The following is a 60,948-nucleotide window of genomic DNA, read 5'->3' as shown; positions in this document are numbered from 1 at the left end:
GATTCCGAGGAAATGGGAGTTACTACCTACAGCTTGATCAGTACTCAGGCTTTGGAGTTGGAGATCTTCATCTGAAACTTATTTTGGATTACTGAAGGTAAACATTTTATAACTTAATTCATTTTCTGGTTGCCTGACTAGAGTGGATATCTCTGTTCCTGAGCAGCTGCTCACTGCTAGGGGACCTTCACCTGTGCACCCATGTTAAGGCTAACCTGTCCCCATGACAAAGGTGAGACCGGTAGCACAGCCATGCCCTTCTACACCAAGACAGAGGGTGAAAGGGGTTTAAGAAGCAGCCTACCTGGTGTGCAACATAAAAACCTTATCAGAAGGACGTGATCTGAAACGCATATACGCAAGCACTTTAAACCCGATACAAACAGGCATATTTAGAAGCAAGCTAGACTGTAGCAAAGGAGGAAAGAAATGGCTTTTGTAAGAAACAATATATTTTATTTTTCTGACACCACAGCCCTGGCAAGTGGTTTTGTACCAAATTTAATGGAGGTTACACAGAGAACGTTTTACGCTGGGGAACAAAAAAAAAGATAGCCACAAAAAAGGTCAGGATAACTTTTAGTGTCTGTTCCACTCCCACATTAATAAAGTCACCGGGGGGGGGGGGGTCCTAAGAAAAGGAGAACGAACAGTAAGACTACTGTAGAATGTAACAGTGTCAAAGTCCAGCCTCCTCCTGAAAGTAGCAACACTCTCAGAATGAGAAGGGGCTCTCCTACATATACTCCCCAAAAATAATACAATGTATTGCAGCTGCCAGAGGAGGAGACAGTAAAGGGGGGGGGGGGCAAGATGCCTTTTTTTTTTAAGAGTGGGAGGGAGAGACAAAGGTGCTCGACAGCACTCCATAATTTGAAAAATATGTCCTTAACTTATTTTTTTTTTAAGATTCCCCCTCACTGAACTTAAGTTCCTTTTGTGCTTTTCATTAATACTCTGCTCTGAGGTCGTAGTTTGGTTTTTCTATACATTGGAGTTGAAGGAAAATAGTCCAAAGTTCTGAAGATGGATTTTCCACCTAAAAGTAAACAGCCTCTCACCCCAAAGACTAAAGTCTCTGCTAAAATCCCTTTTACAATATAGTACAGTACACAAAAATAACCCCCCCCAAAATAACCAAGAGTCCTGGGAGAAGCCAGTCCAAAGGACGTAAACATACAGAGAATGGTGCAACTTGTGACAAATGGCAATTCTCAAAATACAGCTACAGATTCTCAAAGCAGGTGCCATCACAGGATATCCAAGTACACAAAAATAATTTTTAAAAAATAAATTTTAAAAAAACAACCTGTTAAAATGAATTCATTTGTTTTCAGGTAATTCCATACATTCGAGATTTCCCAAAGCATCCTCTGGTCTGTTTTTTTACCTATTGCATGGCCAAACTGTGCTCCTGGAGCTCTCAGGCAGCCCTCAGGACCTGGAATCTCATCTCAACAAGGATCGAACCATCCAGTCTTATGTAGCAGCTTAAAACATCATGTTCCCTGGATTTCCAGGGCCTTGGCTAAATCCTCCCATTCCTACATCAGCAGCCATTCCCCGGGGTCTCATCTGTGGAGGAATCATGATGTTCTGTTGGGGTCCTATCATGCCCTGCATTGACATCATCATACCAGGTGAACCCACAGGTCCCGGATGGCTGTAGAGCCCAGTAGGAGCGCGGTCCTTGCCTGGAATCATGCCTACTGGGTTGCTCATTAGAGTGGGCTGGCCAGGCATGGTTGGTTGTGCTGGTGACATCATCCGATGGTGAGGTCCCATCATGCCTTGTTGCAGGAAGGCAGGAGGTCTCATTGGGTTGTGACCTGGCATGGATGACGCTCCTCCAAGAGAAATATCAGGTGCGCCCACCGGCCCCCCCATGCCAGCTAACGCCAGCCCCATTCTCGGATTCTGTTCTGCCATCATTCCCTGCATGTGAGAAAACCCAGGCCCAACACCCTGTGGCTGCTTGCGGCCCGGTACTTCCCCACGAGGGAAATACTGTAGTGTCTGGCTAGGCTTCTCTGATGGAATAATCCTGGACAGGTCGAATTCTGGTATTCCAGTAGCTCCAGGGCGAATCACTTCCTGCAGCTCCGGATCGGTAAAAACTGAAGGCATGTTGTTTCCTAGGACAGTGAAAGAATCGGGTCCTCCGGGACCTCCAGACTTGCAAAGTGCGGGATCCGTTGAACTTTGGGGCATGCTGGTGGGACGTCCCAGAGGTCCCTCACCGTGGAAGCTCATTCCAGCTGGGAAGTTGCCTTGTCCTCCACTCGGTCCATTATGTGGAAATGGCACCTGCTGGGGAGGGGACTGTACTGGAGGAAACCCCTGTGGGAAGCCCAGGCGTCCTTGAGGTACCATTGGTGGATCCTGGGAACCATGACCCATCATTGGATTGTGTGACATCAGGCCAGGGACCCCATGAGGAGGTATACTGGGTCCCATAGCATTTGGAGAGGGCATCTGGTTACTGTGAGTTAGAGGCTGCGTCATTCCCATTGGGCTAAGAGTTGGCATCGGGCCCACCTGGTTGGGACCTGAACTGCGAGGATTCTGGGGGTTAATGCCCATTCCTAGAGAGAATGGGAGGGGGAAAAGGTTAAGATTAGAGCAAGTAGGTGATAATACAAAAAGCTTTCAGGAATGACAAGTACTGCATACGTGACTTCTAATGTGGAAATGAGTAATCTATGGATAGCTAAATATCTCCTTGCTATACTACAGCCTCGCATAAAATAAGGACCACGTCGAAAGCACACCAACACAAAGAGGTTGTCCCAAATGCTGACATATTTTCTATCAGAGACCGTTGCACATACTGGAATCTCTCAATACAAAGACAAATGTCAAAGGGGAGGTTTCATGTTGGTGAAGGTAAGAACAATTGCTGAAATGAGGGAACCTTTTCCACTGTTGACTTCTCTGCCAAGGCAACCCGGTCACACTGTAATAAGGCATGATCAAGGGTTCACAGAGGACAAGGGAAGCCCCACGTATGCCCTAGAAAACATCCACCATTTTCACCAGGGTGAATCAGAAGTATTACGCAAGCTTAAAAAGAATGGGGGTAACAATTTGGTCTTTTCCTTGAGGTATTCCATAGGTGACTGATACAACAGCAGAACAATGGAATTTAACCCTTCTCTAGAAGGGAAAACGATGCAAGTTTACTCCAAATCCTTCTACAAGAAGCCACTAAAGGAGAAGGCAGTTATAGGAAAGGTCTCCAGGAATAACATTGCCTACAAAAAGAGGGGGTCCAGAACAGAGGCAGAGGGTGTCATTCTGGAGTTGCTTGGCACAGCTAAGCTCCAAATCTTCCACAACCATCTCACTACATTTTACTGTTGTAGGATTCTAGTCACTTGAAGCGATTTATCTCACTATTTCCATCAGGTTGTTTAAAAGAGGAAAGGTGTGCTTTTTCAAAATAGAAGTACTACCACCTAAAGTCTAACCATCCTGGAACCTGAATCAAGAACCTGGACACACTTAGTCTAAGCCTCAACACCTTACTGTGAAGAAGAGAAGTTGTCACTCTTCTAAGTCAGCTTGACATAAACTCAACAGCTTTTAAAACTCCTCTTAATCCAATTGGAGTCAAACAAAATCTGACATCATTTCTCACTTCCTTGGGTAGAACTTGTTTCTGGGTTCTAAGAAAGACCCAACTGAAACAGCCACAAGCAAGTCACAGAACACACTACATCAATATCAGAATGATTCTTAGACTGGTAAGTGGCTCTCATGTAAGCTATGATAAAACGTGATCACTTGAGACACACAGAGACATAATCCCTAGTCTTTTTTTCACAAATTACACTTGGTGTAATAGTTTGCGCTATAGTTGCAAGTCACAATGCTCCATTTTCAATGTGGATAACTACTGTTGGAAAGTTAAAATTGTGAAAAAAGAGAGAAGGGTATGATAATTTATGTAACTGCCTACATCAGCAGCCTCCTGCCAAACACTTGGGTTAAGTTACACAGGCTGTTTGCTGCCCCCACCTTAAGCTGTCCATCCTAGGTGAGTAGTTCCTGACAACTCAATTTTAGTGAGGCTATTTCAGTGTGTCACTGTTTTGCCACATGCAAGTTGCAATTTCATTAGCTTCTCCCTATGATATTCTCCAAACCACATGCTACCAGCCACAGCACACCTATACAGCATTTGTTTCTTACCCGAAAGATTGTTCATAGGTGGCAGGTTTGGGGAACGTGCTGGAGGAGAGTCATCATCTGAGGAAGCTACAGTCTTGATAGCGTCATGGTAGAGTGGAGTAGAACTGGGCATTGCAAACTTGGACATCCGGGACATCATGATGGAGAGAGGATTTTGAGAGAGAGTAGGCTCTGGGGGCATTGTGTATGGACTGCTAGAAGGAAGATTTCCAGGAAGAGTCACAGGAGCAGCCTGGCTAACCGTTGAAGGGGGTGCACCACCTAAATAAATAAATACAAGTTAGCCTTTAACAACTAGTCACCTTGCCTAGAATACTTTGGAAGTTTCACTCAACAGCTTCCTGTTGGGTCTGGGTTAAATGCCAATTTGACCATATGAAACTTATTTATATCAAATAATATCACTGGTTAATCTGGCCCTGTATTACTGTCTACTCTGATTGGCAGCAGCTGTCCTCAGGCAGAGCGCTTTCCCCCAGCCCTGAAAAAGGGAACTGTGCCCCTCCTTCGCTCCCTCACCCCTCTCTCATGCATACCACAGTACATCAATATACTGCAAGGCAACTGCTCCATAATCAGACTGTCTGCAGTTTATTTAGTGTTTCATTCTCTATGACACACATGTCACCCTACACTATACGCAACAGGAAGTTCATTTTCAGCCACACACAAGGACAACACTTATGTACCACAAAGTCCAGGTATCTGAGAACAACCAAGCCTTCAAGATGCTGTGACACTCTTACATTGGACGAAGAGGGTTCTGACTTAAGAGGCATCAATTATAATCCTACAAGTTCACCCCCACTGGCTTCTCTGCCAATGTACCAAATGCTCAGAGAAAAGCACACATCCCTAGAAGGAGTGGACTCTGGTCCCCTCTTGAATCCACTAAGACAACTGTATTGCAATGAAGTTGTTGTGAGCTGTCCCGTGTGGTAGGCACTAAAAGCGTAGGATATAAAATTTTAAATAAATAAATCTCTGGGACAATAGCAAGCCATAACAGCAATAGCAACTACACACCCTGTCCATCAATGGTCTTTCTGCATAAATGAAGCTTGAGTGTGTGTACATCAGGGACTAGATCTACTTTCTCCTGGTAACACTAGTCCCATAAGTACTTACAAGGATGGTACTATAATCTGCAGTTATGCACGAAATACACACTGTATTACCATAAACTGAATTTCAGACCTTGTTACAAAATAATTATATGAACCAGACAAATCAACCAAGAGCACAATTTCCGAGCACAATTCAAAGTGTTGGTGCTGACCTTTAAAGCCCTAAACGGCCTTGGTCCAGTATATCTGAAGGAGCGTCTCCTCCCCCATCGTTCTACCCGGACACTGAGGTCCAGCACTGAGGGCCTTCTGGCGGTTCCCTCACTGCGAGAAGCCAAGTTACAGGGAACCAGGCAGAGGGCCTTCTCGGTAGTGGCGCCTTCCCTGTGGAACACCCTCCCACCAGATGTCAAAGAGAACAACAACTACCAGGCTTTTAGAAGACATCTGAAGGCAGCCCTGTTTCGGGAAGCTTTTAATGTTTGATGTATTATAGTATTTTAATATTCTTTTGGAAGCCGCCCAGAGTGGCCGGGGAAGCCCAGCCAGATGGGCGGGGTATAAATAATAAATTATTATTATTATTATTATTATTAAGAGGAAGAACTAATAAAATAACTGCAGGAAAGGGAAGAGGAGAGGTTATTTTCATACTGGATCCTTCAAGCCATTTGCTTTTTGAGAGCCCAGGTGTCAGAATCTCAACAAAATGGTACTTTCCCCAGTTTCTCAGCAATCTGGACAGCTCATTATCATCACAACTGCTAGAAAAACTATTTTACGCCCAGCAAATGCAACTACTATGCCTGGTTTTTGTGTGTGCAGAACACCAGAATCTCTCAAGACTAGAATGACAGGCACTAACTGGATAGTGCCCCTTGACATCCCTACCAACCATAGTAGCTCCAAATATCCATGCATGCTTCATGCCATTCAGCAATGCCTGCTGCTGAGATAAAGGAGGGAGGACCTGGGTCACAGAGAGACCAGGAAGAATGCAAGTGCCTTAAAAAAAAAAAAAGGCTCAATTTCATAAATACAACTAACAGTAGAGAAAACAAACTTGCCTGTGCAAAAATGTACACCCTCCAGCTACCTAATGGTTGAAATCCCAACAAAAAGAACAGTTACCCTGTGATGCATATATGAAGCAAAGCTGAACGGCTTGGGGGAGTTCAGAAGTTTAAACACTATTATTAAATGTGCTGTTTCACATAAGAGCACTAACCAGCTTACTAAAAGTTCCATTTCTTATTCAACAATGCACCATGAGCTATCACTGTGTATTTTTAACACATGTCAGACAAGGTCAATGTTTTCCACTGTCAACCCAAGTCTCTCAAGCAAGGTTTCATTCCAATTGTGATGGAATGAAATCAGGAGTGTCTGGATTTGTCTGCAGACAGAAGAAATGGCAGTGACTATGCATTGGCTGCAAATCCAGCTACCATCAACCAAAGCATCAAGATGACAGAGGGGAGACGGAGAGAAACTTGTTCCAAATCTAGTGTTTTTCAATGCAGTCTCAAATGCTATTCTATAGTTTCAGAGTTATTTCTAACTCTCACTGAGTTTATCAAAATGTAACTTAGATAATCTGTACTATTTGTCTAGAATAAAGTGTATGTAGGTTCTAATAAACCTAAAAATGTTTTATCACAGTAAAACCCATTGGAGAGCTGGGCCTCAGAGCTACAGGAGAACTCCAAAAAGAGGGGTGGGGGAAAGCATGCCATTGCAGTGATTACTCTGAAACAGTAGAGGGCAATGCAGTCCAAGTGTTGTCTTGGTTGCCTTCCTAATTCCTGGAATAATGTGATTTCACAGACTGAAGAGCTCCCAAGGCTGGCTCCATCAGACAACTGCATGCAAACATTGCGCACCTGGGGACTTCCTTTATTAGAACCTTGCAGGATGAGAACAGCCAGTTGACTTTAAGCTATAAATCTGAAAGATTCAATGAGACTTGCAATTCTGTAGGGCAAACAGGACCATGTGAACCAAGAGAGGGGCTTATATTTTGTGTAAAGGCAAAAACCATTGCAGAAATCAGCTGGCATCTGCCTAAAAACCATTCACAGCCAAATCTGTGATCTAATGTTAAACCAACTTCCTCCCAGGAGGGATCTGTGAAGCCAAGCAAGACACAAAGTTTACCAAATGCTGTTTACCATCTGAATTGTTCGGTGAGGACAACCCTTCACAAATGTCATTGTTTCAGGAATTTATATACAATAATCCTTACAGTACAAAAATACTATAGGAACCAGCTTGTGATATGCAAAAGAGCTGGTTCTAAGTTTCCATGGGAGGAACTCTCAAATCTGCAACAAATTTGCTTCAGAACAAGGCAAACTTTGGCATACGAGGTTGGATCCAGACATGCATGCCCTTCTGAGAAACATCTCAGATCCAACAGAGGTTCCTGCTGGAGGAAAGGAGAGCAACTTTTGAAGTTACCCCCCCCCCTCCGAGGCCTCCAACAACACTTCCCATGGTGTTCCAGAAGGTCCCTCAACTCCCTAGTAGCTACAGAAGGAACTGCCTCTAGCAGAGTGTTCTGCAAATAGAACTCAATTTACCCAACACACAATACACTAGTAATCACTCCAAGTCTACCCTGTTTCAACCTAGCCTGTATACAAAAGACTATGTTTCTAAGCTAGTGAGAGGAATCAGTTTGTGCATCCATCTCTTCGCAGTTCAATTATGTCCAAACATCAACTAATACTATGACAATATCTTTACAGGCCCTGCTCTTGTGCCCAACACAAAGCAGTTTAGGAGCGGAAAGGTAACAAGCTAGCCTGCCAAGTCTGGTGCATCAGGTTGTCATTAAAAGGAATCAGAGCAGAGTTTGTTTAAAGGAAAGGTAGCACCTTACTGAAGGTAAGAAAAAGGATGGTAGAGAAAGTGAGCACAACTGACCTGATTCAACATTTCCCATCATGGCTGGTGAAGACATGGCAAGAGACGCTTTGTGGTTGGGGGGTATTCCAGGACTCTGCAGTGGGGGCTTTGGAGATGAAGTCCATCCAGGAGAAGGTGCTGGGAGGGACGGAGACTTGAGATGGACAGGAGAAGCGGCAGCAGAGCCCATAACAGGAGGAGATTTGATTGAAGCAGCAGCTGCTGCAGTCGGCCCTGCGAGTATCCCTGCCAGCTGGGATGGAGTCTGGGGGGACTTGAGGTTCCCGGAGGGCGAACCCAGCATGGGAGACTGGACCTGGCGCATGGTGGGGGACTTCAGTGGATTTATGCCTGGAGAATGAACCTGGCTGGCACCAACGGAAACATCCAAGGGCTTGCGTCCGAGGTTGCGTTGAACAGGAGGAGCTGTGTTGAGGCTGTTTGGGTTGCTGGAGGGATTCAGAGGTAGTGGTGGCATGTGGCTAAGCCGGTTGTTAGTCCTTTGGTCGGGCCCCATTTGTTCTCTGTGATTCCGGAGACCAACACCTGGGCCCTGAGACATAGGATGGAAAGGTCTCGGGCCCATTCCATAGTCCTGCTGGGGATGCTCACCAAATGGCATGGGCACCATTTTCTGCTGCGAGGGGAGTATCTCCGAGACACCTGGGCGCATTTTCATCATTTCCTCCGGGCCCACTCCAGCTTCCCTCATCTTCTGAGGTATCATTGGTGGATTGGAACTCATGTTGACATTCAGATTCACATCCCCCTTCATGCTACCAGGGCCCATCCCAAATTCCAAGTCCCTACCAGCTGCCATCTGAGGTGGCATCCCTTTGGGGAAGTCTCCCCTCGAGGGGCTCATAGACCCTTCAACCGGCATACGTGGGAAGATGGGGTTATTGCCGGGCTCCATGTGTCTTTGAGAGGGAATCATCCGGTTCATTTCCATGCCAGGCCTGATGCCTTCAATGCTCATGCCAGGGGGAAGTCCTAGCTGCTTTTCTGCCAGCTGCTGTTGAAAGATCTCCTCAGGCAGGCCCTGAGGATTGGGGAACCTCTCCCCTCGCCCAGGACCACTGAACACACCTTGCCCAGGAGGGAAGTTTCGGCCATCTGGCATTTTTGGCCCATCTTCCGGCCAAGGGACACCTGAAAGCCCAGGTCTAGAAGTGGCGTTTGGGACATTGGGACCCTCTATGTCAGGGTTTATCATTCCAGCAAACCCAGGCAGCCGCATCTGACCACCAGGCACATTGGGATGGGGGGCCATGCCCCTTGGGGGCAGTGAATGGGACATAGTCATACTTTCAGGAAAGGGCTCTGGGCCCCCAGGACCCCAGCCCTCACCTGGGGTCATCTGGTATGGAGGTGGGGGGCCTCTGACCAATCCTCGAGGCCCATGCTGGTGAACCATCATGTCTTGTAAAGAACACTGCTGTACAACCTGCTCCTGCTTCCTCCTCTTTTCTTCGTAGAACTCCTGTTGCAACTTCAGCCAGGCCACCTGCTCGGGGGTCATGTGATCCAGGTGCTCTGGTCCTATAGGACCAGACTGAGAGTTTAAGGATGGTGGCCCAACTTCATCTGGTGAGAAGGGCATGTCTCGGTGCCCTGGAGGGCCAAAGGGAGCCCCTCCTTCTGTCCGGGGTCCTGGCCCTTTACCTAAACTTTGGGACTGAGCCATCAAGGCCTGTATTGGCCCTTCAGGCTTCTTTTGGGGACCATCCAGCACTCCAGAATTGGGCGGGGGAGGCCCAGCTTGGCCTCCAGTGAACTCCTTCTCATCTGGGAAAAGCATACGCTGAATATCTCGCAGAGTCTGCAGGGAACGTTCTCTATGCTCCAGCTGCTCCTGGGACAGTCCATCTGGATTTTCACCCATATTTGGTGGGTCCCCACCAGATACCTGCTGGTTGGGACCTTTAGGGTCCGCAGTGGAACTGTTACTTCCTTGGGAAACTGGACTAACGGCTCTGTTACTGGGGGTTGAAGTTTGCCCAAATCCTTCAGTTTGTAGAGGGGTGGAGTTTGCAGGACTTCCTGCTGACATCACTTTACTTTCTAATCCAGGATTGTCCTGCTCAATAGGACATGGAGGGCCAGTAGGTTTGGGTGCTGGTGCCGGCACTGGAATGGGTGGAGTCTGCTGCATTTTGGCATTCTGGGGAGGAGTCTGCTCTTGAGAAGCAGGCAGCTGCGGTGGAGCTTGGGGCTTTGTATCATTTCGAAGTGGTGGAATCTGAGTGTTCTGAAGAAAAAGGAAGACAAGTAAGTAATTTCACATGGCTCAAATGAAGCCTAGTTCTAGGGCAATGAGGAAGGCCAAGCTCTGAGTTCACCTTTCGCCAATCATGCTTTAACCATTCAGTCAAGCCACTGGCAGCCTCACCCCTCCTGCCCACACTGTCTTCTCCATCTGTTAAGTTACTTACCAAAGGTGCAGTGTTTCGTTCCACCTTGTTAGAGATGTTCTGAATGTGAAAAGATACAATGGTTTCCACTTGTCCTTTCAGCACAGCTTCTGCAGCCCTGAAGACAAACACAAGCAGCTGAAACATCACAGGGCATGTCAGTCCCTGTCAACAAAAGTCTGCAGCCCTTTCTGTAATTGATAACATACTAGCTGTCTTTTTTCTTAATCGCTCTTCATAGAAAGATTCCAGGACAGTGTACAAAGCTAAGTGAAATTCGCACAAAGTACAATTAAAAAGAAAATAATCTAAAATCTATAAAACCTTGGCAAATGGGAAGGTCTTCCCCTGGTGCAAAAAGCTTGCTGGTGCCAGGCACACCCCATTAAAAATGGCATTCCAAAGTCCGTCGGATGCCATTCAGTGGGCCCTCTTTCTGTAAACGTAATATACCTCTACTAAAGAGGACAACATCTAACGAAGATGTTATTTTATGATTTAATTGGTTTATATACCACCCTCTATCAGGGTGCTTTACAAATGCACAATTAAGTGCCAAATTGTCCACAAGGCAAAACACAGTTTTTCATTTTCCTAGAAGGTTTCTCTTTCAATGTAGAACATACATTCATGCCCTTCCTCGTGGGATGTGATGGAGGTACAGGTACCTATTTAAGCAGATATGGTTGCAAGTGGAAGCCATGAATGGATATAACTTGTCATCGTGTATAAGCAGCAAACAGAACTAAACCAGAGGCTGTGGCTACTGCATTCAATGTAAACTAAAGTGTCACTTACTTATTAGCCATCTCTGTTGAAAAGACATAGACCACTTTGGATGGAGTCTTCTGCATACTACCTGGCTCTGAAGGGGCCGCCTGACCATGAGAAGGCGTGGAAGATCTTGGGGCTGAGGCATTTGAAGGAGCCAAGGAGTGTGCAGTATGCTGGGACTCTTGCGATTTTGCATGGTCAGCAGAGCCAAGATCTGAAACGGAAGTAGTGGAGAGGTCTCAATCTCAAAAAAGATATCAAAATTCCATTCCCATCTTTCAGTAGCTCACTTAGTAGCACTTTCATTTTAGATACAGTACAATCACCCACCATAAGATTCATTTGTTCTGGCATTTATATAAGACAATTATTTCTTATGAATGCCCATCCTAATATTGATAGCTGGCATTTACAACTTCAGGCTTTTTCTCCCATTTGCACCACCACTTCTACTATTACACTTTGTGTGATTTAAAATCCAGTCATTCATAGTATACTCTTATAGATTTGTCAATTTCCACACATCCACAAGGAAAACTCTTAAGAGTATTTTGGCCTGAGGGCCACATTCATCTTTGGCCAATCCTCCAGGGTCTGCATGCCAGCAGTGGGTATAGCAAACCTATACACTTTTAATGAAAACTTCTGTATATGTGTGCGCACACAAAGGACGTGGTTTCACCCCTCCTCAGCTGATCCATGAAGACCCCCCCCCAACAGGAAAGGAGTGATTCTCCATCCTCATCAGGGTACCCTGCTTCACCCACCAAAATATTGTGCATGGTTCCTCCCCCCCCCCCCACCATTGATGCCAAAAGTCATTGGGATCTCGGGGGCAGAGCACGGATCAGCCACAGCTGTTGTAAAAAAATCTGACTGGTTTCCACTGGTGTGTGTGGAATCCTCCACCGGCAAAGCTACTGAACCTTCCACATTGTTCAGCTAGATAAAACACTTTCCCCCAGTTTGCCTCAAACTGAGATGGCCTGCCCATAGTTGTTTAGTTTAAGACATACTATAAATTCTACCAAGGTAAGGCTAACCTAGGACAATTGCTCCCACCTTGACACACCAGCAATGACAACAGCACACAGGAGATTGTTCTTAGAAGCTTTACACCACTTCATTGCCTTTCCCAAGAAATACACTAGAGTCAAATCCTAGAGTCTATTCAAAATCAGTACAAAGCTGATGTGTAAGCAACATATGCATAGGCCAGAGCATTTTGGCTGTATAGATTTTCTCACCATATTTAATGTAATATTTTCACATTTAAATTGTTCTTACCCAACACATGAGACATGGGGATTGGTTCAGAGGCTAAGTGAGAGTCAAATGGTTTCCGAAACTTTAAGAAGTCCACACCACACAGTAATCAAGTAATAAAGTTTCAAGATCCACATATGGCAATACAAAACATTCTTATTTTCTTTTCTTTGCAAAACATCATAAGCCAAGTAAAATGAGAAACAAGTCACTTGTTGAAAAAAGTGCCGATGGGACAAAAAATGCCCTAATCCTCAGCATTGAACCCGTAATGATCAAAGCCTCCCAAACTCGAAGGTGCTGCGCAAAAATTAAATACACAACATAATCTCACCTGCAGGCTTGCAATCAAATAACAGAAGGGAAAGCAAAAAGTAAAATAAAAGAGATGGGGAAATGGGGTGGGGGAATGGGGTAGCCAGATATAATTGCATGCTTCAGGTCGCTTGAATTCAGCTAGTGGCCCCTGTGAATCTCTTGAGCCCAGCAGCCTCAGGACTGAGTAGAATTCAAGCAGAGCTTGACACATTTGGGCTTATGTAGAGAACACTGGCCACCATCACACAAATTATGTTAGCCACTGAAGACAGTCCCAAGCACATGTGATTTACATAAACAGCAATTCCACAAGTGCAACAACACCCGTAAGACTAACATGAACAGTCCCTATGATATTCCAAGCAGGACTCCTGAGATTGACAGATTAGAGCTGCATTCCTGTAGCCTAAGACACCATACAGTAACAACAGAAACACTTTCCCTACCCCAATCAAAGCTATATTTCAAGTGGGTGGAAATGCTGGTCATCAATTATAAGCTGTGAAAATATCTGACTGCTCAGAGACCAGCCTTACTGAGCTGTGATATACAGGAACAAGCACTACTATAGAGCAAAAATTCCTCTCTGGGGGCTAAGCTCCTCTTACTGCTCCCATCGTATCCTGAAGTGGGCACAGCATTAACCTAGTTCTTCCCAACCTAAGAAACACAGACTATTTATCATCTGTCCTACTCCAACTTTTGTTTCACAAGCTATTCCTTTCCTTATAGGCCTTCTCCAAGGGGACTAATGTTCCTCTAATGAGATTTTTAACCCTCTCTATTCCAAGAGGGTCTCAGTGGATTAACATATCTATGAAATTAACATGTCAACACAATGAAAAAACAAAAATACCCACTTAAATATCCTGCACACAAACAACAGATTGTGTCATTTTTGAGAAGCAAAGCAAAACCCATTCTTTTAACACTTACAGAAATACAGGCTCAGATTTTGATGGCTGCTCCTTATGTGACATTACATAATTCACTAGAGATACCCAAGCACAGAATACACTCAGATCATGTCAATTACGAATGGCACTTGGGCCTTTTTATAGTGTGGTGTTTGCATTTAAACCTATGGAAAAGACACCCTCTTCCTGAGAAAATGAGACCTTTGCCTGCAGCGGAAGAAAGGCCCACCGCTAGGCACACATCAAAACTGACCACAGCTTGCTGTGGGGTTTGTGGGACCTGCCTTCTTATCAAGCATATCAAACAAAACACTCTTGAAAAGACAATTTTTTTGCCTCTTTTTACACTTGAGGAACTATTAGTTTAAAAGGGGGTCACTGTGACAAGTTTCAGAACACGTGCTTTGGCAGGAAGCTGCTTTTTCCAAGTCTTCCAATCCAATTGTCAAAAATCTTCCTTCATGCCGATATACAGAACTGACTCATTTTGGCTGATACAATTTCTAGGGTTCAGAGCAAGTTAAAAAAAATCACAGAGGCTCTCAGTAAAAGCTGGCACCCACTCATATTTCTGCCCCTTCACATGTAGACATACCTTTGATTTCAGATTCATCACTGGGAGTCCCAGCATCTCTTTGCTCAAATGAGTCCGCTGAAATGCTCCTCTCTCTCTTTCCTTTCCCTTTTGAACCATTGCCAGCCCCATTCTTCAACCCCATGCTTCCTCCTTGTCCTGGGAGCACTTTTGGTGTGTGGCCCCCACTCTTGGGGTCGCAGGGAGAGGGCTGGGATTGGCCAGTTGAGCCCCCCTGTTTACCCTGGTTGGAGAATTTAGAGTCCAGCTGGGGGTTGCCAGATGGGGACATCACTGTAGGGGGACGGACCATCACCTCCTGCTTTGATTTGGGACTACTGGAAAAGAAAGGTGGGGAAGAAGAGTAATGTGTAATAAAAGATATAAGAATGCCAATTTACGCAGCAGTAGCCACCAGCTCAGCTTATTTTACAGAGTGTGGTCAGCACCGGTAAGTTAAATTCATCCACATGCATATTGTCCAGCAGCTATCTAAAAAAATGCCTTATTATCCAGCTTGAGGTATTACTACTTAAAGCAAACAGAGAAAGGCAGCAACTACCCAGATCCTAGGAACCAGTCAGTCACATGGGGATGTACCTCTGTCACTTCTGTCAATAAAGACAATGGTTTCTATGTACAAAGACATGCCTCACACTAAGACCAGCACAAAGCAAATAAGCAGGGCACCATAAAGTTCACAATGCCACCCATCTGGATTCAAACAACACAGCTCAACTGTCGGGGGGGGGGTGTTTTTCCATGAAAGTTCAACTGAATTTATACACAACTCTGAATTTCTATCCATTACCTGCCAGCGGAATGTAAGTTTTAAAAATGCTCGCTTCAGTTACTTTCAACTGTTAGAGGCAAAAATTGCATCTTTCTGAAAACAAGTGCAAAAGAATATTGTAAAATAGCACTGAACTAGATTTCATCAGCACAGTAGATGTGGGGAAAATATACTGAATAAAAAGAGCTGAATCCATAATTATAGTCATCAGCCACAATGTATATGTAGCCAACTTGCATGAAGAGGAACACACCAGATCAGGGGTAGAATTCCCTGATAATGGAAGCTGGTCTGTAAGATCACTCAATTTCTTTGAGTCGTAGATTACTTGAAAGAGCTGTAAGATGCACATGAGTGGCAGAAGATATGAATCAGCTCTCAGATACAATGTAATAAAAAAAAAAACAGCAATAAAGATGAGAAGGAACCTACCCACCCCTTCCACAATCCAATAATACACACAGGGTACAAATGTGCTTCTGGGCACAATTCTTTTGAAACGGATTAGGTCCAGAATACTTCAAGGATCCCCTGCACTCATACCATTCCTAAGATCATAAGGAGAAACCCTTCTCTGTGTCCCATCAAAGGTAGAAGTGTGGCTGGATGAGATATGAGAGAGGACTTGCTCCATGTCAACAACCAGATTACCATATTCATTTGGCCCATGGTTGGTCACTTCCTACACAGCTTTCCCCCCCAGTTACTGAATAACTGTTTTTTCCCCAGAAGGCTTTTATAATATGAGGCAGATAATGCTTTTTCTGATTTTTTTAAACTGCTACCTCTGCCTCTTTTGCAATTGTTTTCTACCATTTTCATAAAACTGGTTTTTTATATTGTAAGTTGTCCTAAGTGGCGTGAAGTTTGGGGTATTAATGCTCTGATAAACTAATAATAATAATAATAGTAATAATAATAATAATAATGAAATCTGGTTACCTCAGGCAAAATAGCTACAATTTCCATTGAAATTTGTGTTCTAAGGATGTTTCTTTGCACTTCTACTTCTTTTTTTGGGGGGGGGGAAATGTTTTTGTTCCGTCTATACCAAGACAGAAGTGACATGGGAACACTTCCTCTATGTGCCAATATTTACCTTCCCCGTAAAATGAAAGTGGAAGCACTATGTGCTGTCAAGTGGAATGGTCAAAACTGTCACCCTCTCAAAGGCTGTTTTGTCAAATTAGAGGATTGTGCCAGAGATACTCAGTGGGGGCAAAAAACAACAAGAAAACACAAGTGACTACAAAATCAAGAACCTCAAAAGAGATTGCAAAAACTTGTAATTTCTTATGAAATATCATATAAAGGCAGAGAGAACCAGCACATGAAGAGAATTCTCCATATCAGAATAAACTTGAATAGCACTCAACAGATGAAACTCACATGACAGGGGGTTCCAATTAAAGTACAGAAGGCAAATAGCGATTCATGTCATAATGCCACCAGAGAGACACAGAGAGAGGGGAAGAATATATATATAAATGTAAGCTATTTACCTCTGGGCATTTCCTGATGGGGAATTTCTCACTTTGGGGTTACTGGAATGCATTGACAGAAATCCTAAGCACACAGCCACACGCACTGGGGGGGGGCTTCTTGTCAAGTTCCTCTGTTGCTGCTGGCAGTTCTGAAGCACTTTCTGTCCCTTGCTTTCCTCAGTGCTGTCGGTCTGCTTGTCTTTTTCCTTTTTGCTTCTCTCTGTTGTTGCACTGGGCCTTTCCCTCTCGCAGCTCCAGCATTCTCCAAATGTGTGACTCCTGCTGTTGTGAGGAAGTCTCGCATCTCCAGGGCAAACTGAACCAAACCCAGTCAAAGAACAAAAAAAGACTATTAAAAAGGGGAGGAATCTAGAACTAAATGAGATCAGTATATGGCCTTTTTTCTCCACCTTTTTAACTGGAAGGGCAAGATGAGAAAGCTCAACCAGATGGAAGCTGAATGTACATTCCGATTATAAAATAAATGCTTTTCCGGTATTAGCTACGTAAGCAACAACCAGGTGTGCTAGATCTAACAGATGAGAGGGAGGAAGTTTCTCTGCACTCCAATCCAAGATCATGTACAAAAACATTTATGTGTAGAGAAGCAAGTTGCTCGTATCAATCAGTTCAAGCTTTCTAAAAGTACTACGCAGGCCACATCACTGCAAAAAGATATAGCAACATTTTTAGAAGATCACACAATTATTAGCACATCTTACAAACAGGTAATGATTACCCTAGTGAAACACAAGATGGTAATGGGAGGAGGGATCTTTTTCATGACTTCTGAATAATCAATATCCACCATCAAAATTACTGCATCCAAGTGCTAAGTATCCTATGTCAAAGTTGCTAGGCCCAATTTTCTAGACTACTGTCCATAAATACTATGTCTCAATCTACATTTAAATGAAAAGTTAGAAACATTGAAAATTATGGTGTTTGAGCAGATTTTAACACAGGGCTTATTCATCACTACTATTACTAAAGGAATCTAAAATGTTTTTCTTCTTCATGCTGAAGTTTTGGAACAATTTTATATCAGATTCAATTTATAATCACAGTTTTTATATCAGAACAATTTTTGTATCTGAATGAAAACTAGATTACCCACCTCTAACACTGGATGATAATATTCAAATTAAGTATTTTTTCATAATTCGTAAGTTTATAAGCTATGAAGAAAGTAAAAGTATAAGAAAGTAGTATTTACTGGTCAGATTTCTTTGAAACACAGCAGTATATTGTGAAAGCAAAAAAACCCTTTTGTGCTGCTGAAACATACTGCAAGCTTTTTCATATGACAATGTCATAATACTGAATTTTGTCACTCTATGACATAGCATCAACATATCTTAATATCAGAAGATAGCATCAGGACATTTAAGTTCTTTTCCTCCTTTACCATTCCTTCCTCAAATGCTTCCAAGTCTGAAGGAAGGAAGTCCTACAAATTTGGCAAAGGATCCCCATACTCGAAGTATGTAAGGCAACAGAGAATAAAAAAGATTTATTATTTTTGCTCATTGCAAGGAGAGGAATGTGCCAATTAAATTTCAGATAAGGTCACAGGACAGGTATTACTAATGTTGATGCTTAAGAACCTACAAGAAATACAATCCAATCTGCATTACCGGACTGTATTTTACATAAGCCATATACAGAGTTATTGTGAGATCTTGTTCTCACAAGCACAGGACTCATTCTGCCTGAGAGCATATGCTAATGCCCACAAATTAGACTTGGTGGTTTTGAGAAACTGAGACTTCTAGAAGCATTTTTAGTAGAAGTGGGCTGGCATGCTTATTTAAACATTTTGGATGTGCCACATCTGAATCTGCTGTAAGCCAGGCTGTATTTCTACCCCTTCACCCGTAAAACACTCAAACACAAGATGGTAGGCATGCTTTCACTGAGGACAAAAGACCATAGCAGACTACACAGAATATGAAGCAGGAGATGAATTCAAACACTCCTGTCTACTACAAATCATCCCTATATAATGGGCACTAATTTCACTTATCAATCCCAAAAGGCAAATTTTATTATTATTTTCTAGGTTAATGAAGCTAAAATGCAAGTCATCTTTTGGGACATGTTGGACAGGGCATATGTCTTACAGAAAAGCAAGCTTTGCCAGCCTCGTTTCTGTTAATGCCACTGTCTCAGAAGAAACAATCCACAAAAGTTACTTTCAACCCAAAGTGCAGAGTTCACTGCAATCAGGACATCAATGGTCCATTCGTTCTTTTTGTAATATACTTATTATACGCAGCCATTTGACTTCATCCCTGGAGGCACACTCCATTGTCTCTCGAGACAGACGGATGCCAACAATATTATTCCGTTAAATGTTACGGCCAAGCAGACCATTATTAAAACCAATTTCAGTAGCTCATTCTTCAATATAATGTAGGGAACCCTGTATTTCTGCAAGCCTTCTGGCCTGTTCCCTTTGCTTCTAAAGGCAGCTTACCGGAACTCCAGTGTCACGACATTGTACTGATCATCCTGAAAATGGGTTCAGAAGCCCTTTGCAGACAAAAAGATCACCTGAAATAAGACAAAGCTTCATCAAGCAAAATCCACAGCAAAATGAGTTTTGCCCAAAGCAAAAGAAGATACACCCACCCAGTTTTGGAAATACAGGGCCAAATTAAACTAACCAGTTCCACTACTGGAAGCCTGAACAAAGTCTCCTGTAGCGCAACAGGGGCCCCCCCCCCACCCCTCAATGGCTTGAGGTGTGTGTGTCAGGAGACCCCCCCCCCACAACAGCGCACAAGGGGAAGAAAGGGGAGATTGTTCCATCATGCAAGCAGAAAGCTTCTGCTGACAAAACATTGTTAACAGCATGACATTGTGTTCCTCCCACCGCATCTGGAAGCATACAGTACTTGACAGCTTATCTGCCCTGATGTTTAAGGATTGGTAGACAAGGTGTATTACAAAAGACCTGCTAAGGAGGCAATTGCTCAACAAGTTGCACTGAAACAGAAGAACTGTCTCATCCAAATGATGGAGAGATGGATGGAAAGATGGACACAATCCTCATCCCAAAATTAAAGATGTAGTGGTAAGTAAAGAATGCTTGAGGGGCACAGAAGTCTACTGCCTTAAACAGAATACTTGTTCCAGCAGTTACGATCCTCTTTTAGCCATTTAATATCTATTCTGCCCAACAGTTAATGGGAACAACATTCAACTCTGAATTGTTATGTTCTTTTCATAGATCCATTGAAATACAAACTAGATACTCTGAGCCAGGTCTGAGGTACAAAACACACAGAAAAAAACAGGATAGATCCTTCATGCTGCTGCTATTGAAAGGGTGATCATAAATGTGTCATCCCTGGATCTGTAGCTGATTAAGCAAAAATATTACAGCCTACTGCGCCAGCCAAGTTTCAGTGACTGATATGTAATTTCTGAACAGATCTAAAACTTGATTATGACCTAGACCTCCTTGCTGTGGCATTTCCAAGCTGGGGTACAATTCTAGAGAAAGGTTCAGTCAATATTATTTTTAAATATTGCATGTATTTTCAGCATTTTTGCATTATGTTCCAATTCCATCACTGTCTTCTTCACCTACTGTAAGATACAGAGAGTTGCTGTTATCTAGAAGATATGCTATGGAAATGATTCTACAGTGCTAGAAGGCAACTCATAGCCAAGCTACTGAACAATAGCTGGAATACCCTTTGAAACCAAGAAGCGAAGAAAAATAGAGCTCAACTGATGCAAAAACCCAAATTCTTTCACAAAGTATTGCTAGCTTCCTTGAGTCATGAAAACTGATGGCTCTGCTGCCTATCTTCCTTTTTGTCCTTCCTCTCTCATTTTTTTCCCTTTGTCTTGTTCTCTTTTGTGCGGTGACTGTGTGCGCATTGGAGTGAGTGTGTCTGTCTACAAAAGAAAACTTTATCAAAACAGATCCTAGACAGAGGAGGAGTCTAGGGATGGCACACTGATGAATCTAAGATGGAAATGCACAGAGTTCACACCTTAGAAGAGGCACTTCCACATTCCAAATAGGAATGCAGTGCATCTGCACAAATATGACAACCCACTTCTATTTCAGCAGCAATACCCCAACAGATGGTAGAGCAGCTCATGCTGAAGCTGGAAACCTTACTGGAATCAAAGCAGAATGCAACCCAACAGTATATTCAATCCCAGCAATAAACTATCACACACAATTCAAGTGAGCAAGATCTACATGGCAAAGTGCAATATCTACTGAGGGCTCCTAGAAAAGACCATTAGTAGCAGTAGTGGTAGTAGTAGTTAGAAGATTCTGATTTAGAAAATACAAATTGGAGACTTTTGGGCAGTTGTGGATAGAGTAGTAAGCTGAAAAGCACAAATTGGTTAAACTGCCTGTTCAACTAGACCTGAACCTCGGCAAACTAGCAATTGCTAGATTGGGATTAGGCTCATCTAGCCCTGAACCTAAACAAGATGTATACTTACCTCTCCCACCCTGCTCTGTACAGGAGTGTTTGGGTGGAGAATTGGAGTCAGGGTAAATGTGTAGACACACATGTAAAAGCATCCTGCCAAGTATACAAGGAATAAAAGAAGTGACTAAACTGTAGTCCAGATCTAGCACAGCAAACTGCAGAAGTTGCCCACCAACTCCTTTGACCTTAGCACTGGAGTAATGAGTGGCTAGGCAAACCCAGCCAGATGGGCAGGGTATGAATAATAAATTATTATATTATTATGAGAGCAGAAGTGGTCAGATAAAGGACTCTGCCTGCTATTTAAGAGACTGATCTCTGAAGCACTTTATCTCCCACTCTCAGTGCTGTGGAGCTATGCCTTGGAAATAGGGAAAAGGGCTGTGTGCACTCTAGCATGTCTGAGAGTGTGCTTGGTGCCTGTATGTTGGGTGAGCGTGCACACATGCACATTAAGTATGCACAGGGCATTACCACGGCTGGCATGTGGCCCTCAAGATGGGTGGCTAACCAACAATGCAGCCGTCAGGTGAAAAATATATTGGCCACTGGATGTGCTATTTTCATTCAAAATCTTAAGAGAAGATACAGCTATATTAAGCCACTCTCTCTTATGAATCAAAATCCCTGGTTCGCGACAGGTTAAAATTACATCATGCAAACTTTGGAAGTTGCAGTTTCCTTTATGGCAGACAAAGAATAAAGGTTCCACAGCACACAAAGAGAAGAAATATTCTCTCCCACTCAGTGTACCTCTTTTCTCAGACGATTAATAGAGTTTGAGTTGGGCAGAAGCAACTGTTAAGAATAATGATTGGTGAATGGCCAAGGGTTGGTATCTCTGACACACAATGTCCTATGATAAAGATCTATAAGCAGAGATTTCTGTCAATAGTTCAATAAAAAATACATTATGACAGACACACACACACACCCTGGTCTGCAAATGCTCAAAGTCCATGTTACACAGTTCCCATACAGTTCTTTAGCATCCACAAAATATACCAATGAGGTACGTAGACTTGGAAGTGTAGTCTATATGATCTGTGTTTTCCAAGTATGTGGCAGTTTAATTGCTTCTGCAACACAGTCTCCTTCAGAGGACATTAATACACATCTCCAATGGAGACCTTCCATGCCATGTCTATCTAATACTAATACTGACTTTTCAAGAATAAAGCGCTTTTAGAAGACCTATAAAAGAAAAATGATAGCAGAGGAGTGTTTTAATCTCACTTCAGCATGTAAAGGTGGCAGCACACAGGGAAGAATGCAACAGGTTTCTCTCCATCTTGGCAGCTCACTAAGTTTCAATGCAGAAGGTGTACACAACAGGTACTTTAAATCTAAAGCTGTAATTTTGCCTGCTCCCACAAGATAGATAATAATACATGCCAGGAAAAGGTGTTCCATTTTTAAAAAAAGAATATGCAAGTTTTCAAGTTACAGAATTTTTCACACCATGTGATCATAGCTTGTATGCAGTAGAGATGTTAGCTTGGTGAAAAATGCAAGTAATGTAGGGATCTGTGTGTTTCTTAACCGTGCAACTGTGTGTTCCAGTTGTGCCTGGTTGGCAGGAGGGTGCAGAGAAGAGAAAGCTGGAACCTTAAGATCCTAATGGCACAATGAAACCAAGTCTACACAAAAGTAAGTCTGACTGAATCCACTGGGGTTTATTCCCAGTTAAGTAGGACTAGGATTGCAGCCTAAATCCCCTATGTTGAGAGAAATTTAAGAAATGTGCATATCAGGAAAGCTTTGATTTCATTTCATTGCAGTTCCCCCACCAAAAACCAGTCTCTCCCAAGGTTCAGGAATTGTGGGTGTGGGTCCTGAGGAGGAAGGAAAATCCCTGAAAATCAAGAGGAGGCACCTTCTCCAAAGTAGAAAGATACCTTCACTCTTATTATGGGGCATGCCTTCCTCCTCAGCCTCCTCATCCCACAGCCTATTGCATTCAGCAGGGTAGGAAAGCCTGTTTCCTCTAAACCTGTTCCACAGGCTTTTCTCTGGATTCATCCCACCACCCCTTTTCAATTTCTGTGCATTAACCTCAATGCTCCCCTTTAACTGGGAAACTGGAAAGAACATCAGATGTGATGCAAGCAATGGCCATTACAGGGACAAGAATCAAGACTACTGGCTTGCACTGCTGTAGCTAGAATCTGATCCAATGCCCGAGAGTTAGAGCAGAGATAAATGAAGACCATGGCCAGGATTAAAATCATTGAGAAGATTCATTCATTTATTTTAGAAATATCTATCTCGTGCCATTTACCATAACTTAAGGCTTTTGTTAACACATGACAACGATCTCAACATTGCTCCGATACTTTGCACATATTTTCTTTATGATTTAAAATTTATAGAATTGATTTGTGAAGCACAATTGACTGTATGTTGATGCAATGTAACTTCAAAAATTGAACGGTAAACAATATGCACAGACAATTCCATCATTCACATTTAAAAATCACTAAAAATAATTAAAGAGTACCTTGAGCTTAAAAAAATAATTCAAGCGAAGATGTTTTTGCCTGTTGAAGGATAAATGCAAACAGGTTTTCAAAGCTAGTGGTTAGAACACCAATATAAATAAGATCAGTTGTCTGAACAGGTGGATAACTTTGACAGTTTCAGCCATGGTCTTCTTCAAACTGCCTACCCTAGAGATAGATAAAAATTTGATTCTTTGACATACTTGAGGCACTAGCTAACACTTACTGTCCAATAGGCTGAGAATAGATGGGTGGATTCAACACCACCTATAAAAGGAAGTCCTTGGACATTCAACTAATCCCTGTGACTACCGTATTTAAAACAATTGCAATATCAAAAGAGGTAAATTATCTAATTAACAGATGTAGTCTCTTGCCCTAGCTTTAAACATCAGCAGTTTCTTCGAAGTTTCAAGTTGATGGTGAACAGTCTCCCACCCCACTGTTTTCACAGTTGTTTCTGCTGCTTGGATAGCCAGTCACTTATCTTACTGTAATGTACAGATGCTATGGTTGTGTTCAACAGCTTCCCGCAACTGCTACTGATTTAGTGCTAAAGATAAAGAAAGGATACAAATTTTCAAGCTGGCTTCTGCAAGCATCCTGGGGGACTCTGTGGTTTGGACTTTACTACCTCTGCCAACCCAACCAATTTCCCAGTCTGCCATTTGAACTGACTGGGATTTGCAGTTCCTTCTGTGATTTGTGGGATCTGGGTGCGATGAACCAGCATATCCAACACCCAAAAACCCTCCAACTGGAAGGGAGCCAACTTTTAGCCTGAGGTGTGTGTGATACTACACACCAGTTGTGCCTTGTATCATTGTTCTGCTTGCACACAGTTTAGAGCATCCATGAAAGATGGGGAAAACGAAAGAGCCAAACAAATTGTGCACATTGTAGGACTGTCAGTCTGAATTCTCATCTACTTCCATATTCAGATGTTACATTCAATGACCAGACTAAGATAATTCTTTTAGTCCAGATGGATAATTTGCTATAAGGCACTTTAACATGGATATTTAAGCAAATAAATTTGTGTGATAAAGGTTCAGAGGCCCCAAACCTCAAAATAACCAAGGAGTTCCTTATGCAAGGATATTTGACTTTCCTAAGAAGATATGGATATGAGACCCATACCAAAGATTAAGCCATATGGTAAGGACATGTACCCTCAAGGTAAATATTAACTAGCCTAACATCTGCTAAAGAAAATACTGTCTTGAGAGCTACTGCTGAAGTTCTTCATCAAATCTTAAAACTCAATTATAAAACATTTTCAAATAACTAGCAGTGTTATTTGTGTTAAGACAACATTTGCACTGTTCCCTTTGTCAAAGGGTTCCAGTTTCTTCAGTAAGGAAACCTAACAGCAGAATGTTATCTTTGCAACCAGTAAGTGGACTACAGCTTCTTTAAATGCCATCCTACCCTCAAATACATTTACAATATATTTGGGAGAAAGAGGACTCAATATCCATCCCTTGCTTATTAGTACTTTAAATGTTGAGAATAGCAGGTTCAATTTCATATGGGGGTGGGGGAGAAAAGAGAATGATTCCCCCCCCCCAAGCTTAGAGTGGCTTATTGAAAGATCCTACAAGGTATTTTGAATAAACTCTCTGAATTATACAATAATGAAGAGGTACAAAATTTAGCTGAAGTTCAGTGACATCACATTCTCCAGAGACTGAAAATTTGTCCATCAACAGTCAAGCTCCTAAAATTCTGTATCAAAAGTGTGCTGTGATAACTATTACTCATTATGCTGAAGTCTTCTCACTGCTATAGCTGGAAGATGTTGCACTCAAATTCTTGGCCAAGAATAAGAAATTGCAATCCATACAAAACAGACGTGATTATAGCTCCAACTTGGTAACAAGACACATAAATACATTGTGGTCTAGTGTGCCTGTTTAAATTACAGGTGAACAGCAGTAAAAGGGCAGTGTAAGAATGTCTGAAAATCCGTAAGTAGAATTTGAAATCAGAAAGTTCACAATATGCTTCCTTCATACCTATAGCTGATATGTTAATTATAAGCAGTACCATAATAAATATCCTCTTTTGGATTATGTGAGAACTGACTTCTTAAACTGGCCTAATAGTGGGCTTTCCTGTAACCATAAGAACAAGCTATATTCTAAAACGGGGATGGGGAACCTATTGCTCTTCAGATGCTGCTGGCACGGCCAATGGTCATGGCTGGTCCAACAAAAGTTTTGGAGGGCCACAGGTTGCCCATCCCTGATTAAAATTAAAAGAGCAAGTATGTAACACTGGACTGGTTTGCATGACACTGTAATCTGAAATATGACTTAGCAGGGACCATGCAAGCATGCAGACTCCCAGAGGGGATCTTGCAGGCACTTTACTACTCCCCAGTCTCATGGCATGTTGAGCTAAGCCAAAGTTTGGCTTAGTGTGTCACCTGAATTCAGGCTCATGGTTATGTTTTCTCCTCATTATCAATGGGCTGGAGCCAACAGCAGATTTCTGCTTAACTCAGTATGGCACAGGAGCAAAAAGGACCAGGGAACAGCAAATTGGGCTGTGAGCTCCTATACATTCACACAGTCCCAGTACACCATAGTTTGGCTTACCGGATTGTTGTGCAAACCAGGCCACTGTCTCACATAAGAACATACAAAGCTGCTTTATATCAATTCAGACTACTGGTTCACTAGGCAGTGCCATCTATTACAACTGAAAGACACACTCGATCCTCAAGGAGAAGGTCTTTCCCTGGTTATTTTAAATCTGGAGATGCTGCAGTCAGAACCTGGGGTCTTCTACATGTACCACTGGGTACAATGCAAGCTTTGGTAACAGAAAAACCAGCCAAATGTGCATCCCCCATTTGTGGTGCTAACTCCTCAGGCACTAGTGAGCGACACATTAGAGCACACCATGTTTCTCAGCAAATATCAATGTTATCCTAAAACATAGCAACTGAAGACAAAACACAGTGCATTTCTAACAGATTAGCGTGCAAATGAAGGTTCTTTGGAAACAGAGAACTACAAGTCAAGATATAAAATTCTATAAGGAAGAAAAGTGTGATCTTACCATGATCGGAATATTAAACAAAGTACAGCATCAGTTCTGGGTATCTTTGAGCAGTTCGTCTCACGAACACGTCCAGCATTTAGTTGTCTAGGAGAAAAGGATACAGGAATGTATTAGGTATCTCTACTGAACGTAAAAGCTATGGATCACTACAGATGTTTAGAGCTGTATAAACAGTAGAGTCAAAGTTTCTTTTCACAGCAGCTGAATCCTGAAGTATCAATATTTTGCTTATGGTTCTGTGATCAAGAAAACCGTTTTCTTAACTGGGACTTAGGTTAACTTTGTCATACTCATGTAGTAAAGATCAAGAATATAGACGTTTACTTTTATTTTTTGGTAAGGAATTTAAGGGAAGTGGTTATTTCAGATTCCTAGACAACAGCACTAAGTTTCAGCTGCCAAGCCCTGGGCTACACTGTTTAAAAAGCCCCACCTTCAGCTACTAGATGTTCTGCCATTATCATCTCCCATTTCTAAGCTTTTTGTACATAAGTTTTATTCACAACCACAGGAAAACTTGCTTTGGTTAAAATAAAAATCAAGCACTCTCACTGTAAAGGGAAGCAATATAATCTAAGCAACATTTCATGCTGTAATCTTGGCCACATGGGTTTCTAAGCCTCACATATGGCCTAGTTCTGATAGTATGGCTAAACCATGGTTTGGCTCTTAGGGCTCTGCCCTGGCTTCACAGACTCTCCTCTGTCTGGGGTTCCAATTATCTCCTCCACTTTCCAGTTTATGGAAACCACAAAAGAAGAATATTGCTTAAGGTGGGGAGAGGAAAAAACACCCATGTGCAACCCAAACTCTAGAAATCTTAGCAGGTCTTGCTAGCCAACTTGGTCACCAAGACTTTTCTCCTCTTCTCTATGCAAGGTCAAGAAAAATCCCCTGCTCCTCAGACCTGCAAATATAAATGTAGCTCAGGTGTGGGGCTGTCCCTGCACTTTGGCCTTCAGCCCCAGCCCAGATTTGCAGAAATCAGAGATGATTCCTACAGTTGTAGAAGCCTAAGGTGCACACAGCACCACCAGTAGTCCGGCCTAACCTCTAGTCTAGAATGATCCCGCTTCCCCAATAGCCACTGTGGAGAAGTTGTTTGATTCAGAGTAGGATTGCGACTCTGTTCAACAACCCACCTCAATCAGCCAATAACTGTTTGTCCACTTAACTATATCTGTGAAACCATGTAGGGTTAGGGAAATAAAGTGGGATATAAATACAAAATAGATATCTAGAGCTTGTTCATGCAGTAAGAGCACTTTGGAAGCCAAGGGACAAAGAGACAAACCCAAATAATCCTTTCTAGAGAAGGGTGCAATAATTTTCCCTTTTCCTTACTCTGCTCCATGTAATTCTAAAGTCCAGCATAACTGTGGAGACATTTCCATGTTCCACCAGTAGGGCCAAGAGATTTATCATCCTCCGCAAAGGATGATGGACCATTCAACATGAGCAGTGATGGGGGACTTCCGGGACAGCGCCATCAGCAATGGCGGAGTTCCTCTGACCGAGAGGAACCCGCTCTGTGAAAATCGGGTCTTGCCGCCGCGGCGAAGGCGGAGACCCTTTAAAAACCACAGGCGGAGGAAGCCTGGGAACGTGGGATTCGGCTGACACCAGGAGCGCCTCCCCTACTCGCAGGGAAACCCTTTTTCGGGGGTCCGAAGCGACGTGGGGTGAGTGGCGCGGTGTTTTGAATCAACTGCTACTTTTACGGAGTGAAGCCGCACAGCCGTTGCTGGAGAGCGCTGACTTTTTCCTGTGGACAATTGGACTCTAAACAAGTACCCGTGAGTAGAACGGAAAATTGGATTAAGTATTAAGAAATATTTTAATTTGGCACTGAAGCGGGAAGGTTCTAAACAGGAAGTCCGCCTCCCGTTTTTTTGTAAATAGATTGAAGCAAAAACTTTGTAAGCTATAGTCTGGAAAGTCGTATATAAAGTTATAAATTTCATTCATTCATCACCACCAAAACCCCTCTTGGAAGCAGGAGAAAAGAGGGGGATTTTTGACTGTTTAAGCCTGCAGGAGAGAGAGTAAAGAAAGATAAATTTCCCACCGTCTCAAACCTGGGAACGGGGTGTCAGAGACAGAAATTTATGGGGAAGTTCATCGACTGTGAACGGAACGTCTTTAGTAAAAAAAAGAGAGAGAAATAAATTGACTCCAATGTTGCTTCTTGCAATCAAAAGAAACAAAGTATTTGAAAAGTGAAAGTAATTTTTCTTTGTTGGTCCTGCTTTTAAAAGATGGATACAAATAGAAATTGTCAGCTTGTTAATTTGTTGCCGGAGCTGAACTGGGGACCTCACAGCTGTATGATTAGGATCGTGAGACCAGACTCTAACCTTGGGGGAAAAAATGTGTTTACAAGAAGTCTTGGTGCTTGCTTTTTGCAAGACAAGTGCTTTGCTGGAGCAGATGCATGAGAAGATGGATTTGATGACTGTTGCAGTCAAAAACTTTGGACAAACGGCGAATACCCATATAGAAACCATTCAGGAACCAGCCCAGGAATCTGTTTTGATAGGGCAAGCGCAAGTGCAGAAGAAAATGGAGGAGGTTGCTGTTGAACCTCAAATAACACAAATGGAGAGATCCGAGGCCTTGCAGGAGTATAAGCCGCTGTTCTTGAAGTTTGAATCTGGAGTGGACCAGGGGGGGTCTGGAGTTGTGAGGGCTCTTAATTTTGGAAAGACTTTGAAACATGCTTTTAAATACTTTCTGGATTACAGTGTTGACTGTGGGGAATGGGCTGACCTGCTGAGGAGAGATGGAGACACTTTTGGATTGGAGTCCTCCCGAGACCTACCCCCCAATGAGAAAGGAAAGAAAATAAGAAAAAGATCAACAAAAGACAAAGTAAAGGGCAGGTATAAACAAGAAGAAGACCTGCAGAAGGGACATGGAAAAGACTTAAGAGCCTCGGACATAAGAGCACCAGGTTGATGGATTAGATGGACAAGAAAGGACTGACAAAACCCGAGACCAGGAAGAAGAAACGATGGATGAAGATTGGAAGAAAGTTTCAAAATTTATTTGGAAAAGTATTGTAAAATTAATGAGTATTAGAAAAATGTTGGAATGAAATTATTTGGCTTTAGCAGAAATGTCAAAAAGAATTATGTAAGAATATGTTATGGTTAAAAGAATTTGGTATATATAAGATTTAAGTTTTAAGTTTTAGGGTTTTTTAGGGTAAGATAAGGTTAAAATAGATTAAGGTAATTTAAATGACAGAATATTGTGAAAGATGGAAAGGATTTGCTGAGATAATTAACAACTAGAATACAAAAAAGGGAGGTGTGAGGAGGTTATTGAAATAAGTTAAGGAAAGTTAAGGATTTGGGAATGTTAGACTTGTTTTTTAATCGTTTATTTTTGTTTTTTGATTTAGATGCATTGTGTGTTTTGTTATTTATTTATTTTTGACTTTGGTTTTTATTGATTTGTATTGTTTAATTGTTATGTTTATCTACTTCTTTCTCTCTTTTTCTCCTTCTCTTGTCTTTTCTTTCTTTTTTCTTTGTAACTTTAAAATTCTCAATAAACATCATTTAAAAAAAAAAAACATGAGCAGTGATGTTATGGCTCCCTATAGGCAGTTTCTTTGAAGGGATCTCAAGATACGGTAGTTTCAATCAGGACCCCCCCCCCAAAAAAAAATAAACCCATAAAAGACTAGTAACTTCTGCTAGGAAAAAATAATTCAGCTCCTGGAAAGAAGCTTTCTCAAAACATTTTCACAAAAGGAACATGCCTTCAAAGGGAGTGATCCTGGAGCTATCATAGAAAAGGTCCTCCCCAGCAGTCTCTTAAAAGAGGGCCTGTTCAACAAGTCAACTATCACCCAGAAAACCACAAAATAATTATGAAGGAGGTTTCAACTGTACTTCCCTCACCCAAGCAAGCCAACACTCCTCTACATCTTCCAATCCTCTTCACTGAAAGGAATATTTTATTTAATTTAACTTATAGACCGCTTAATAAAAAAATACCTAAGAGGTCCACACAGCGGAAATTCAACTCCTCTCATGAGGGACACACAAGTAAATGAAAGGGAAACTGGCCTCTCTCACTGACCATCCCTTTAAAATTGATAAAATAATATAAAATAATACCCTCTACTTTTCAAAATCCTGACAGCTTCATACAAGCCCATATCAAAAGATCATGGGTAGACCCACTCTGAGCACCATCACCTCCAGCAGGCAAACATCAGCTCTCACCAAAAGGTCTCTTACACAGATCAGAAAACAAACCCCTTCTCTTCCAACACATAGGTAAGATTGGCACATTACTTAACTAACTAGTCAACAGTCAATTGACTATGTATTATTTGACCATGGTCAAATATTTTCAATATTCCACAAAACGATGATGCTTGAAAATTTGGCCAGCTGCTTATTTAGCACAGCTGTCTTTTTTTGGAAAAAAAAAAGTTTTTTGTTTAATAGTTGCTACTATATGGTTTTACTTCTGTCTTCATTTTTTTGAAGTACAGCAACTGCAGGTTGGCTGTTCCAGGATAAAAGCCCAAGAGAACTTTTCCGTGAATTGCACGCAATTGTAAAAACGTTGCCTAATACCACTGAGTTATACTTTACATGAACAGGTCGTTACTAAAGCTGGTATAAAAAGTGGCAGCCAAGATCCATTTCACACAGCATACCAGAATGACACCTATTCCCACACCAACCTGCCAGTGCCTTGAGAATTCTGCTGAAGCCCTTCTCCAGGTGCCCCCATCAGTGGTGAAGGCATGTTAGGGGTCAGTGGGAAAGGGATTGAAAAGAAAGTTGCCAATACTGTGGTGCCTTTCCAGAAATCTATGGTGTAACCACATTTGGATAACTCTGTACAACTCTCATCGCTGCATCTCAAGGAAGATATTGTAGAGTTGGGCAAGGTGAAGAAAAAAGCCACAAAAATTACCAGAGCGCTACAGCAGGACACCTACAAGGAGCAGCTACAACATTTGAACCCAATTGAGAGTGGGGTGGTGGAAGAGTAAGGCGGCATGATAAAAGTGTAATAAAATTAAGCACCAAGTAGAGGAAGTGAAGAGAGAGAAGTTTTTCCTTCTTCTCTCATAATACTAAAAGCAAGGGTCATCCAATGAAGCAGAGAGCTGGGAGATTCAGGACAGACAAAAAAAAGACTTCTTCACAAAGCACTGAGTTAAACTTTGGAATTCGCTGCAACAAGATGTATTAATGACTACCAATTTAGAGTTTTAATTAGTTTTATCTGCCATGAATTTGTCTCCCAAGGGTTACTAATCATGATGGCTACTTATGAGCTCCAGGATCAGAAGCAGCAAGCCACTGAATACCAGTCTCAGAAGAGCGGAGAGTGCTTTCTGTTCATATCCTACTTGTGGGACTCTGGGAGGCATTTAGTTGGCCACTGTGAGAAATCAGATGCTGGATTAGACAGGCCTTTGAACTGATGCTAAAGGGCTCTTCTTCTGTTCTTACTCAATCACAAAGGAGTTTGCTTTTTCAGCATTGGCACCCCATTTATGGAATGTCGTCCCTAAAGTGGCTTGGCATGGCACCTATGCTGCACTCTTTTCAGCACCAGGCAAAAGTTTTACTCAGCCAGGCATTTAAATTGGCTTTATTTCTAGTTCTGCTTTTAGGTGTTCTATTTGATATCATCTTCCAGTTGTTTCCCATACTACAATATAATTTGATTATACACTGCCTTAATATCCAACCAGGATAAAGGATGGTATTTAAATGTGTGTGTACGTACGCATGTATACTTCTCTTAAATAATTAGATTAATATTCAGTTATGTATTACCCACATGCTTGTCCTATAGTTCAGACTGCAATACTATGGTCTCTTGGAGGGCATCTGAGGGGCCTTAAGATAGATCAGATCTACCTCTCCAACATGAGTGAGAGATCCAATGTTGAGGCCTTCTTATTTAACTGCAATGAGTCTTCTGGCATTCTGGCCCAACCAACATCCAACACTGGATGGTCCAAGAAGGAATACGGAGGGAAGGAGCTGGGATCCTGAGTCCTCCCAGTCTCCTGTCACACACCCAAACCAGGTTTATTTATTTAAGTAACATCTGAACATGTTTAAATCTCTTCTTCCACTCCTTCTAGCAAAAATAGAAAGGGAAATGTCAAAACAGAAAAACACAGCAGGAAATGGACAGAAGAACCCAAAGGCCTTCCACCACTCTCACTTTCATCCTGCTAGCTCAACTCACAGGATTTTCAATTAAGGCAGCTGAATCTCCTTTGGATTTTGCTCCTCCCCTAACATTAGGATTGCAGTCTTAATCACTAAAGCAAATCAATGTATCTTCCAGATACAGCAAGTTAAAGGATTCTTCTCTATGTAAATGAAGAAATGATTTGCTCATTTATCAGATATGAATACTTGCTCGAAACACAAGCTTATGTTCACCTGGTGAAAATAAGTTTCCCTTGTCTGTCCAGTTACTATCAAATCTTGTATTTTTTTTTTAGGAGGCTAGCCCAAGGCAGAATGAAACAGAAAGGAGCAATACTGGAAAAAAGAAGAAAAGAAAAAAATGCCCAGTGTGCAGATTCCCACGCTTAGGCTGCAATCCTAGACTCAGCTGCTGGGGAGTAAATGCCTTTGAACGCAATGGGATTTACTTCTGAGTAGATATTACAAGACTGCACTGTCTTGTGCAAGACTCAAACTGTTATGGGAGTTAGTTGTAAGACACAACCTATATTGAATGGTCTCTGTATAGATAAAAAAAACCTAAAGCATGCAAAATTTACACATTGTGACAACGTCAATGAAAGGAGGCCTGGTTGTAATAATAAACCAGTGAAGATAATATTCTAGTTGTAAATCAACAAGGCTCATCAGATTTAGGAAATATATGAAGTTGTATAGGCCTTGTTCCTTGCTGATTTAAATCAATTCACTCTGTTACTATGTCAGGAAATTTTTTTTGGGGGGGGGGGAGCTATGGCTGAAGTTGGAAAATTATTTTTTTTATTTTTTTTATTCAAAGTTATAACAAAACATATTTTCCAAAAACTTATCCTTATCCCCCCCCCATTTTTCCTCCCCCCCACAGAACCCACAGACTATGTCAGGAAATTAACTGGAAGCTATTGTAGCTCACATGGCTTCCAATTAGTAACCTGGCACAAATTAAGGTTGTTAGTAACCTGGCACAATTACCTCCGAAGCTCAAAATAGTTTGCAGCCAGGTTATTTAATGGAACACATCCACCCACACAAGTCTTCCCAACATTTAGGATAATCATCAGATCCCCTGCTCCATGTCCTTTCCATTCAGAGCCATGGATGGTAGGATGATTGGTGGGGATAGGACAGGGCCTTTTAAGAAGTGGTGTCAAGGCTACCTTCCCCAGGAAAACTAGTGGGTTCACACTCTCATAATCTTTAGACAGATGATCAATAGCTTATTTTAACCTGGTTTTTGGAATCTTTTAACTTTGCATCCTGCTGCTACAAATGATTTATTGCTGGGTTTTAATACTATTTTATTACAATACTTTATGTTTTTAATATATTGTAAGCTCTTCGGGGGGCTCTTTTAACCCAAAACATGAGATATAAATATTCAAAAATAAACAACTTGCACACAAAAATCAAATGCAAAGAACACAAATCCAATTCTCAAGCTTGGAGCTTATGAAGAAGTGGGAGATTTGTCTCAGCAGCTGCAGAGTGCTTTGGAGATGTTCTCAGGCCCCTTCCACGAATCCTTAAAGCCTCTCCTTAGCTCTAAGCAAGGGTCCCCATCACTTGAAACAAGGGCATGGTGATAATGTTTGGAAGCCACAACTTTTTGGGTGGCCACACAAAATTTGTATGCCCCTGACAAACTGAACTCCTTTGTTTTTGAAATTAGAAGCCTCAAACTTGTTGATTACTGAAGTATCTTTTTTGTTCTAAAAAGATTAATGCTTACACATACTTGTCAACTATTTAACCAATCGCTTTTTAAAGGTCAAGGGCACAACTACAATAATGAGATAGCCTATAGAATGCTGTCAGATGAAAGCACAGTAGGCTGTGGTAAAGGTAAAGAGACCCCTGACCGTTAGGTCCAGTCGTGGACAACTCTGGGGTTGTGGCTCTCATCTCGCTTTACTGGCCGAGGGAGCCGGCGTACAGCTTCCGGGTCATGAGGCCAGCATGACTAAGCCGCTTCTGGCGAACCAGAGCAGCACACGGAAACACCGTTTACCTTCCCACCGGAGCGGTACCTATTTATCTACTTGCCATTCGTGCTTTCGAACTGCTAGGCTGTGGAGCACCCATCAAGGGTAACACCATGCCTCAATTCAGCTGCTCACTGTTACCTGGAGGGATTGGAAAGTGCAGAAGCAGAAAAGTTTTTACTTCCTCTAGTCAAAATGAGATGCTACTGCTCAGCTAAGAAAGCAACATAACTAGTATTAGTTTGGCAACTCCCTCTTATCAGGAACAATTTCACTTCACACACACACCCAGATGAGGTCCCAGGTCACTCTTATTTGGCTTAAAACCATAAGTGAGAACAACAAAAATCCTGAGCATCATTATTTAAGAGTGCAACATCTTCTAAGTTCAATAAAGATAGTCCATGTTCCCCATATTTTAATACACATGACTCATAAATGCAACATCTAACTTGACACCAAAATAATATGTCAAGTGGCACGCTTTAGATAAATGCAAATCAGTGTAAATTAGCTGCAGCTCTTCTGCTGGATCCCCCCCCCCAAGAACACATTGTCCAGGTTGCTGAGCCCTACCTCAAGCTAAGCAAAATCAAGTAGATAAAGAGGAAATAAATGTGCAGTATGTTGAATTAGTTTTACATTCCAAATTTGGTTTATGGACCAAAAATTTACCAGGCAGTTTTGAGCAAAACTAGCTCACATTCATCACACTATTCCAACCAACTGGCTAAATTTCATTTCATCTGTAAGCTGAATGCAAGAGCCATAATAATGAGAACATACATGCCATTTAAAAGCATTTCTTAGCACACCACACTCAGACAACAGTATTCAAAGTGATATATAAATGAAGTTCTTAGCTTCATTTGTGGAAGTGCCCTCAGTTCCCCTCAGATAGAAAGTACTGAGGAACTACCCCTCCAGGAATTGCTGCAATGACTACAGACTGTGTACACTTGAATATATGAATTAAAAATAAAGCTGAATGGAAGCAAGTGATATTTGTGGATGATATGATGTGCCCACGCTGCTATACTCCAATGTGCTTTTCTTTTAACTACTTTTACACAAATGTTTTCTACCTTGCCACCATTTTACAACACATTAAAATAACTCAAGTTTCAGTGCGAACCAAAACAGACATTTTTCCTCTCAGCTTAACACAAGTTGATGGACTGCATTTTAGTCAGCCTACTCTGTTGTTTATTTAAATGGAGCATTAGTTTAGTAAGAAAAAAGTAGCAAACAGGGAGGTAGAATAAACTGAATGCAAAGACTGCCAATCTGAAGTTAAGACAGCACACCGGAGTATTTAGCATTTCAGAAAAAAACCAAGTTCTCTTTGTATACTACCCCTTCAATGCTACATCAACATTCAAGTGACCTAAAGACCAGACTCAAGAAAGGCTAGGGAAAAAAGGCCCTACTGTATTGTGTGGCCTCTCCTACCTAATTCAGCTTTGAAAACTACGTACTAACTCTACATATCACAGGTCAAAACTTAGGAGCAAGTCTGTCTCCCCATTTACAAAAATGGTTTTGGAATGTAAGAGCAATTAATCTATTACTTTAAGACCAATGCATAGTATGATCTAAGCTGCATGTGGTTCTAACTACAGAACTAAAAAATGACTGAACGTGTAAATTTCCAGGGTGGAGATAACCTCAACAGATTTGCACCATCTACCTACGCATGCAAGTAAGCAAACAGTGACTGACCAATATTCACAGCACTTCAGGAGAAATTATCAAGCCCCTGATTTTTATTCCCCCCCCCCCCCGCCCAAGATCTACAGCACCCTTTAACTAGCAATGTGGAATAGTATCCTTGCAGACTGGGCATCTAGTTCACAATCCCTCTGACCAGCATTGCTGGGAGGGGGAGCACTATGCTCTCTGGTCATGTACAGAAAGACCTCTTAAACAGCTCTGCACACCTTACTTTCTTAACAGCCTTGCCGGGGGTTGCCTACGGCCACCCCATTTCCACGCACTGGATCCACAAGCCGTTTTCTTACCCCCTTGCACTTTTATTCTTCTGTACTGCCCCCTCAGGCCCATGGCGACTGCCTAGGCAGCCCAGAAGACACAAACACACACTCCGTCCCTCTTACCCCCCCCCCACCTCAAAGCCTAAAGCAGCTCCTCACCTCCAGAAGGATCTGCAAAATCCTCCCCCTTTCAGCGGCGACCCACAATAGCAAATCCCCTTATTTAACTGGAACGGGGAGAAGGCAAACGGGGGTGGGGGAGTGTGAAGCGTTCCTTACCCCCAAATTCCCAGGCTCACTCCGTTCCTTCCACCCTGTTTTCCTAACCCAGGCTGCCTTCCTCCGTTACCCACAGAGACGCACGAACCCCCCCCCCCCGCCCCAAAGGGCTGGCATCTCCTGCCCAGACACCCGCTTTGCCACAACACGCACACCATCCACACACACACCCAAGCGCATCCACATACTACTCCGTGTACACAGATAGCCCACCCGCCCCCCTTTTCCCTGACTCAAGGTTTCTCTCTCCCCCCCCCCCGGCCGTTTGTTCTTCCCCTCATGCGATGGACACGCCTCCTCCCTCCGGCCTCCTCCACGGCTCTCCTTCCAACCCGCCCCCCCCCCGCCCGCCCGCCTCGGGCGACTAATCAGAGCCGCCCCCACCCCCGCCTCGCTTTGCCAAGCGCCGACCCCTCCCGCCTCTTTCCCTCCCGCCCGCGCCCCCACCTCACGCTCCCCGCGCCCGCCCGCGCCAGGTTTTCCGACCAGCCCCCAAACTCCGAAACTTTCCCCCGAACAGGCAGGCGGGAGGGCGGTTACCCGGCGGCCCCTCGTCCTCTCGCCGCGTCGCCCCCCCCCCCCCCACCAGCACCACCTCAACACACGCGCGCGCACAGCCCGCCTCCCCACGGCCCGCAGTTTCCACGGGTGCCTCTGGCACCATGCGGAGGAGCCTCCTGCCCGCCTCCCTCCGCACGCTCACCGCTCTTGCCCACCAAGGGCGGAGGGGCCTGGCCCGGCCGGGGGGCACCTCTCAGCCCCGGGCAGGAGGCGGCGGCGGCGGCGCAGCGTCTCCCCCCGGCGACGGCGAACTCGCTCCTTTCCCGCAAACACACACAGGCTCCATTGTCCGCCAGCCAGCCAGCCTCCCCCCTCCTCCTCCTCCTCCTCCTCCCCCTCTCCCACATGGTACCGCCCATCGCCCCTCGGCCTCCCTCCTTCTCTTGCGCGCCCCCCCCGTCCGCTCCCCGCGAATGAAGCAGCCTATCGCGCGCGCGCTTCCCCCAACCCCCCCGGCCCACCCAATCAATGGAACGTCTCCTCCTCACTCACGGGCAGACTTTGACTTCTCCAAGCCATCGGGGCCGCCTCGCCTCCCCAGCAACGGGAATGGTAGTGTCCCGGTGGAGAGGAGGGGGGGGCTAGATCCCCCCCTTTCCTCTCTCTCGGAATGGTATCAACTGATTCCTTAAAGAGACAGGCCTTGAATGCATGGGTCCTTCCTCCCCTGTAAAGCAGCACCGCCCTCACCTCCCTCCATTCATCCTGGCACCGCCCCCGCAATTAGCATAGGCCAGCCCCATACCTCAAGGTAGTTTTCTTTCCGCCGCCTCTTCCCTCTTAAAGACGCAGCCACCCAATGGCACTTCTTAAAGCGACATGCTGCCCTTTAAAAAAAATATTCTTTTCCCCCCACCACACACACACCCCCCGCAAACCCATCTCCACCAGGAACTCCTCGGAGCCGGCCTGGAATCTCGGCACGTTTATTTCAAGGCATCAGAAGGCATAGAAGTGTCTCTGTGGCAATGCGAGGGGGAGGCACACGTCCCAAGCCTAAGCCACACCCAGGCAGGGCGCGCACACACAAAACACACACACGGAGGCTCTGCTCACTTCCCACACCTCAGGGCCCCTCGTCTCCCAGGTACGGCAGCCGCGCCGCACGCTGCAAAAGCACACACGACACCTCGCCGCGCTGAGATGCGTAAGCCTGAAGCAGGCTCTTACCAAAATCAAGAGACAGGGCGAGTGAGGCAGGGAGTCGGGCTGCAGCGCAGCACAGGGCGAACACACGTTCTCCTCCCGCCTCCACTTGCCCCCCCCCCACAAAATAGCAGACACTGATTTAAAGAGCATGTCTGCACCATCCATCTCAATTGCAGGCTCACAAATTGGATTTTGCAGAATTAAAAGCCGAGCTCTCTGGCCGGGAGGTCGGGGTCGTTGTATTAATTCAGGAGATGCATTCCATCTCGGCGATCGGGCGGCCCCCAAATCTGATCGGCTCCCAGATTTATTCTCTCCTTCCAACCTCATACGCCCGCTCCCCCGTCTTGTGTGCCCTATTACATAAACCCTGCGGGCTATCAACCAAACCAAACGCATCTCACGCTTTAATTTTGCTAGGTATACTCCAGATCCATTAAAATCTACGGAACTGTGGTCATTGGTTTCGATAGGTATGTGGATAGCACCCGTATGACACTTCGCTGGCAAAACAGACATAAAAAAGCCAAAAGGCGGCGGAGGAACCATGTTCATATTGATTTAATACAGCTCCTCTTGGCCTGTGGATTGTGGCTAGCTACAGATATCCACAAACCACAGTGGTTATAATGAATTTGCAGGGATTAGCTTCCAGCATTTTTAATTTCCACACGTCTTTACAATTAAACGGCAATGAGATGAAATGAAAATTTGTGCCTCCTTTTCTTGTCTCTAGGAGGCAGGAGACTTAACCCTCTCCACCATATACTCTTACTAAAGTTCAATTCTCAAGTCTAACCCCTAACATATTTCCTCCTGTTTCCTTTCCTCACCCTCACCTTCGAGAGGGAATTTTGCACCTTACGTTTTTGCCCATCCCTTCTCAACCCCCCCCCCATAACAAAGAGCTGAAAACAGCATTTCCACAAACTTTTGGGAATATAGCTTCCCATTTTGAGCATAATGGAATACAGGAGGCAAATCCACATTGTCTCTGTTGTATTTTGAACTGGAGGCACCAACCAATAGTAACAGAAACAGCCAGTTCTTCAGCTCCCTTTGTAGCCGAAATTCACTGGGGCTATCATGGGCACCACAGTGAAGGATGGGGAAAGATGTGTCTGTAAGTCATGTTTCTGAAATACACAACAAGCACTGAATGTGAACATGGAAACTGGTAATTTAGCTTCCTAAGAACTTTGGTTTCCACCTAAAAAACAAACAAACAAGTTACTAGCCCTTATGGTTGCAGAAATGAATACACAGTGCCTGACACACACAGCCAAGAAAACGGAAGTGTGTGGGACATGGATGAGAGGGAGAGGTAGCTCTGAACTGCTTTAATGGCTATAGTGCGTGAGGATATGTATTTAAGCATCGATTCTTTCACATACTTAAAAAAACAGCAAAAAGTGTGTTCTCATTGTGAGCACTCTATCACGTACACACAGAAATCAAGCCCAAACATGCAGATCTGTTGCACCAATAAGATTTGGGGGGCCAGTTTCAACTTTCTACAGTACAATTTAAAGCCCTTTGAAAACTTCCCAAACCAGTTTGCCCATAGACCATGGTGTATGTGTTTACCACAGGCTATGCCAGCTCTACAGTGCCATTTCCAAGCCTCTGAGAAGTTATCACGCATTTTATATTTCATAAGGTCTCATAGAAGGTTTTTGGTTTTTTTAAGTAACTTGCATGCTGAGCAGATAGACCTCATCTGCCCATGACCCACCCACTCACCCAAGAACCTGTGCCCATTGGTGGAGAAGGAAATAAATGCACAAATAGTCTGAGCAAATGATCCTATCATAAACGGATAAAGAGAACAAAGTGATATGCATTAGGACCAAGACTACAATATCTAATAACAACAAAATACACATCTTTATGGAAGCATTGAGATGTGGTTTTCTAAATATGTTTCATAAACATCTGAAAGGCCCTGCAAATATTATTGCGCAGGACGTAAATGGGAGGCTGTCTTTCAGAAAGCACAGGTTAAGAATCTGTTGTAATAATATTTAGTACTTATGTTGCACTTTATAGTGTTCCAAGCACTCCATGTACATTGTGATTCTTGTTACACTCCTCGAAGGTAGGTCAGCATTATTACACCCATATTGCAGATACAATTTCCATATCAGTTGCCTGTATCCACCCACTAAGTTTGCAGCTGGGGCAACCTCTTTGCACAGCTCACACTCAAAGACACTATTGGATAGCAGATCTCCTAAAATAATTTTTTTATTATTAATTTTTATTTTTATTTAGTTTGCTAGTTGCCTTACAAAGACGGCCTGGAGGCAACATACTAGAAATCTGAAACAAAAAAGTTTTTTAAAAAACACACAGACACACATAAAGAATTAAGATTATAATGTTTAAAAGCATATCAACTTCATTTATTTAAAATGGGATTAGATATTTTCATGGGAGGCAGGTCCTTGAACAGGCACTAGCCACAATTACTAAACGAAGCTTCCCAATGCAGAGACGACATTCCTTTGAATATCAGTTCTTGGAGGGTAGGCAAACAACAAGAGAACTTTTGCCTGAATGCCCAGAACTGTCTGGTTGACTACAGTTGGAAAAAGAATGCTGTACTAGAAAGACCCTTGCGTCTTTCCAGCAGGGCTCCTACATTCTTAAAACCAGTGCAACAAGCAAGGTTTATATGCTAGTTTTTAAAGAAGCACTTTTTAAAAATGGTGTTCTCTGTCCTCAGGCTAAAGAGGTGGAGTGCTTTCTGTCACCTCACCATTCCCCCACCTAGTTCCCAATTCATTTTGCTGCATGTGTAGGGCTTTTTCAGTGCTGGCACCCCATCTCTGGAGTTCACATGATATCAGAAAGGTTTGCCAGATTCAAGCACTGCACTTTTTAGTGCCAGATGAAGGCCTTTTTATCTGCCCAGGCTTTTTAGAAGTTTATAACTGCTGTTTGATCTAACAGTTTTAAATCCTTTTTGCCTCCGGTTAATTTTGGTTTTATTGTTCTGCCCTTTACAGTTATTTGGTGGCTTTATGCTATTATTATATTTCCATCTGGTGGCAATGTAATCACTAATTTACCATTAGATATTCGGCCAAACTTATACAGTTATTACACCAGGAGGACACGCATGACCATAATGCCACAAACCAGTTCCTTGTTAGTTCACAACTGTCTTTTCGTTTTCAAAAGCAATTTCAGTGTGATACCGTTCAATTAGCTGATTTGTCTTTATAAACAATAACAGTGAGAGGTTTTTGTTATTACAGTTTTGGCTTACGTTCAGGTTTCTGATGATGCAAAAGCTAACTTCACAAGAGAGTTCACTCTATGCAGAGTAGTTTGCTGACATTGGCAACAAAGTTGTTTTTGAAGTCTAAGTATTCACTGAAGCTACTATTTATCTCTGGGTTCATGGCAGCATCTTTAAATGCCCAAGGACGTATCCTTCCAGTTCAACCCCAAATTGAAGCTGGATTGGACCTCCGATTCAGAAACTGTCAGGACTTTTGTGGCATTCTACAGAGGCCACATATAGTTCCACAGTGCAGAAATGAACAAAATAACCCACCAAATAACTTGTTCTCATAGAAAAATCTTTCTACCTGTCATTGTAACCTGAGCTCTTCTTAATTGTGCCTAACAGAGCACTCATATTATGCCAGGGCAGAAATACACCTCTGCTGCATGACCAGGAGAAAAAGGGAACATACATACAAAAAAATATAAAAAATGCATTAGAATGATAGACACTCACACAGTGTCCCAGGAAACACCACCACAGCCTAACAACAACAATTTATTATTTATACCCCACACATCTGGCTGGGTTTCCCCAGCCACTCTGGGCCACAATTGGGGACTGTACTGCCACCAGTGCCCACATGACCCCCCCATACAAAGAGCTAATGGCAATGTAGAAATCCCACTCCACCCTGGCACACACTCTTACATCACCATGTGAACAAGCCACCATGTGAACAAGCCCAAAGCTTGTAACCCTGTTACAGGCAGTCCCAAGGCAACCCCACAGTCTGAGGTTCAAATCCCCTTATACCATTCACACACACTGTTTTAGCTGCAAAGCACAGAGAAAGGGAAGGAGAAAACACACCCACATAACAGACTGCAGAGAAAACACACACACACAAAGAGAGAGAGAGAGCTCCTGAATCAAAGATTTTGAGACCTACCCAGAGAAAGGAAAAACTTTTTTTGCCAAGTAGCTAAGGGGGAGGAACCAGGACAGGCAACCAAGGCAGCCAAAGACACACACACAGATAGCAGCAGCCTCCACTGGCTCACTGGACAGCACTGAACATCTAGTCCAACTTCCTGCAATGCACGAATCTTTTGCCCATCGTGGGGCTTGACCCTGAGATCAACATTCCAGAGGGAAGGCAGGAATATAGCCCCCTTCACCATTTATATGACAGCAAGGTGGGCAGACAGTCATCTCAGGAGTAAAAGAGAGAGAGCTGCAAACTCTGCAAGGCAGCTCCCTAACCAGTTGGTTACGGCAGAGCTCAGTCACTGCATGAGGTCTTTGTCCCGTCCCCTGCCTCCACACACCCCCGCCCCACAAGCACAGGGGATGCAAGAGGAACTATCTGCACAGAATGGCTCATGTTTTGCATGGTGAAGGACCATGCTTCAAATTAAGACACACACACCCCACCCTCATGCTAGAAAATAGGAGGGATGTTGGGTCTCCATACAACCAAGGGCAGCACTGCATGGACCAATAGCCTTGTCCCCAAATAGAGCAATTGCCTTTTGGCCCACTCCTTCCCCTGATGTGGCCATCCCCCACCCAATGTTGCCTCATATGCTAACCCTGTCAGGTTAGAAGGCTTCAATGCCCTTCTTGATCTCTTCTGCATTATACACATCCTTCGCTTTCCTAACCCAGTAACTGCAAAATACACCCCAGCACCAATCCCATTTGTGCGATCTGACAGACCCCAGGGAAATGGGGTGATCGGGGGGGGGGGGGACCCATATCCACCACCTTCAGCAAAGAAGCAACACATGTGGCAAAACTGAAATCCTTTATGGAACAGTCTCCAGGAGGCAGGAGATTCTGAAAGGGAAGTCAAATGTGTGGGATGGCAGGCAGGCACTCTAGTAAGGCTCTTGTGCCTTGGACAGTGGCAGGACAGGAAGTTATGGCACCAGCTCCACGGTAGAAACAACTTCACCTGTTGCATAACTGTCTGTTGTGCATTTTTCCAGGATACAGGAGCCTACCTAGCACAAATATGTTAACATGAAAGAACAGTCAACAATATCTGGGTCGTTGCTGCTGATCACCAGGATGGGCTTGTCGAGGTGTGGGGTGGACCTCTCTACCTTTGGGACAGTGGCCTGCAGAGAGCCCAAGAAGACGGAAAGAGGACAATGAGGAATGCTCAGCAGCTGGAGCATGTAGTACTTGAATCTAGATGCACAGCAAGTGATTATAAAGCTGAGAAAATGAGTGGTGCTATCTAAGCGCGGACCTGAGAAAAACAATACAGGCATATAGCTCCCCCTTGCAGATTGTAGTGAAACTGTGTGCACAAGGGAGGTTTGTTCTGCTCCGTGCATCTGGGTTGTGATCCTGCAAGGCAAAAGACCTCTTGAGCCTCTGCCCAGTGATGATAATGGTGTTTGCCAACAGAGAGCTTACCTGCATGTGGGAGTGAATCTTTCTCCTTTGTGGAGATTACTGCTCCCCACAGTTAAGGGAGAAGAGTGCTAGAGCAAAGACAGTTTGTGCAAGACACAGTATTCACTCATGGGAAAGTGGCTGGGCGAAACAAGGGAAACAGCTGTAGCAGTTACACATGAGAACAGGTGTTCCCTTTTCCCTTGCTTACTTGTGTGATGCTCTGTTTTGGCACCCCCAGTTTTGGGAATGGAGTCTGGACTTGAGTGTTTGTGTCTTGAGTCCTATGCTGAGGTCCTATGCTGTAAAGGTTCTATGCAGAAAAGTGCTATCAATGAGCTCAAGTTCATTCACTTCAATCTGCCTTGTGGAGACAGGCTGTTTTGCACAAGATACTCTGTGTGCAAAGCACCCTTTCCCCCATAGTTAGCCATCACCAGAGATCTTCCTTGTGAGCTATTAGCAGGCACATTGTTGAAGCCAGGCAAATGTAGTTATTTGCCCTCTCATCTGAGGGCTTGGATACACTTCCGCCTAGAAAGCACAGGTCCAAGCAGTTTTGCCTTCACCGCACAACTTCCCCCTAGAAAACTCACTCTTTAGTGATAAAATTGGAACAAACTGCAATCGGTGGAAAACCCGATTGCCGTTTGCTCCAATTCAGTGCTAAACAACGGGTTTCCCCAAAGGAAAGCAATGGGCTAAATGGAAGTCTGGATAAGCCCTCTGTTGTGGTCTCCTTCTGTGACAGTGGTGGCTAACCAGTGGGCTATAGTTGTGCCCACCCCCGTAAGCTTTTCGTGGCTTCCCAATAATGTATCTTTAAAAAAGAATTATTATTATATTAGTTTTAAAAACAAAACAAAAACAAACTATGAGTCCCTCACTATGATGCCAAAAGGTTTTGTTGTCGCTGCACAAGGAGTCTCCAATTTTTGTCCATTTTAATTTTTTTAAAGACATTCTAATTATTACTTTTAAAAGAAATCTCACAGCTTTCATAGGTGCCCTGATGTGATTCCCCAATTTGTCATAATTTTCATTTTAAAAAAAAGATTACACTGCACTCCCCTCTGCTGTGATTCCCTGATGCCAAAAGGTATTTTTCACCCCTATTTCTACTTAGAAAAGAAATAGTCACACCCCTTTTAAAAACTTTGGCCATGTCCACTTCGTACTTTCATCACTCCCACTCCGGCGTGTGAACCCCTCCAGAGGGTTGGTCATCTGTCAACTTAAACATATTTTTTTGTCTTGGGGCATGTGCAAAAGTAGTTATCAAATACGTATCGGCATATCAGTGAGAGGAAACAATTACCCCGTCCAATCACTAAAGGAACACAAGAAGAACCTGCTTGACCAGGCCAGTGACCCATCAAGTCCAGCATCCTGTTCTCACTGTTGCCAACCACATGCCTATGGGAAGCCCATGCACAGAACCTGAGTGCAAGAGCACTCTCGTCCCCTGCAGTTCAGAACTCAGCTGGTATTCAGAAGCCTCTGAAAGTGGATGTAATAGCCCCCTGGGGTTAATAGCCAGTGGTAGCCTTATCCTCCATGGGCTGTCTAATACTCCTTTAAAGCCGTTCAAGTTGGTGGCCATCATTGCCTCTTGTGGAAGCAAATTCCATACTTTAATTATACACTGTGTGGAAAAACTACTTTTTGTCTGTCCTGAATATTTCAACATTTAGCTTCATTGGATGTCCACAGGTTCTAGTGTTATGAGGGAGAGAGAGAAAATTCTCTAACCACTTTCTCCATGCCCTCTAACCACTTTCTCCATGCCATGCATAATTTTACAAAGTTCTATCATATCACCTCTTATTCGCCTTTTCTCTAAACAAAAATGTCCCCAAAAGCTGAAACCTTTCCTCATCCCCATTGATCATTTTGATTGCACTTTTCTGAACCTTTTCCAACTTTACAATATCCTTTTTCAGATGAGGTGACCAGAAGAGCACATGGTATTCCAAATGTGGTCCCGCCAGAGATTTGTATACTGGCATTATGATATCAGCAGGTTTATTTTCAATACCTTTCCTAATCATCCCTAGCATGTAATTTGCCTTTTTCACAGCTGCTACACACAAGGTTGACATCTTCATTGAATTATCTGCTACAGCCCCAAGGTCTTCTTCCTGGTCAGTTGCCACCAGTTGAGACCCTCATGGGTGTTCAGTAAGACTTTAAACCTCAAAGTGCATCATTCTACACTTGTTTACACTGAATTGCATTTGCCATTTTACTGCTCATTTACTCACTTTGGCTTTGTAAACCCTTTCTGTTTATTAACCACTTTTTTAAAGCAGGGGTGGGCAACCTGTGGCCCTCAAGATGTTCTTGGTCTTCCACTCCCATCAGCCCCAGCCAACAATGGTTGTCAAGGACTGGTTGGATGCAGAGTGGGAAGAACCAGCTGGGGAACCAGCAAGGGAAGAAGGCTCAGAGCCCAGTGGCGGCAGGACAGTGATGAGTGGTCAGAGGGAGAAGACTGGGAAGAGGAGGTGTCAGAAGCTGAAGGGGTAACAGGGCTTAGTGAGCTGGGAGTCTGTTCTAGGGAGAAGTCAACATTCAGAAGCTGAAGCTGGGAAGTGGGAGGAGGAAGGTCAACAGGCAGAAATGAGTCAAGCTGATGAAGAGTCATGGGGGTCTCCCTTTCCTGCTGGGCAAACTCCACTACCCCCTCCCTGTGTCTTTCATAACCAGGAGAGGCATGAAAAGGGCAGAGGAGAGATTGGCTGCATGCAGGCACAGTCTCTGATTGCTTGGTAAAAGACCTGGAGAGGAAGAGACAGACAGCTGTGGAGATGTAGGGACCTTTAGTCTTGGCAACTAATTTCATGGAGGAAGACCCACTGGGAATGAGCTGCTGTGTTCATTAGGCTTGACACTCAGCCAAGTCTGTGGAGATCTTGTTTTTGCTAATACAAAGTTAACTCCAACTTTGGTCTGTGTGATTACTGACCAGCACATTCTGTGACAGTGGTTAAGGACTGTGGAAATTACAGCCCAGCACCAGCTGTAGAACCACAGTTTCCCTATCTCTGGATTTAGAGAATCATCAAGACTGGCTCCTGAATAAAAGAAGAAACCACACATACCCCCAATTGATGAATCTAGTGAATGAGAAAACAAGATTGTCAAGGAATGTAGGAGTGCATAATTCTGGTCTTCATGAAACTCCACTGCTTTCAGATGCTGGATGCTCTCTGGTCCACAGTTAGCAACCTGCTGAAAAACGTTTTGAGAAAGGGCATGTTCCAAGTGATGGCTCAGACATCACCCCAGACTTCCCGCATCATAAATAAGGGCAAATGAACTTTCAAAGACAAGTCAGAAACCTATTCTGGACAATAGAAACTATGGGAAATCCATCCCTGGATGATGTCCCAGACTTAGTAATACTTGACAGATGGAACTCTGCTGATGATCCAATTGTTGATTCATTTCACAAACTAGAAGATAAAGGCAAAAAGCAGCACCAGGATTTTCAGAAGGATGACGCTGAAAATTGTGCGCGTAATATCTATGATACTAACGGAAAGAACTTCCTTGCTCTTTTCAGCAGCCCACAACCCAAGGCAAAGACAAAAATACAAGTGCATGATGGTGCCATCATTATTCATTATTTGCTGGCACGTGTACATTTTGATAACTATGCACATTTCACATTATCCTCACATTAACTGGTGCCTCTTTCCTTTGGCGTGCGCGCGTGCACACACACACGCACACACACAAATTCAGGTTTGGCACTTAGGCCACTGAACCAAGCATGAAAGAAACTGTTGCCTGACGGGACTTTATTTACTCTTCATCATTTCTCCTTCTTCAATGTTTTCCTTTTCTATTTTGGATGCTCCGGGGGGGGGGGGGGAGTCAGCATGCTTTCCTCATTTTCAAAGTTACGTTAGTATTCAGCCTTGTCAACTGTGGGAATCAGCTGCAGCAACTGCCTTGGGGAATGAATTCCCAAAGCAGGGATTCTCATAAGAGAAATCCCTACTGAGGCATTTCACCATGGGAGCAAACAGCAGTGCATCTCGGCTGAAGTAAATTGCTGCTTGACAGGTTGTATGCTGAGAACCAGGCTCAGGTGGAGAGGTCCCAGGCTATTTGGGATTTAACAGTCATTGCCAACAACGTGAATTGGACTGTGAATGGAGGACTTTCCTTTACAAATAACACAACACTCCCATCTCTTTAGCCTATTATAGCAAATCTGTTACTATCCAGAATCGCCATTGCCGCTGACACAGCTCCCTGTACCACAGCTGAGACTATATTTCAAACTCTGAGGGGTCAGCATCAGTTTTTTCAGACCTTTCAGGTGCTAGTCTCAAGCCTGGCTAACTAAAGTAAATGCATTCAAGCATTTAACATAACATCACAACTGTTTTGGCCATCAGTGTGCGTAGGAGTGAAGCTTTAAATTGCTACACCAAAAACAAATTCCTATGGACCAGCATTTAACTTAACAATAACAATACTTGCCATTTATATACATTTTTGAGTGTTCAAAACACTTCACATCCATTATCTCAATGCTACAGATACTTCCAGGTACTCAGGCGGCCTAGCACATGGGATTTCCCCAACCGTATTATGTATTGGTTCTGCAAATACCCACTTGGATTCTGAGCTATTTATTTCAATGTGTCTCTGGGGCAGAAAGCAGAGCTACTTAGATTTCACACTGCCAGAAGAAGACAAACTGTGTGTTCATGAACTCTATGAATATATACACGAATACCAGTATTTGTACCAGCTTGTGTATTGTTTGCCCGATTCAGTGCAAGTCAGAGTTCCCATGACTTTAAAAGTTGCGTAGTATTAGCAATTGCAGATTCTCCTCCCATAATGGAGTGCTAGAAGAAGCCGTATCTTGCAAAATTCTCTACTCCTATGAACTATGTTAGATACAGCTCTGCAACGTTTTCTTTTTAAGGAAAAGGAGTTGCAAGTGCCTGTAATACAGCAGAAAGTACTAGTGGAGGAAAATATGCCTGCTCCTGGCTGCCACCCAATCCTTGGGCTATTTTCTTACTCAGCTTCCCCAACTACTTCCTTCCCTTATGGGAAAAGGTATGTGGACCTAGAAGGTAAAATAAAGGGCAGGCTAGGTCACATCCACAGCATACATTTAAAGCACAAGGTTTCCCCCAAAGGGTGCTGGGAAGTGGATATGTGAGGGTGTAAATGACAGTTCCCAAGATTCTTTGGGGGAAGCCATGTGCTTTAAATGTATGTTGTGGATGTGACCTTAGAGGGGCACTTTGAGCAGGAAAACTGAAGAGAGGGAAAGGGTTAACTACCTTCTTCCCGCCACCTGCTTCTCCAGTCCCAATGACCCCCACTGGAAGTGGCTTTTGCTATTTCACATGTCGGTTGGGATATCTAGGGCAGCAACATTTTTAATGCTGAAAAATGTTTTCTGTGCAGTTGAAACAATACAGCAGTTGCTGTAAAAGACATTATCTTTGCATGAAAAGTGCTTTGAGAATGAGTCTGGTAGCGTGGAGAGTTTCCATAGAATGGTGCTGATCCACATGTAGCCATGTGAAGACCTTCCATGTAGAAATATTTTTGGGAGGAATCATGCTGCAGCCATAACACTGATATGAAGCAGCTCTGGAGGAGGAATCAGAACATGTGCTGGTTGGAGCAAGAATAGTTGTTCCAATATCAGTGTATTAGGTAACGGTAAAGGGACCCCTGACCTTTAGGTCCAGTCGTGGACGACTCTGGGGTTGCGGCGCTCATCTCGCTTTACTGGCCGAGGGAGCTGGTGTACAGCTTCGGGTCATGTGGCCAGCATGACTAAGCTGCTTCTGGCAAACCAGAGCAGCACACAGAAACACCGTTTACCTTCCTGCTGGAGTGGTACCTATATATCTATTTGCACTTTGATGTGCTTTCGAACTGCTAGGTTGGCAGGAGCAGGGACCGAGCAACGGGAACTCACCCCGTCACGGGGATTCGAACCGCCGACCTTCTGATAGGCAAGCCCTAGGCTCTGTGGTTTAACCCACAGCACCACCCGCGTCCCATCAACGTACAGTGGTACCTCGGGTTAAATATGCTTCAGGTTACATACGCTTCAGGTTACAGACTCTGCTAACCCAGAACTATTACCTCGGGTTAAGAACTTTGCTTCAGGATGAGAACAGAAATCGTGCTCCAGCAGTGCGGCAGCAGCAGGAGGCCCCGTTAGCTAAAGTGGTGCTTCAGGTTAAAACGGACCTCCAGAACAAATTAAGTTCTTAACCCGAGGTACCACTGTATTTCAAAATTATAAATAAAACTACAGTACACTGGTGTGCTTAATTTGACCCTTGTGACCTATTCTGAATAAAGGGATTTAGCTTTGCGAACTGATCTACATAGAAGAAACCCAATGTTGAAATGAAGAACTCCTTCTGCAATGTATCTTGAGCCGAGTACAAAATGCATGCACCTCATTTCAGCTTTCAACGATACATGTGTTATTTGCAGCCGTTCACATTCAAAATGGTTAAAAGCTGTGCCCAGCAACGGGTCAGTGGTTGCAAATGTTTTGAGGAGTAAAGCTGCCAACATGTTCATGTGCTATTGACTAAATGTCAGAGGACACATGCACTTTGCATGTGCTGGGTTTGAATTCGAGGGCTTGGTATTATCTAAAGGGCTACTTAAAGTCGCGTTCGTCCAAGAGCTGCATATAAGCAAAACAATCAAATGCTGCATCTGAATTAACAGCCAATGTCCCAGCACAACAGAAACCAGAAGACTAAAAAAGATGATGCACTTAGGGAGTTAAATTCCCTTCCAGGAATACGTAGGCGTTGTTGTCTGTTTTGCAGGGCAGAAATCAATATTCCCGCCTCTTCTCCTTCTGTTATTTCACCTTGAGATACTTGCACTCAGACAGATGAGTTTTGAATCTTATTCTCTGTTACTACAACTTATTTCCTTCTAACAATTCGCAGGGTCACAGATGTTCATGCAGCATTAACTTGCCTGTAATTTGCTTCCCAGCTCTCTAAACGGAATGCCATTAGTGCTTCAGCTACACTTACTCTTTCCGCAGATCATAAAGCTACTTCTACTTGGCTGTGTCTGTGCCGTCCCAATAACCGCCATCTACTTAGTGACCCAATATCCAACTTTTTCCTGCCCTAGCATCTTGTCCTCCTTTTATCATCATATGTTGTCCAGCCTTTGCATTTAAGGAGCAATTGCACAGAATGCACACTTAATTAGACCACATGCTCTTTTTTCCTATCGGATTTACTAGTTCCTCTCGTTATGCTCCAAATTCATTTTGTCCAAGAGCATACATGAATGAAAGCTCATTAGGTATTGCTGAGTCTAATTAACTTTATCCCACTCACGACCCTTGATCTCCCAGGTCCCAGTCCAACACTCTTAACCACCACACCACACTGGCTTCCTAGAGTACTTCTGCTACTTACCTATTTAAGTAGGTAAATAAATATGAGGAAAGCAAAATGTCACTTAGAGAAGGATCTGAAATATTTTCCTTGAAGCTTGAATTTGTTTTATTCTGGGTTGTTTTATTAATTTGATGTTTTAATGTGTTGTAAACAGCTTTGAGATTTTTTCCTTTAAAATATAAAGCAGTATAGAAATGAAATTAACAACAACTTTATGACGGGCAGAAATTTAGCAGGTATATTTTACCCAGCACTGTTTCCTCTTGCTGAGAAACATGGTACCTATACCATCAATCGCTGCTGTGTACAGTGGTACCTCTCGTTAAAAACTTAATTCATTCCGGAGGTCCATTCTTAACCTGAAACTGTTCTTAACTAGAGGCGTGCTTTCGCTAATGGGGCCTCTTGCTGCCACTGCGCTGCCGGCCCACGATTTCCGTTCTCATCCTGGGGCAAAGTTCTCAACTCGAGGTAACTCTTCCAGGTTAGCAGAGTTTGTAACCTGAAGAGTTTGTAACCTGAGGCATTTGTAACTCGAGGTACCATTGCCCCTTGCAAAGAAGACTGCAAGCCTACTCCCATTGTTTGCTGTTCTACTATTGAAAACTTACCAGCTCCCCTTGGATCCTCTCTAGATTACTATTATTATTTAAATTTAATACCACTCTGCATTTGAAGATTACAGGATCATTTACAGTATAAAAACACACAAAAAAGTAACAAAACAACAACAACCAGTACTATTATTCAAGTTATTGTGCTATAATTCAAATTATTTGAAAATATGCACTACTCACTGCAATCATAGGGACACAATGCACCATTTTACCACATGGTAGGATGTCCACCATGTGGCTACATAGTTGTTTATGTTACTAGCATGGTGTATTCTTCCCCCGCCGCATGCTCTAAAGGTTGGTGTGACTTGAGGCTTCTTCACATTTTTCTTGTGAATGAACAGTCATCTGTATTAATAATTCATGGCTGATTATGTTGAATCGGGAAAGTAACCCCACAAACTATAGTTTAATACCTAGATTATTGTCTTGACTTCCCTGTCCCCGCCTGCTCCCTAATTTTCAGATTACTTTCCTGTTGTTTTTGTGCATGAGCTTAAATCATTTATATTTTGATGTGTTTAATCGTTAATGTTTTCCTTCCCTTACTGTGAAAAGTCTATACTGTAGTTTCTCTGAAGTAATGTTTGCTTGTGTTTTGTATGGCATATATGCAGTTAGTCTTGATTTTTACATCCAAAGTGAAATTTTGCAGGACTCCCCCCCCCCCATGCACGCACACCTCATTTTTTTTATATTAATGGCACAGGTTATGCATACATTACTGAAAGTCCATGAAAAATTACCAGGATATTTCTTTTTTGAAAAAGAAAAAAAAGAAAGAAAAGAAAATACATATTTGGAAACCAAAGCAAGGAACACTATTATCATTCTGAGTAAACTTTTAAGGCTATGGGAAGAGATTAAAACATCTTACTTCCACAAAGGAATAAATAGAAAGCAGTGATAAAACACTGCAGAAATGCCTGAAGAGATAGGTAGAACTAATGATTTCACTCCATAGCAACAGAACAAGTCAGTAACTAGGGGTGGTACGACAGCAACCAAAATACTTCAAAACAAAACAAAACACTAGCTATGGTCATTTGTATTTATGTACTTAACACACATTTAAGAAACGGCCAATTATGCCCACATTTCCTGCATGGCAAGTTGGTGGATTACATTACTTGCAAGTGGACGTGTACAGGAGCGATACACCAGTCTGTGCATCTTCTGTACAATTTCGTGCAGTGATGTGGGCGGCTGGCATTTGCCAAACTCAACTAGTAGCAGCAAAAGACAAGTGAGGTGTCACAGCGCTGTCAGGCAAGGCACGTCCAGAGTCAGGAACCATAGAATCGTAGTGTGCAGAAGGGACCACAAGGATTAACTCTTTATTGTCAAAAGTACACTTACAAGTTAGGAAGTCTGTCAGTCCTACGTCCCTCAGGTACTCCTAGATGTGCACCTAATGAGGTAGTTGCCCATGGCTTTGGCTTATGCACCTCCCTTATCCGAGCTGAACAAGCAAGTCAAGACTGTGTCTGCGTGTAACCTGATTCTGCTCTTCCCTCTTCAGTTCTCTCCTGATCCTATGGGACCATCTCTCCTGGTATGTCCCACAGAGGAACTTACGGTCTTCAGACAAAAACATCTTGGAGGTCCGAGACCACAGAGAGGTTAGGCTGGCCTCAACCAGAGCCAGGGCTTTTTCGGCTGTGGTCCCGATCTGGTGGAATGCTCTGTCACAAGAGACTAGGACCCTGCGGGACTTGACATCTTTCTGCAGGGCCTGCAAGACAGAGCTGTTCCACCAGGCCTTTGGCCAGGGCACAGCCTGACTCCCTCCTTTGGCAATCTTCACAGAACTCTAGCCCAGTGGTTGCCATCAATTTGATTTGAATTAATTTTATAATGAAATGATTTATTTTATTATTGTTAGCCGCCCTGATCCCGGCTTCGGCTGGGGAGGGCGGGATATAAATAAATATTTATTATATTATTATTATTATTATTATTATTATTATTATTATTATTATATCCTGGGAGACAGTGGAGCAGGAGAAGTGGGGGAAGGAGGAGGCAGTGTCAAAGCCCTCGACTCTACACCAGCCTTCTGCACCAGTTATTCACTCTCCAATCCTGCAGCTTCCTCCACATCACTGATCCCTTCTCCCAAGTAAGTCTCCAACGCCCCTTCTCCCGGTGCCCACTCCTCAGGAACCAGCCAGCCCCTGACATGTTGTTAGCTGGGAATCAGTACACAGCAAGATACGGATATTTGCTGCTTTAGTTGAAGGTAGCTGGTCACCATTTGAGATACGGATTCACAAGTTTAGGGCTGCATCTGTCTCCATAGTTTACCAGAACAACTAGCAACAAGGGATGTGACCACAAGCCTGAGGCAAGCTCTCTTGATTGAATTTACATTCATCAATGTCTCTGTGAACTCAAGAGTGGTACCTCGGGTTACAGACGCTTCAGGTTACAGACTCCGCTAACCCAGAAATAGTACCTCAGGTTAAGAACTTCAGGATAAGAACGGAAATCATGCGGCGGCAGGCCCCATTAGCTAAAGTGGTACCTCAGGTTAAAGAACAGTTTCAGGTTAAGAACCGACCTCCAGAACGAATTAAGTTCTTAACCCAAGGTAGCACTGTAATGTAAAGGTAAAAGGACCCCTGACAGTTAAGTCCAGTCGCAGATGACTCTGGGGTTGCGGTGCTCATCTCACTTTACAGGCCGAGGGAACCAGTGTTTGTCCGCAGACAGTTTTTCCGGGTCATGTCGCCAGCATGACTAAGCCGCCAAACGAAACTAGAGCAGCGGACGGAAACGCCATTTACCTTCCCTATTGGTACCTATTTATCTACTTGTACTGGCATGCTTTCGAACTGCTAGGTGAGCAGGTGCTGGGACCGAGCAACAGGAGCTCACCCCATCGCAGGGATTCGAACCGCCAACCTTCTGATCGGCAAGCCCTAGGCTCTGTGGTTTAGACCACAGCACCACCTGCGTCCCTATAATGTACTCCACCTTAAATAAGTTGCTCTCCGATAGTTTCCTAAGAAAGCCCAGGAACAGGATTTTGCATTTGACTAGGACATTCCCACCTAAGGCCAGTAAATACCCCTCCTGAACCCCCTTTTGAAACGCATTCCCTGGTTAGCAATCAGGAAACCTACCTGGGTAGGGTTTGTATTGCACACTTGTGGGTCCTCCTGATGCACCACTTAGAAATCAATGGCTCAGAATAAAATGGCTCATAAAGGGGGTCAACAAATAGGTTCAACAACCCACTGTTAAACCTGCATGTCATCATGATGAACATGTGATGTGACTCGTGCTCCATGTTCTGGACCCGCTGCATTACAGTCTTCCAGGCAAAATGAAAAACGTTGCTTTTCAGTAACAATTTCTTAACCAATCTGGAACTAGTTTTTTTGACAGACTCTCCTTACACTGCATTGCTCAGAGGGAAATGAATGCACATTCCCTTTGATGAACCAATACTTCATTGCTTTGGAATTCAGGGAATTTCTACAGCAGGTTAATTACTCAAATTATCATACAGGTGCTAAAACACCGTATTTCCCCTACCCACCACCCTACTCAAATGATATTTTAGTAGCTGAGAATATGGTCCTTATAGACTGAAATAAGATAGTATGAAAGTTGAGGACAAGAAGGAATTGTGCAAGGTAAGGACACTTGGGAAGGTGCTTGAGATATGAAGGAACTTCAATTGCTTTCTTGGAATTACAATGGGGAAGGAATTGACTCAGAATCAATCTTAAATTGCATTAGAAAATTCTTAAACGTGTGTCACTGAAATCTATTTGGGATACCATTCAGTGATGATGTATTTATCTGCCATCTTCCAGCAGAACTTCCATCTCCTTCCCTTCTTTTTGTTAGCCCTCCAGACTTTCTTATCATGCTCCCCTTCATCTCATTCACTTGCTATTATTGCCTTTCCTCCTCTCATATCTTACAAGTACCTTTTACCACCCCGGTACTTATTTGAATTTCTCTCCCCTTTGTCTTTTGTGGCAATGCAAGCTAAATGGAAGCAGAAGCAAGGAAATAATTCCAGAGACCCTGTTGCTGATAAAGAGCACAAAGTACATAACAAAAGCTATTTGAGAAGTCATGCCTTATTTCTGCACATAACCAATACCAATGGTTCATTCGTCAGCTCATCTTCCAAGATAAAACTGTATATCTGCAAGCAATGCCCTTCTCCATTCTGTATAGGGCACAATGCAAAAGAATCAATGGGCATACGTAAATCTGGTATAAAAGGAGGCAATACTCATAAACCAGTGGGAGAACATTGCCGTCTACCAGGCCACTCTGTCACTGAGGTTAAGGTGGCTATACCTGAACAAAGGAATTTCAGAGGGAGGCTCCAGGGTGACACTGTTGAATTAAATGTAATCAAGAAGTCCAACTCTATTCATTTGGGTCTGAATAAAGACAATGGGTTTGTTTCCCAATATAGAAGTTAATTAACTCAGCATTGCCAGGTTGATTGTTTTATCACGTACGATTGTAAAGAGTCGCCATGATTATTTTGCATATAGTCTAGCTCTAATCTAGATTAGATTAAAGCCTGTGTGCTTCATACCTGCTTTACGTACAGAATAATTCAATTTTCTTCATGAGGAGGATGGCAAGCAAAATCATGGAATTTCATACCAGAGCTTCTTTTTTGTTTTCTAGGAAGGAAAACAATCTACCTTGAGTTCCATGATAGAAGAAAGGCAGGATATACTGTAAATGTATTCAATAAATAGATATAGGTCAAGCAGACATTCAACAGGTGCAGCTTTCAATTTGCAAAGCTCTGCAAATTGAACTTGTCTGTTGTGCAGCTGATGAAGGCATAGCACCTTCGTAAGTGTGGGGAGGGGTACTGCAAGCCTGCTTAAAGTCACACGTAAAGAGAGATGTTTGGGAGCCTTGTCCCCCCGTTAAAAATAATTGATTCATTAGGAGGCCCTGGAAAACATATTATATGTTGCCCCTATTCAATCTGGCTTTTGGTAAGGAAATCTGTAGTTGCAATAGCCAAATGGTGACTGTGCATCAATCATAGCTCATTCGGTAGAGCATGAGACTCTTAATCTCAGGTTTGTGGGTTCAAGCCCCATGTTGGGCCAAAATAAATCCTGCATTGCAGGTTGGATTAGATGAGCTTTGTGGTCCCTTCCAACTCTACAGTTCTATGACTCTGTGAGTCTATAATTCTACTAGAACAAAGTCTTTCCTTCAATGTCTCAGAAGAGTCAGAGAATTCCCACAATGGCAGGCAAAGACAGGACAGGGAACTGTCAAACCTCAAGAAATGTAGCTGAGGCAAAATGTCCTGTACATTAACATGTGGACATGTTATGTCACAAAGGATGTATATGAGACACCTGGTTTAAAAGAAGAATGGATAGATGAATTCAAATGATGCTTCCTGTAGAGATGATGGCAATAGGACTGTGTACTTGAGGAAACTAGAAACTCAGTGCATGGAGATCCACTGGCCTTACCCTGTATAAATTGGGCTTAACCACCAATGAATTCTGCCTTAAATTAGTTCTTTTTTTAAAAAAAATTAAAAGATTTTCATGTTTAAGAAAAGTACATATAGCACCTCCATTTTCGATTCATAAAGTCTTTTTCACAGTTCAATTACATTCGGTGTGAGACACCGCTGTCGTAGACATTGTGTTCCGTCTTTGATTCTGAGGCTCCATGTTTATTGGAACAGAATTCAAGATTTCAGAATCTGTGGTTCTTCCATAGGTGTATTTTCAGAATTTTGCAAAACATAAACAAATTAAAAATAACAATAAATCATTTGTTAACATTGTTTTTCAGAACCATAAAGGTGGAGATTTAAAAATAAAACCACACACATGAAGAGGAATATGGGTTATGTTTGTTTAATTTTGGGAGGGAAACTAGTGGGTTTTTTGTTTTAAAAAAGCATAAATGGTGGGGGATTTACGCCATTTAAAATTATTATTGTGAGGGCACACACACATAATCCATTACTGACATTCCAAAATCTGCAATTCCTGACGGAATCCAAATAGAGCGGAACCCAAGGGATATTGGAATGTTGGAACAGTAATGGAGTGGAACTGACAGAATCCACTTATCCCTAGTAAAAATGCAGATTGCAGGCGCTGCAGAGTGCCAATGGGCACACAGCTTGCATGTGCATAGGTCTCTACAGAAGACATGCTCAGTGCAGGAAGGTGGGAGATAGGATGTGTGGGCATAATCCTGATCCCTCCACGTTTAATTTTTGATGTTTTCTATATTGCCTGTGCAGAGCTAACAGAGAAAGCCATAATACAGGGTGGTGATTTTTTTAAATTGTGGTTTGTGGAGTGCTTTCAAGTGATTTATTTTTCACAATGAAAATGAAAACAAGGCCTTTTAAAAGAACAGGCCCACACTCTGCATTAAAACTCAACACTTTTTTCATACTCTGATGCAGCTGCACTGAGTGCAGAGAGTAAAAGGAAAGGTGGAAAACTGCAACTGCTTTAACTCCCCCTGTTTACCAAGGACAGTTTCTTTTTTTCTGGCACCTGCTCCTGGTAAATTGGTTACAAGTCTCAGTATATTATGCCTCTGTGGGAGAGAGATGTTGGGAGTGTCTCTTTTTAAAAAAGCTAGTTTATACTATAGCTCTTGGTGTTTCAGTTGCTTCCCACAGAGAAGTGAAATTTCTAAGCGGAGGGGCAGGATGCACACACATGGGACACAAATGCCAGCACACTTCTTCCCTTCCACACACATCCTGAACTGCCTGTTCAGCAAATGAATGTACCTTGAGTTGCAATTATTTATAATTAGGACAACCAGATTCATTGTAAGATCACATTCCTATTTTTCAAAACAAACAAACAAACAATTATAGTGACGTTACTAACACACCCTGTTTTGCATGTCATTTGAAGGAGGCAGCTGTATAGTAAATGAATACAGTGGGCACTCGGGTTGCGAACGTAATCTGTGCAGGATGCACGTTCGCAACCCGCAGAGTTCACAACCCGCGTCTGCGCACGCACAGGTTGCAATTTGGCGCTTCTGCACATGCACAAAGCACGATTTAGTGCTTTTGCGCATGCGCGACCGCCGAAACATGGAAGTAACCGGTTCCGGTACTTCCAGGTTTCGGCAGTCCGTAACCCGAAAAAAAACACAACCTGAAGCGGCTGTAACCTGAGGTACGACTGTACAGCATATACAAGGGCCAGGCGACCTGGGGCCTGCAGGTGACCCTCCGCTTAATTTAATGCACAGGGAAGGTGAGCCCTGAGGGAAGGGAAGGCGACTGGAGAAGGGAGAATTTGGCAGGGGGCAGACAAACTCATGGAGCAATGGAAGGAGGAGGGGAAGTTCAGGCCTCTTAGCATCTTAATTAGCTAAGATGTACAAATGAAAGTCTAAAATGTGCTGGAAATGTAAAGAAAAAGAGGGTACTTTTTATCATATGTGGTGGTCATATAAGATGATAAAAGACTTCTGGGAAATGATATATAATGAACTGAAAAAAATGTTGAAAATAACTTTTCCTAAGAAACCAGAAGCTTTTCTTTTAGGTATTATAGGACTAGAGATCTCGGCTGCACGGACTCTCTTAACCAGAAATGGAAAGATGGTACAACTCTGACCAAAGAAGAGTGGCAGACAAAACTGATGAACTATGCCGACATGGAAAAACTTACAGGAAGAATTAGAAACCAGGAAGAGGAGGTCTTTAATAAAGAACAGGGAAAGTTTATAATTTATTTGATAAGCTATTGTAAACAATTGCATTCATTGGTAGGATTGACAGTAAAAATTTGAATTATGGATTGACAAAGGATTTATAAAAATAGAGTTATGATAGAGATGCAGAGGGGGAAATCATTACATTAAGATCCACAATGAGGGGGATGGAGGAGTCAGAAGGGATTATATGTTTATGTATTTAACTCATTTGTTTATGTAAAATAGAAAATGCAAAAATAAAATGCATTTTTTTTAAAAAAAGGTAAGTTTAGGTCTCTGGTCAGAGAAATCTCTCTTTCCCCTCCTGCCTGCTGGGGGTGGGGGGAAGAAGAGAGAAAGGATGGGGTGTCAGAAAGAGACACACTGCCAATATTTGCCTACAGGAGATACATGGTGCAATGTCACTGCACTCAGTGTTTTCTCATGCGCAGGAGCACACAAGCAGTAGGTCACCATGATGTGGACCAATGGAAGGGAAACACTGACTCTGATGATGTCACATCTTGCATCGTTAACTGAACATCACCAGGGAAACTCAGCAACACATTCATCATAAGTTGTGGTTGCACTCAGCA

At 43.2% G+C, this 60,948-nt stretch overlaps 1 protein-coding gene across 5 annotated transcripts; it reads right to left on the bottom strand.

Annotated features, from left to right (window-relative positions):
• Positions 1-434: 434 nt before the first annotated feature.
• BCL9 (BCL9 transcription coactivator) lies at positions 435-38,689 on the bottom strand. Of its 5 annotated transcripts, XM_081001481.1 has the most exons (11): positions 37,939-38,110; positions 26,751-26,837; positions 21,191-21,273; positions 19,191-19,267; positions 16,730-17,027; positions 14,456-14,772; positions 11,384-11,573; positions 10,607-10,703; positions 8,190-10,422; positions 4,195-4,455; positions 435-2,585 (listed from the first exon to the last, which is right to left on the bottom strand). In XM_081001481.1, the coding sequence occupies exons 5-11, from the start codon at positions 16,780-16,782 to the stop codon at positions 1,492-1,494; spliced, it is 4,245 nt and encodes a 1,414-aa protein (XP_080857607.1). In that variant the 5' UTR covers positions 16,783-17,027; positions 19,191-19,267; positions 21,191-21,273; positions 26,751-26,837; positions 37,939-38,110; the 3' UTR covers positions 435-1,491. The 5 variants fall into 5 exon arrangements, with proteins under 5 accessions (XP_080857607.1, XP_080857605.1, XP_080857604.1 ...); XM_081001479.1 differs by lacking the exons at positions 21,191-21,273; positions 37,939-38,110 and adding an exon at positions 38,542-38,689; XM_081001478.1 differs by lacking the exons at positions 21,191-21,273; positions 37,939-38,110 and adding an exon at positions 38,289-38,453.
• Positions 38,690-60,948: the final 22,259 nt, after the last annotated feature.

The sequence above is a fragment of the Podarcis pityusensis genome (genome assembly GCF_964106645.2).
Source record: "Podarcis pityusensis genome assembly, chromosome: 4".
Classification (NCBI taxonomy): domain Eukaryota; kingdom Metazoa; phylum Chordata; class Lepidosauria; order Squamata; family Lacertidae; genus Podarcis; species Podarcis pityusensis.
Note: the sequence above shows the minus strand (reverse complement) of the source record. Positions and strands in the feature narration are given on the sequence as shown.

Bases quoted from the DNA above. Each gene is read 5' to 3' on its own strand.
- BCL9 (XM_081001479.1), bottom strand. From the start codon at position 16,782: ATGCATTCCAGTAACCCCAAAGTGAGAAATTCCCCATCAGGAAATGCC. The intron at 14,773-16,729 runs GTAAATAGCTTA...TTTCTTTTCCAG, and splicing joins CCATCAGGAAATGCCCAGAG to TAGTCCCAAATCAAAGCAGG. The intron at 10,704-11,383 runs GTAAGTGACACT...GTTTGTCTTCAG, and splicing joins TCAACAGAGATGGCTAATAA to GGCTGCAGAAGCTGTGCTGA.